Source organism: Chionomys nivalis, chromosome 13 (assembly GCF_950005125.1).
Source record: "Chionomys nivalis chromosome 13, mChiNiv1.1, whole genome shotgun sequence".
Classification (NCBI taxonomy): Eukaryota; Metazoa; Chordata; class Mammalia; order Rodentia; family Cricetidae; genus Chionomys; species Chionomys nivalis.
The window spans coordinates 74,338,958-74,410,000 of record NC_080098.1 but is presented as its reverse complement, the minus strand read 5'-3'; the positions used below and the strand labels follow the sequence as shown (position 1 = coordinate 74,410,000).

Below are 71,043 nucleotides of genomic sequence, written 5' to 3'. Positions count from 1 at the left end.
CTTAAATTAAGTCATTTCTATTCATCTATATGCTGCCACGTGGCTACTGGCTTTTACCTTTCCTCCTGCCTGCATTGCTTCCTCTGCCTTCTGCTGATGACTTCATCTTTCTTCTTCCCCAAGACCTCTCTGTCCTCAGAAGTTCTGTCTGATCTCTTCCTTTCTACCTATGTTGGCCATTAAGCTCTTTATTAAACCAATTGTAGTGACACATCTTCACACAGTGCAAAGGCATATTCTGCAATAGTTATCACCCAGGATGCTGCGGGATTTTTCAGTGGTATGGCTGCTTGGAGTCACTCATTCTGTGGAAAATAGTCTTTCACCTAAGTTTCTGTAAGTAACCCAAATAAACTTAATAGTTTACTACTCTAAACTTAGTTGGAATAATTTCTCTGTTCTGTCATTGATGCTTTATCTAGCAGAATAGACTCTTGTTCCCTTTCCACAGAACAAGCACAGAGCACTGGGCCAGCTCATCTCAAAACTGGAGGCTGAGTTTTAGTGTCTTCACTGTCCACCCTCCTTCTAGCATTCATCATTAGTTTTTTTTTTTTTCAAATCAGTTCTTGAATTATGATACACCAGAAGTAGACCACAAATCCTAAAGTTTGAGGAACTAATGATTCAGGGTATCACCAAGAAAATGCTCTTTATTCAATTTGAGTGTCTGCTGTTGCTGTGAAGCACAGAAAAAGGAGGGGGCAGGAAAGTTCTGTGTAAGAGAAAGTAGGTCATGATTGTTTATTAAGGCATATCTAGGAATTAAAGAGTTAAGTGCTTATAAAATATCTAGGAAAACTGTGCTAAGGAGTAGGTTATAGGAGTCATTTGCATGGAATCCTGCATGAGAGGCAAGAGAGTGCTAGGTGTCACGTAGAGATGGTTATGCAAATTTTATAGCTAGGAGCTGACTGAGACTCAGTAGATGGAATATTGTTAAGAAGCATCAAGGTGAAGGGGTCTGACTAAACAGACCTACAGGAATCTTGCTGTTGGCCTTGTGAGAAGACAAAACCTGGGGCACAGGTGGAGGAAAGGCTCTTGATCAGTTAGAGAAGATTGTCAGATAGTCAGGTTGAAGGTTCCTGCAGAACTGACTTACTAGGACTGTTGGATACTACAAAGACATGATAGACTGGCTTAGCGCAGAATATAAAGGTCTAAATGAAGTTGATCCAATAATAATTTCACAGATTTTCTAGATAAACAGATATCCCAGTGCCATAGAGTAACAACAATAACTTATTCTCTCTGGCTTATGCATCCATAACTACTTCTCCTACATTACAAATTCTGTAGGTCAGATTGAAATTTTGTCCACATTTGGTCATGTAGGAAAGACAGATATTGTGTCTTCTTTCCCTACTTGTTTGGGAAACATGTTTATGAGATAATATACAGAAAAATATTGGTGTCTCTATGTATCACTTACTACTCTATTGCTGTAATGAAACACCATGACCAAGGGAATTTATAGAAAGAATGGTCTCTTTTAGGTTTCTGATTCCAGTGAATTAGGGTTCTTAAAAGGGGGGACAGCAGGTGGCAGACATGACAAACAAGTGGAACAGTAGCTGAGAGCTTACACCTTGAGACACAAACAACAGGGAGCTCACTAAAAACAAGTACATGGCTTTGGATACTCAAAGTCCACACTTGTAACATATTTCCCCCAGTAATGCCAGATATCCTTAATCTTGTAGTACAGAGGGAGGCTGCTAGTTCTTCCCGGCTGCCTGGCTAGCTTACACCCAAAATAATCACTCAGAAACCATATTAATTAAATCTCTGCTTGGCCCCTTAGCTCTATCTTCTTATTGGCTAATTCTCATATTAATTTAACCCATTTCTGTTATCGCCACATGGCAGTGGCTTACCAGCAAAGATTCTAACCAGCATCTGTCTTAGGCGGAGGATCCATGACTTCTTTCCCTGACTCCACCCTTCTTTCTCCCAGCATTCAGTTCTGCCTTGCCCACCTACATTAAGTTCTGTCCTATCAACAGGCCAAGGCAGTTTCTTTATTCATTAACCAAGACAGAACGACCTCCCACTTGAAAATCTACCCAAACTGTGTCTCCACCTGTGGATCAAATATGTAGATGTGCAAGAATATGGGGACAGCTCATTCAAACCACTATACTATGTAATAAATATTATGTATCCTCTAAAATAAGGAAGTGAGGCACGTGATATTGGGACATAATTTATGCAATTTAAGAAAAATTACTTTTTATTCATGTATTTTAAATTCGGGGGAGAGCGTGTATGTGGAGGTCAACAAAAGGCATACCAAAGTCAGTTTTCTCTTTCCACTATTGAGTGCCTTAAATTCAGGTCACTGGGCTTTCTGGACCATGTGTTTATCTTCCATGATTTATCTTTCAGGCCCATTATTTATCTTAACACCGAATAGACTGGATCAAAAAAAAAATCTCCTCGTCATATAATAATCAAAACACAAAACATACAGAATAAAGAAAGAATATTAAGAGCTGCAAAGGAAAAAGGTCAAGTTACTTATAAAAGTAAACAAATTATTCTTATATCATGAATTGGTTGCTAAAGAAGTGAGAGGTCAAAATATCTCTGCGCAAGGAGACTAGGCAAGATGGGCAACCAGCGGAGGCTTCACAGGAGACCTCATCCCATCCTTTCATCCTCTGCCCCACCCAAGGTTTTGACCTTGACTATCTCCTCTCTGTTTCAAAACATCCTTCCTCTAACTATTCTCTTTATTTAAAATCTCTTATTTAATTTTGATTTATGTGTGTGTGTGTGCATTTTAACTTCACCATTTGTGTGTCCAGTGCTCAAAGGGAGAAGAAGAGAGTATCGGATTCCCTGGAACTAGAGTTAAAGATTGTTGGGAGCCACAGAAGGATCCTGGGAGCTGAACCTGGGTCTGCTGCAAGACCCACAAATGCTCTTAAGTGCAGAGCTGTCTCTCTAGCCCCTCTTCTATCTATTTTTGTGAGACCCGCCTGGATTCAACCCATCCTAGGGTCTGTATTCCTACTAACAGACACTAGACTTGAATACACTGACTCATACTACTCCAGGGTGTGTTTCTTATTCAAAGGTAAAACCATGGTTATGTTGAAAATCCATTCAAAATAACCTGGAAACAATTTTCCTTAGACAACCCACAAAGCACAAGAACAGGTTACTAAGCAATCCCTGATCTCAAGGCTCATTCTTTAGTGTCCTTTACAAAAGAGCCTTTGCGATCTCCCCCATAGTTGACCAGGACAACACATCACTCCATCCTCCAGGACAGGGTGGAATCAAATTTCTGAAAACATCTGGACTGATAGAGCCTGGGGCCCAATGCTGTCATCTGCACAGACAGTCATAAAGACATTAGGATTGCTGGGTGGGGCTTCGTGGCCAGAGATTGGGGATTTAAAGACAGAATGGTGTGCAGCTGGGCTACATTCTGGATGCCCAGGAACCACTGAGGAGCTGAGTCAGTGACGTGCACAAGTGCAGCATTGGACATCTCAGGTGAGCCCTGGCTCTGCCAAAGTAGACTGGGAACTGGGGGAGAGACCTGGAGAGACACCCTGGAGAATGAGGCAGACCCATCATGAATGAGGAAATCTTATACTTAGGAGTCTTGGTGAGAAGCAGGGGAGGATGTGTGGAGGATCGAATGAGTCAACCAGGCCCCGCAGGCATTCCACTGTGTGCTGGATCCCTGTGAGTACAAGTCTAGCCTGATCACAGGGAGTATCATTTGTCCCTTGCACAATGGCAGCCTAGTACTTCCCATTCAGATAGATGACCTTTTCCCATATCAAAACAAGTTAAAACTTCGGTCTCCTCTGGCCTGCACAGACAGAACACCAAGCAGCATGGCCCTAACCAGGCATCTTCTTGGGAAGGTAAACTGAAGAATGCAAAGTCTGGCTAAGAGTGGTCTCCTCTTTACTCCACGCATACTAGTGGCTCTGCCTTCCAGTGGCATGTCCTTGTGAACCCCTTCCTCTGTGAGGCAGTAGGCAGAGACTCAAGGGGCACAGAGACAACTGTGTGTCAGGAAGAAGTAAATATTGTCATTCCTAGGTTCTCAAGAAAGGAGAGGTTAGACTGTTATTATTCAAGAGGGAGGGTCCAAGACATAGGGTAACTCCTGCAATGCAATAAGCTGAAAGAAGATGTCCAGTGTCCCTCAGCTCTTGAAGTTACCTTACTCTGTACAAATCCTAGGTCTCCTCTGCCTTAGTTTCAGTTTTAGCTTTGGAATCATGGAGTATATGAACATCTGCCTGATAACTGTAGCTCATACATCTTGCTGTTTCCATGCCTGCAGCCATGAGCAGCTACTCAAGTTGGTGGTCTAACAAATACCTCCATATGTTTTCCTTCAACAAATCGCATCTTTATACTTTTATGTATTGCTTAGATAAATACTTTGAAGAATTCAGTCTTGATCCACCATTGGATCTCAGTAAAGAAGAAAACACTTTAGTAACTTTGAAATATGTAGACTGGGGATTTCTCCCTTTTTCCTCCAGGCACTTGAGACATGAATCCTGCTGTCTTCCTAGTCATCCTGTGCTTGGCAGTGGCCTCAGCTGCTGAATCCCCTGATGTCACTCTGGAGGTCAAAGATCAAGAGGAGACGATAACAAATGAGAAGCCGGTTGGTAACATGGGAACTGTCAAAGGGATCTCAGGAGTGCTAGTTCTTTTCTTAGATGTACACAGACATAAAAGAGGTCATGGGATCAGCTGTCATCAAAGGATTCCTTAAAATTGCATACTATGGACATGAGGTGACCTGCATTGCTGAAACGCAGGGTATGCAGAATGGCTCCTGAGATCCCTCTCCAGGGCTCATCTCTGTCTGCCACAGCAGGTCCACTGGCTCAACATGTGTATGTAGTTAATATGAAGAAAATAATGTCACTTACATTATCCCTAGAAAGAAGAAGAATACAGAAGAAAGATATGGGACCAGTTTATGAAGAAGATTAAAGTCTACAATAAGGAAAAAGGCCTGGAGAACGAGGACATCAGCCTAGAAATGAATGTGTTTGATGACCTGGTGAGTGTAGTTGGGTGGCTTAGCTCTGTGCTTCTTCCTTCACATTTTTACAATGTGTTGGTTTTCAATGTTTTATTTGCTTTTTCCATGAAGACTGATAGCGAATTCACAAAATTGATGGATGAAGTTTTATTGCCAATGTTTGACGGGGAGGAGAAGACTCAAACACAGCCAGTTGGTGATGTCGTTAAATTTGAATATTCGCCAGCGAGTGGTGATGTGTCTCCTGTCCAGGATCAGGTATGATGGTGTCATATTGACACCCTGAACTGCCCACTGGGAAGCCAAGAAGGAACTGGAATTCTCACTCATGTCAGCTGTGGAACAACACACAGCTAACTATTTGACTAAGTGTTCTGCCCTGTGGATTGTGGCTAGAGGTGATAACTGCTTGTAGGTGACAACCTTCTCCTGCTCAGGGTAGATGTTCTGCTTGATGAGCTTTAAACACGGCTGGGAGGAACTGTGACAAACCCACCTTGCTGCAGTCTTTCTAATTCATGTAATGTGTGCTTTGCTTCCAGCCCAAGTAACATGGATGGCAACGTAAAGTAGCCAAGGAGTGAAGCGACCACTGTGCCTTTGTCTCAGAGCCTCCTGCCCCAGGATGTGAGCTGCCTGATGGTGAGGAAGAAGGGCTGAAGTGGGGGAAGGGAGCAGAGCAGAAGGGACCTCAATATCACAGGATCCAACACTCAAATCCCTTCAGAGCCACACTGGTGTGAACTTCAAGGCATGATCACACTAAAATAAAAAACCTTACAAACACTTTAACCCATGTTCTCAGCTCCTTTATATTAATAATTCTCAGAATTCTTAGATGTAACTTTTTTAAAAGATCAAGTAAAGCTTTGTCTTTAAAATAAAGCTTTATTTCAAATACAGTGTTCTGCTTTCTTTCTATTTTTGTGTAAGTGAATTTTTATGTGGTTAGCACGTAATTCTGCTGGAAAGCAGAGCTGACTGTGGGATGGTGGTCTGGAGGAAGTGTGAGTGAGTCTTGTCATTATGGAGTCAGCATAACTCCATCCTTGATTCATCTTTTTTTTCCGGGGTTTTAGGTGCCCTCTATTGGCAATAATCTGAAAGTCTATATGAAAATTTCTGGAATTCAATTATTTTAATTCACATAAATTTGACAAGTGAAAATTGTTTTCCTTCGGTGCAAAGAGATTACCCCTCATTCTGTTTGACTGCACTACACCTGTACTGTGAAACTCTTTTTAAAAAAAAAAATATTAAAAGGCGGGGCTGGAGAGGTGGCTCAGTGGTTAAGAGCACTGACTGCTCTTCCAAAGGTCCTGAGTTCAATTCCCAGCAACCACATGGTAGCCCACAACCATCTGTAATGAGGTCTGGTGCTCTCTTCTGGCCTGCAGACATGCATGCAGGCAGAACACTGTATACTTAATAAATAAAATTTTAAAAAATATTAAAAGGCTTTATTCATCCTCAAATTGAAAAAAAAACTTCAATGACATCAATGGGTGATTGCACAATAAAATTGAAAATTTTAAAACTTCTTACCATGCCATGTCTGACATAAATATCTTTATGCACATACATAGCAAGGACATCTACAAATGCTTTTAGCTAAAAGAAAATGTGAATAAAAATACATACATATGAAGCCTTACAGAGTAGAGTCCACTTATCAGAATGATCCTTCCTGCCAGGGTTTCAGCAAGACCTCACTTTCAAGAGCCACCAAGTCCATAGTTGTTGGCTCCCAGAAGCTGGTGAGACCTTCTCCTCATACTTAGGTAATTTTTCTTGTCCTGAACTAATTCTGTCTTTGACTGATAGAGCAAATCTCCTCTCCGTCTCTGACACATCCTGTAAGGGTGAGATTGTAAAGTATCTGTAACGGTAGGCGGAGACTTCTTGTTCGTTCCCGCTGCCCAGACCCAAAGTAATCACACAAAAACTATATTAATTACAATTAATAAGCTTGGCCTGTTAGCTCAGGCTTCTTATTAACTAACTCTTATATCTTAAATTAGCCTATTTCTATTATTTTGTGTTTTACCATGAGGCTCACGGTTTACTGGTAAGGTTCATGGTCGCCTTTCTCCTTCCGCAGCTATATGGTGTCTCCTTGACTCTGCCTACTCCCTATATATATTTCTGGTCAAATTTCCTACCTGGCTATATTCTACTCTGCCATAGGCCAAAACAGCTTCTTTATTAACCAATGGTAATAAAGCATATTCACAGCATACAGAGGGGAATCCCACACCACCTAACTATTCTGACTCCAAGAAATGCTACTGGTAGTAGGTTCCTGATACTCAGAAGATCACAGACCTGCTTAGTAACATCCTTGTAGACCAGCTAGCCTCACACATTGGCAGATTTCTAGGTTGCTATTTAAAGATGGTGAAGCATCCAAGACTAGGAACGTGTTTGATGTGAGGGAAGATTCAGTGTCACATAGCAAGGAGATCGGAAACCCAAATCTTTCAAAGTTAAGAGATTATAGCTTCTCATATAGAAGTTATATAACTCTCATAGAGAAATCATAGGGATATATATATACACACACACACACACACACACACACACATATATATATATATAAAATTGTTGTGTAGGAACCGCCATCACCTTCAGAAGCCCATCCAACAGAAGAACCTCTTGATGCCGATGAAGAGCTTCTTAGTTCTTGCAGGGTGAAATGTCTCTTTCCTACCATGTCTTTAGGGCATCGCGGATATATCAGGGTTATTCAGCACCTAGTCAGCCAGCTCAGGCTTTTACAATGTGAGGGGTGTTCCTGTGGCTCAGCACTAAAATGAAGTGCACTTCGGGACATAACCTGAAGAATGATTTATGCACTTCCTGTACTGATGGATGAAGGCAGTAGCAGGAAGAACAGTAGAAGGCACAGGTGAAAATGTGCAGGCAGATGATGGATCTGACCGAAGCCCCAACAGCTCCTTACCTCTGTCCAAGAACACCTGGGCTGTTCTCATTCAGGGGGCAGGTGTGTTCTTACCACAGGGCTGCTTTTTCTTCTGGCTATGTCTTTTCCTGTTGATAAATCTCGTCTCATAGAGTTCGTCCCCCTCAGGGTCCGGTCTCGGGGTCATGGACATTCTGAGTGGTAGATGGTGATGTACAGACCCCTGCAGATTAGTGCTTGGTTGGTACCCAAGCCAGTTCTGCCTTTGTGTTCTGACCACTTTCTCCTCACAGCCTGCATTCTCACAGGGGAGGTAACTCCATAGGGGTGGGGTTGGATGGTGGACTTTTGAGTTGAGGACCATGTATCTACATTGGTAAGGTAGCACAATGAAGAGCTGTTGTCATCAGGGATGAGAAGAGATGTGAGAACTTAGTCCTGTGTGAGGGGCCACAGGGTGCTGTGTAAGTAGAGCTACTGTGTGCCTAGGTCATCAGGTAGACATTGTTTTGTAGTAAACATAAAAACAGAATTTGATGTAAATCTATCCTGCTTGGTGTCCCTATTTTCCCGTTTATTGGAATGTGGGAGCTAGTGAGTATTGAAGTAGAATTTAGCTGCTGTATCTGGATTCACACTGTTACAACAAATGCATTTTAACCACAGAAAGGGCAGGATTAAAATTTCAAGAACCTCACCAATCCCTCATGGGATGGTATTGGAGACGGCTGGAGGGAGGGTGACCTCAGAGATAGCAGGGCACAGAGATTTTCACCTATTCAGTGCTTCCAGGTTCTGTGAAATGATTCTAGGAAGACTCAATAGTAAAGGACTTGAGGATGAAAAGTCAAGCAGGGCACCAAGGCTTAAGAAGATTTGAAGCTAGAAGAGGGGAGGATGTGGTGGGAGACAGGGAAGATTTGAACTGGGAGAATGTAGGCAATATGATCAAAGTATGTTATGTGCATGTATGAAATTCTCAGAGTAAATATGAATACAGTCAAATAAAATTATTCCATGAAATATATAAGAATGTGTCCAAACTTTTTATGAAGACAATATTACAAAATCACACTGATAATAAAACTAACAACACACACACAAGTTTACAAGTAATATCTAATAAACAGGCAAAATTTTCAATAGAATAATTGTGCAATGAATTCAAGTATCTATCAAAATGATCATTAATCATGATCAAGTTGGCTTCATTCCAGTGCACAAGAATGGTTAAAAAGATACACACGAATGAATAAATTCAAATAAATGTAGTTAATTACATAAATGTATTAAAAGACTAAAACCACATGTTCATCTCAATTGATACAAAACAAACCTTTGACAAAATCCCACATCCCTTCATGATAAAGATCTGATGAGAACAGAATGAAGGGAATATCACTCAACATTAAAAAGGCATATATAGCAAACCTACAGCCAACACTAGGCAAAATGAGAAAAGCTAGAATCATCCCCATTACAAGACAAAGGTTTCCACTGTCTCCACTCCTACTCGGTATGATGCTTGAAGTCTTAGCTGACACACACAACAAGAGAATAAAATGAAATGGATACAAAATAAGAAGAAGGGAGTAAATAATTCTGAATTTGCAGAAAATGTACTTCTGTACATAAAAGGTCCGAGTATCTCCACCAGGGAACTCCTCGATGACAGACACTTTAAGAAAACTGCAGGAAACACAACAAACACATTCAAATCAGTAACACACTCAAAAATCACTAACACACTCAAATCAGTAATCTTCCTTAATAAAATGGTGAACAGATTGAAGATGAAATCAGGGAAAGAGTCTTTAATCCTCTCATTCACAGTGACTTCAAAAATAAACAAACAGTGAATTAGTCAAGGAAGAAATAAAAATCTCTGAGATACTGAAGAAATAAATTGAAGACACTGGAAGGTGGGAAGATTTCCCATGCTCATGAACTGTTGAGATTTGCTCTGTGAAAATTACCACCCTACTAACCAATACATGGGTTCGGGATGTACCAATTAAATTCTGTTGCCATTCTTCATTTAAGTTCATATTGAAGTACCAAAGGCCCTGGATAACCAAAACAATCTAGAGCAGAAAAGATTGCTGCAGGAGCTATTGCCAGTCCTGATTTGAAGTTGTAGTGCAAAACCATAGTAAAAAAGGAGAATGGTACTGACCCCTAGACAGGCATATAGATCAATGGAATTGATTACAGGAACTAGAACAGTACTGGGTGCTCGAACTGGAGAGGTGATTTTCTTCAGTGATTAAGCAAGGGCTGAGCTGTTTGTACTCTAATAAATAACTGCCTTCACTCATGATCCTTCAAGCAGCTATATTTAATCCCAATGAATCAAGCAATAATAATCAATAAATAGGGATGGTTGGATTGCTCACTGGGTAAAATCATTTGCTGCATAGTCTGACTAGCTGAATTGATCCCTGGAATCCATGTAGTAAAAGGAGAGAAACTATACCCAGACTATACCCAGAGGTTTTCCTCTGACTTCCACACCTGGACTTTTACACACACACGAGAGAGATGAGAGAGAGAGAGAGAGAGAGAGAGAGAGAGAGAGAGAGAGGTAATCAATTAAAATTTTCCTTCTTTGCTGGTTAAAGCTTGTTAATAAGAGGTATTGATAAGAGGGATTTGGATTTCAGTCGGACAAAGAAGTGAATTAGAAAGATTAATGAAGGGTTATAAATCACCAAAATTGAGTGTGTGTCTCTGTGTGTGTGTGTGTGAAAGGACAGACATTTTTAAATTAAGTGATGCTTTATTGTAGAGCAAAATGCTCACCTAAGGAATAAGTGAGGGATCTTAGAGTAAATATCACAGAGTTTCCTTGGTGGGTTTGCACAGAATCTTGGGAATGTTGTAGAAAGGAACGTGGATTTTTCGTTGACTCCTGTGACTCATCAGCAAATACCTCATTTCACGAATGTGTCAGCTGGCCAGAAGGTAAGGAGTCATCTTCCTTTCCACACGAGCTCTGTGTGATGATCTCATGTCAAGATCGAATCCCTGCCTTCATGTTCCTCATGATTTGCTGTTTCTGCCTTTCCTACTCGTTGCTTCTTGGTGAGATCCAGTTTCGGATCCGGCAAGCACCACTGAAGTGTAAAATCTGCCCAGCGGCTTCTTTGTTTATAGTGTGTGGTAGAGGCTTAGGCTTTACCTTTTTTTTAAAAGTGTTTTTTATTGAAACAGAATCATCACTTTCTCCCTACTCCTGCTTCGTCACGCTGGCTCCTCCCAGTTATCTATCCCTGGATCTCTCCTATTCATTCTCAAGTTGGTCTCATCTTTATCTTTGATTGAAATTGATATATCCTGCTGAGTCGCTTTTTGTTGTTTGTGCATGTATGGTTTCATAGTTGATCACTCTGTGTCGGACAACCAATAAGGAGGCTCATCCCAGAGAGAGGTTATCCTCATTCTCCAAGCAGTCATTAGTTGCCTGTAGTTCTTTGTTTATACTGGGACCCTGTGAAAAATTTTCCTCCTGCATTAATATGCCTATTGATACTGCTATTTTCCACTCTTGTTTATGCAGACATCTATAGTAGTGACTGTTTCACACAGACTTCCTCATTTTCTGGCTCTTGTAAACTTTCTGTCTCTTCTACAATGTTCCCTGTGTCATAAATGCAGGAGCTGTGATGCAGATGTATCTCTTGGGGCTGTTGGGTCTCCATTGATCTACACAGTGTGTTCAGTATTTGCTGTAAAGAGAGGCTTCTTTACTGAGAGGTGGTAGTACACAGTCTGTGGGTGCAATGATAGCATTTATAGTGTAGTAAGGAATTATGTTTGAAAGGTTTGTGACTGGGTTGGTGTTTCTGTGTCTGTTTTGGCAGCCTGCAGAGGACCTTCCCTCAACAAAGACACTAGAAAGTTAGGGTGAAGGTAACATGTAGGACACCAGCTTGACGTCTGCATGTTCAGTGAGTTGTTCTGGTGCCGTCCTCATCAACGGAGCACTGCTGTTGGTTTGTGAAGAACAGCACATTGTCTCATCAACAGTCTGGGTTGTTTGGAGATTTCCATGGGACTCCTCCTGACCAACAATTCAGTATGAGTCAGCCTAGTTCCAGTACTGGAAGGCCATTTGGTGACGAGAGATGGCCAGTTGGGACTCTGAATCCCCTGCATTCAAATTACCTTCATATATTTTAGGAAATTTCGACTCTTAGGTTTTAATACCATACCTCAAGAGCCCTTTAATTCCATCATTCTCTCTCTGTGTTCCCTTTGTTATATCTCCACTCTGCCTCTCCACCTCTTCCTCCTGTTTCTACTAACTCTGACTCTGTCCACCCATAAAATATATTCTATTTCCCCCTTACAGGAGGATCCATATGTCACTACTAGTCACTTACTCTATAGCTATCCTCTCTGGATGTACAGACTGGAATTTGATTATCATTTATTTAGTGAATTACTTTATATGTAAGTGAATAAATGCCATATTTATCTTTCCATGTCTCAATTACTTCACTCAGGATGATTTTTCTAATTCCATCCATTTGCCTGTAAATGTCATGGTGCCATTTATAACACAATTTCTTTATCCATTCTTCTGGAATTAAGCAACCTTTAGGTATGTACCCAAGAGTAATGATACAGGCCCATAGTATCCAGCAGATTTTTCCATGAAGCAGGAAATTTGAAAGACTGTTTCACCTCTATTGAAAGTTTGTCAGTCACTTTCTTCTGTATCCTGCAGAACGTCTGGCAGATTCTTTCATGATGCAGGAATTAGGCAAGCTCAACAATCATTTTTCTATGGGTCCTGTATATCCAGTTCAAACAGCATAATAGCAAGCAGTCCAGGCAAGACCAGTTTCTTGCTAAAATAGCTAACAAACTCCATAAAGAGTCTCTTCAATGTCCATCATCCTCTTGAAGTAGATTGGTGCTGCCAGGAGCAGATGTGTCTCATCATGAAAAGTTCTAAGTTTTTAAAACATTTTAAATGCCATATTCTGTAGTCTTTGAAGGGTTTGAAGAATACCTAGCCATCCGAAATATATCTCTGTACATCTAGAAAATCAAACTAACTTGACTATAAGCTTGACTACTATAGATGACTATCTATTAACCTGTTTTTTTTAAGTATACACTACATTTTTAATGAGCTGCAGAGGAACAATACCTTAATTGAGAGCCAAAATATACATATAACAAAATTGGCATTAAATTTGTATAAATAAACTAAGATCTATACCAATTCAAAGTATTAATCTCTATAGCATATCACCCTTTAAATGTAAATAAACATCTATAAACAATCATTTATAGAATTTGGACATTGTTCTCTAGACTACTTCCTGCTGATTTGAGGCATTGTTAATCAGGTTTTTCATGGGGTGTCCTGTGTGGTGGGTTCATCTCAGCCAGTAGCCCTGAAGCTGTCATAGATATTGGACTATCTGGGCCATTGTTTCAGGGGGTCTTGTTTATCAAACCATATTAGATGGTAAGGTATCCACAGCTTTCTATCCTCTGTGGAAAAAAGCAGAACCTCTTTTCCAAAGCAACATATCCTTAGAACCAAATTTTGTAGTCAAAATACCTTTAAAATATATGTGTTAGTTTAGCTTAACAGCCCATACAATAAAATGTCTCTCTGTACTTAGCTCATTCACAGTAAAAAAAATAAATAAATAAAAACACAATAATATACATAATATAGACTCTCTGTGTATATTCCATATTTACATGACTTATTTTTCTTACTCTATTACTTTTTCTACAAGTTTAATATTTATTATCCTTACTCCTTTAATCTATGACTGTCTGTACTCTTTTATATTGTAACTGTCTATACTCTTTTTCCTCTCTCTCTCAAGCCCATGTACATTTATCCAACACTGTGACTCATTTAGAGGTCTTCTCCATCTGAATTTGTCTTTATTGTGTGCATATCTGTAATTATTATTTGACTAGTAATGCATTATCTTTTCTTTTAAATGCTCAACAAATTTGGCTAGGGCCAACTCCATGGCCCTGCCTGTTGGCTCCACCCAGTCCAACATGGTGGAGGCGTGTTCACTGCCTCTGAGAGCCATGCACATTGTCCCAGCTCCAGACAGCGGGTCTATGTCACCATTAAGCAATTTGTAACACACTGCTCACAGACCCCATTTAAGTACACAACATCCTGAAACAGATAGAGCTGTTCCTGCAACTAGCACAAACCAGGAAGCCCTCCCCTAAAGAATCCATGCAGCCTTTGCTGCCAATGCTGAGTCAGAAAGACCTCTCTTAATGGAGCCATAGTGCCCCTGCTTGGTATCAGCAATCAGTGCCCATCTGAATTTTAAAAAGGGCGGGGGGCTACCAAGAAGTTGCGCTAAACTCTGTGTTTTTGTGTCTAGAGTTCCTTTTTAAAGCTCTCTCAGGTTTTATGTGGATATAGTCAGCCCACATTGGTGCACCAATCTGTAGGTGGAGGCTATGTGTTCGTTTCCTGGCTGCCCAGACCCTGTGCTTTACCAGTAAGGTTCTCTGGTGTCTGTCTCCTCTGGCAGGGTACATGGAGTCTCTTTGACTCTGCCTACTCTCTCTACAGATCTGTTTGGGTTTTCTGCCTGGTTTTACTCTGTTAAGCCATTGGCCAAAAGAAGCTTCTTTATTAACCAATGGCAATAAAACATATTCACAGTATATAGAGGAGAATCCCACATGACCTGTATGTCTTAATTAGGTTTCCTATTGCTATGAAGAGACACCATGACCACTACAACTCTTACAAAGGAAACCATTTAATTAAATGCTCTTCTTTCAATTCAAGTGTATGCTGTTCTAGTGAGGCAGAGGAAAAGGAGAGGGTGGGAAAGTACTGTGGGAAAGAAATTAGGTTATGATTGCTTAATAGGGCGTATCTAGGAATTAAAGAATTAATTACTTATTAAAATATCTAAGAAAACTGTACTAGGTTATAGGAGTCATTTGCATGGAATTCTGCATGAGAGGCAAGAGAGTGTTAGGTGTCACGTAGAGATGGTTACGCAAATTTTATGGCAAGGAGCTGACTGAGACTCAGTAGATGGAAAATTGTTAAGAAGCGTCAAGGTGAAGGGGATTCTGACTAAACAAACCTACAGGAATCTTGCTGTTGGCCATTGAGGAAACATAACCTGCGGCACTGGTGGAGAAAAGGGCTCTTTATCACATAGAGTTGATTATCATATAGTAAGGATGGAGGTTCATGCTAAACTGACTTAATAGCATTGTTGTCTGAAAGAGGATGTTACAAAGACTTGCATGGACAGGCTTAGCACAAGATTTAGAGGTCTAAATTAAGAAAAGCCAAGTATAATTTAACAAATTTTCCATATAAACAGGTATCCTAATCACTTGCAGCAACAATCATGACTTCCTTTCTCTGGCTTAAACATCCATAAATGTTTCTCTTGCATTACAGATTCAGTAGATCAAATTTCTTTCTCCACACTTGATAGTGTAAGGGAAACAGATATTGTATCTTCTTTTCCTACTTGGTTGGGAAACGTGTTCATGAAATAATGTACAGGGGAAATATAATGTCTCTATGTATCACTTACTACTCTATTGCTGTAATGGAACACCATGACCAGGGCAATTTATAGAAAGAATGGTTTATTTTGGGCTTCTCATTCCATAGGATTAGGGTTCACAGCAAGGGTGGCAGCAGAGCAGACACATCAGCTAAAGCAGGAGCCGAGAGCTCACATCATGAAACACTAACAAGAAGCAGAGAGCACACTAGAAACAAGTGCAAGGCTTTGGATGCTCACATCCCACACTTGGTGACATGTTTCCCCCCAGGAAAGCCAGATCTCCCACAGCTACCCAAACCGTGTCACCAACTGGGGACCAAAGATATAGATGTCCAAGAATATGGTGACATCTCATTCAAACCAAAAACTATGTAATAAATATTATTTATCCTTAAAAAGTAGGGAAGTAGAACACATGATATTGGGATCTAATTAATTCTATTTAAGAAAAATTATGTTTTATTATGTATTTTAAATTTGGGGGAGGGCGTAATATGTGGAGGTCAAGAAAGATGTACAGGGGTCAGGCTTCTACTTCTACTATTGAGGGACTTAAATTCAGGTCACCAGGTTTTCTGTAAGCTGTGTTTATAATGCAAGATTTATCTTGCAGGCCCACCATTTATCTTATCAAATGGCCTTTTAAGGGGCTACTGCCACTGGACCCATACTACAATAGTGAAAATGGGAACTTGTATGCAATATATGTGTCTCTCAAGGAAAAGAATGACAGGTCACATGGTGCTTCTTGGCACCAAATGAATCTCACTTGGAAAAATCTATAAATTATGATATGTGCAAAAATGTGTATATTATGATCCCATTTTTATAAAAAATTTAAAATAATCTTCATTAAGAAATATTATTGTGTACAGAGAAACCCTGTCTCGAAAAAACAAAACAAAACAAAACAAAACAAAAAAAAAGAAATATTATTGTGGAAATGGAGAGATGATTGTTTTACCTGGAAAGGATTTCTATAACAAGTGCATGCTAATATTATTAAGGAAATCGTAATGATTTAGAACATTTCTGAACCTTGGGTTTTTTATTGAAAAAAGATTCTTCTCTCATGCAGTACATCCTGATCATAGTTTTCCTCCCTCTACTCCCCCCGACTTCCCCTACCTCATCTCTCCCAGATCCACTCTCCCTCCATTTTCTTTTCAGAAAAGAGCAGGCCTCCAAGAGATGACAGCCAAACAGGACAAAACAAGATACAGTAAGACAAGACAAAAGTCCTCATATTGGGTTGGACAGGAGAAAAAGAGTCCCCAAACGGACAGAAGAGTCAGAGACATACCTGCTCTTACTCATAGGGGTTCCACAAAAACACCAAACGCACAGATATATACTCTGAGTACTTGGTACAGACCCACGTAGGCCCTGAAGCAGCAAGCTTCAGGAGAGCCCTGCTTAGTTGATTTGGTAGGCCATGCTCTCCTGGAGACCTCTGCTTTTAGGTTCTGGGTTGCAGTAGCTAATAGTTACTGTTATATACTTATGATTTCTTCTCCTAAAACTGTCTTAAGTTCTCTCTATTTTACATTTTAACTTTGAAGTTCATGAACTTTTAACATTGAGGTTCTTAACTTAAGTCTCAGGATAGACACTAGGTTTCCATACAGCAAAACACAGAGTAAAACTGAAGAAATTTCCATGTTTCTCATTTACCCCTTTCCATTAATTAACACAGCCTTTACAAATGATTCTTATATCATGAATCAGTTGCTAAAGACAGGAGAGGTCAAAGTATCTCTGCGCAAGGAGACTAGGCAAGATGGGCAACCAGTGGAGGCTTCACAGGAGACCTCATCCCATCCTTTCATCCCCTGTCCCACCCAAGGCTTTGACCTTGACCATCTCTGTTTCAAGACAGCCTTCCTCTAACTATTCTCTTTATTCAAAATCTCTTATTTAATTTTGATTTATGTGTGTGTGCAATTTACCTTCACCATTTGCGTGTCCAGTGCTCAAAGGGAGAAGAAGACGGCATTGGATTCCCTGTTTCTTATTCAAAGTTAAAAGATTATATTGAGAATCCATTCAAAATTGTCTGGAAACACGTGCTCCTTAAAAACCCACAAGCAAAATATAGGGGTGCTAAGTGATCCTAGGACTCAAGGCTCATTCCTTAGCATCCTCTACAAGAGGCCTTTGTGATCTCCCCCAATAGTTGACCAGGACAACACATCACTCCGTCCTCCAGGACAGGGTGGAACCAAATTTCTGAAAACATTCTGGACTGATAGAGCCTGGGGCCCAATGCTGTCATCTGCACAGACAGTCATAAAGAAATTAGGATTGCTGGGTGGGGCTTCGTGGCCAGAGATTGGGGATTTAAAGACAGAATGGTGTGCAGCTGGGCTACATTCTGGATGCCCAGGAACCACTGAGGAGCTGAGTCAGTGACGTGCACAAGTGCAGCATTGGACATCTCAGGTGAGCCCTGGCTCTGCCAAAGTAGACTGGGAACTGGGGGAGAGACCTGGAGAGACACCCTGGAGAATGAGGCAGACCCATCATGAATGAGGAAATCTTACACTTAGGAGTCTTGGTGAGAAGCAGGGGAGGATGTGTGGAGGATCGAATGAGTCAACCAGGCCCCGCAGGCATTCCACTGTGTGCTGGATCCCTGTGAGTACAAGTCTAGCCTGATCACAGGGAGTATCATTTGTCCCTTGCACAATGGCAGCCTAGTACTTCCCATTCAGATAGATGACCTTTTCCCATATCAAAACAAGTTAAAACTTCGGTCTCCTCTGGCCTGCACAGACAGAACACCAAGCAGCATGGCCCTAACCAGGCATCTTCTTGGGAAGGTAAACTGAAGAATGCAAAGTCTGGCTGAGAGTGGTCTCCTCTTTACTCCACGCATACTAGTGGCTCTGCCTTCCAGTGGCATGTCCTTGTGAACCCCTTCCTCTGTGAGGCAGTAGGCAGAGACTCAAGGGGCACAGAGACAATCTCGATCCACCATTTGTGCCTTAATTTCTCAGTAAAGAAGGAAACACTTCAGTAACTTTGACATACATAGACTGGGATTTCTCCTTTTTTCCTCTGTGTCAGAGGAAGAAGTAAATATTGTCGTTCCTAGGTTCTCAAGAAAGGAGAGGTTAGACTGTTATTATTCAAGAGGGAGGGTCCAAGACATAGGGTAACTCCTGCAATGCAATAAGCTGAAAGAAGATGTCCAGTGTCCCTCAGCTCTTGAAGTTACCTTACTCTGTACAAATCCTAGGTCCATTCTACCTTATGTCCTCAGTTACAACTTTTGGAATCATGGGATATAAAAACATCTGTCTGATAAGTGAAGCTCACGATACTTACTGTTTCCATCCCTAGAGCAGCCATGAGCAGCTACTCATATGTTTAGCCTAATGAAGACCTACATGTGTTTTATTTAAACAAGCCACAACATTAGCCTTTTGCATATTGCTTAGGTAAATGCTTGGAATAGTCCAAACAATCTCGATCCACCATTTGTGCCTTAATTTCTCAGTAAAGAAGGAAACACTTCAGTAACTTTGACATACATAGACTGGGATTTCTCCTTTTTTCCTCCAGGCACTTGAGACATGAATCCTGCTGTCTTCCTAGTCATCCTGTGCTTGGCAGTGGCCTCAGCTGCTGAATCCCCTGATGTCACTCTGGAGGTCAAAGATCAAGAGGACACAAAAACAAATGAGAAGTCGGTTGGTAACGTGGGAACTGTCCAAAGGGATTTCAGAGCTAGTTCTTTTTCTTTGGAATACATAGGAATAAAGGAGGTCATAGTGGTCAACCTTGACCAAGGAACTGTTTAAAGTTGTATACTATGAACACAGGGTGGCTTCCATTGCTGAAATACAGGGTATGGAGAATGGCTGGCTGTAGTGTCCTGAGATCCCTCTCCTGGTTTCTCTTTATCTGTCACAGCAAGCCCAATTGGTTGGCTTGTGTTTGGACTTAATATGAAGGAAACACTGTCACTTATGTTATTTCTAGGTTGAAGAAGAACAGAGAAGAGTGATGTGGGAGGAATTTATGAAGAAGATTGAACAGGGCAATAAGGAAAATAGCCAGGAGGATGACAATGTCAACCCTCATATAAATGTCTTTGACAGCCTGGTGAGTGTGGCTTAGACGGCTTAGCTCTATGCTTCTTCACTTCACACTTTTATAGTTAGTCTGTTGGTTTACAATGTTTTATTTACTTTTTCCATGAAGATTCCAGAAGAATTCAAGAAAGAGATGAATGAACCTGTATTCACAATATTTGAAGAGGAGGAAAAAACCCAAACACAGCCAGTTGACGATTTTGAGGATTGGTTAGGGAGCGGTGATGCCATTCCTGTCCAGGATCAGGTATGATGGTGTCACATTGCCACCCTGTTGACAGAGATTTCTGTCCTGCCTGAGCCCACAGCCATTCATTCCTAAAGACACAGAGGTTGCCCTATTAGCTCAGGCTTTCTTATTAACTAACTTTTACATCTTACATTAACCCATAGTTCTTTTCTGAGTTTGCCATGTGGCTTGTACCTTTATCAGTGACACATTCTCATCTTGCTTCCTCTGAGTCTGGGTGATAACTGTAGACTGAGCCCTTCCTCTTCCGAGAATTCTTCTGTTCTGGTTGCCCCACCTATACTTCCTGCCTGGCTACTGGCCACTCAGCATTTTAGTAAACCAATACAAGTGACAAATCTTTAGAGTACAAGACCATTGTCCCACAGCATCACCCTGAACTGCCCACTGGGAAGCCAAGAAAAAACTGGAGTTCTCACTCGTGTCAGCTGTGGAACAACACACAGCTAACTATTTGACTAAGTGTTCTGCCCTGTGGATTGTGGCTAGAGGTGATAACTGCTTGTAGGTGACAACCTTCTCCTGCTCAGGGTAGATGTTCTGCTTGATGAGCTTTAAACACGGCTGGGAGGAACTGTGACAAACCCACCTTGCTGCAATCTTTCTAATTCATGCAATGTGTGCTTTGCTTCCAGCCAGAGTAACATGGATGGCAACGTAAAGTAGCCAAGGAGTGAAGCGACCACTGTGCCTTTGTCTCAGAGCCTCCTGCCCCAGGATGTGAGCTGCCTGATGGTGAGGAAGAAGGTCTGAAGTGGAGGAAGGGAGCAGAGCAGAAGGGACCTCAACATCACAGGATCCAACACTCAAATCCCTTCAGAGCCACACTGTGGTGTGAACTCCAAGGCATGATCACACTAAAATAAAAAACCTTATAAACACTTTAACCCATGTTCTCAGCTCCTTTATATTAATAATTCTCAGAATGACTTTTAGATATAACTTTAAAAAAGATCAAGTAAAGCTATGTCTTTAAAATAAAGTTTTATTTTAAATGGACTATCCTGGTTTCTATTTTTGTGCAAATTAAATTTTAATTTATTTGTTTTACATACCAACCACAGTTTCTCCTCCCTCTTCTCCTCTAGTTCCCTCCTTCTACCCACTCCCAACCACTCCTGCTCCATCTCCATTCAGAAAATATAATGCCTTCCATGCCAATCGAGAAAGCATGGCATATCTAGCTGAGGCAGACGCAACCTCCTCCCCCTTGTATCAAGGCTAGGCAAGGCATCCCTCTATAGCTAATATTTTCCAAATAGCTAGCTCATGTGTCAGGGACAGGTTCTGCTCCCACTGCTAAGGGTCCTAGAAAAGACCATGCTACACATGTCACCCAGATGCAGAGGGCCTAAGTTGATCCCATGCCATCTCCCTAGTTGTGCAAAGTCCGTGAGCTCCCATTAGCTTGGGCCATATGTCTCTGTGGGTTCCCCTGTCATGATCTTGAACCTTTCCCTCTTGCTCATATAATCCCTTCTACCTCTCTTCAACTGGACTCCAGGAGATCTGCCTAGTGTTTAGCTGTGCATCTGTTTCCATCAGTTACTGGTTGAAGGCTCTATGATGACAATTAGTGTAGTCACCAATCTGATTACAGTGGAAGATCAGGCACACTCTTCACTATTGCTAGGAGTCTTAGCTGGGGTATAGAATGAGCCCCCACAGATTTCTGCAGCAGACTTGACTCTGGAGTGTTATTTTCTAGCTTTTGATCTGCCTTTTGTGATTGTTACCTGCTGCCCCTGTATATTCTGTTTGAAGTCTTATCTGAGAGTCTTCCTGGGGGATCAAAGCCTATGAAAGCTTAGTTTAAGGAACCCCCAAAAAACCGTGGTATTCTTAGCTGAGAATTTTCATTTGGTCTTGTCCCTCTGGGGGACTCAGATCAAAGACTTTGGTATCAGAATTGACTTGATACAAGTGTGAATTGTATTAGAATAAAAGGACCCGTTGCTCATCTCTCAGTCTGAGAGAAGCTGACTCCTCCTGCAACTGGAAAGGCTAAAACCAGCCTTGAGGTGGCTCTGTACTTCTTCCCATAAACCTGTGTGAACATCCATACCTACACCAGATAGACACCACTGGCTTCATCCTTGTGGGTTCCTAGGAATTTCCCTAGCACCAGGTTTCTCCCTAGCCCCATTATGGCCTCCTCTATCAAGATATCTGTTTTGTTACTCTCCTCCTCTGCCCTGACCTCAACTAGACCATCCTGATCCCTCATTCACAACCCCTATCCCCTCCCCCTCTCTCCCTACTCGCAGTTTATCCGGAACATCTCATCTATTTTCTCTTCCCAGGGAGATTCATGTGATCCCCTTAGGGTCCTTCTTGTTACCTAGCTTCTCTGGGACTGAGGACTGTAGCCTAGTTATCCTTTGTTTTACATCTAATATTCACTTATGAGTGAGTTTTTCTTTTTGGGTTTGGGTTACCTCACTCAGGATCTAGTTCTATCCAATTGCCTACAAATTTCGTGATGTCATTGCTTTTTTCCACTGAGTAATACTAATATCCTATTGTGTTAATGTATCACATTTTCTTTGTCTATTCTTCAGTAGATGTGATCTAAGTTTTTCCAGGTTCTGGCTATTACAAATAAAGCTCCTATGACCATATCTGAGCAAATGTCCTTGTGGTACATGCCCAAGAGTGGTATCCTGGGTCTTAATTGATTTTCAATTTTCTGAGAAATCATCATACTGATTTCCAAAGTGGCTGTACAAGTTTGCACTCCCACCAGCAGTGAAGAGTTCCCCTTACTCCACATCCTCTCTAACATAGGCTGTCATTAGTGTTTTTAATCTTAGCCATTCTGATAGGTGTAAGATGGTATCTCAGAGTCATTTTAATTTGCATTTCCCTAATAACTAATGGTGTCAAACAATTCTTTAAGTGTATTTTGCCCATTTGAGATTCTTCTGTTGAAAATTCTGTTTAAATCTGTACCCCATTTTTTTTTTAAGTTTTTTGAGACAGGGTTTCTCTGTGGTTTTGGAGCCTGTCCTGGAACTAGCTCTTGTAGACCAGGCTGGTCTCGAACTCACAGAGATCCACCTGCCTCTGCCTCCCAAGTGCTGGGATTAAAGGCGTGCGCCACCACCGCCCGGCTTCTGTACCCCATTTTAATGGGATTATTTAGTATTTTGATGTGTAGTTTCTTGAGTTCTTTATATATTTTGGATATCAGTCTTCTGTCAGATGTTGGGTTGGTGAATTTTCCCATTCTGTAGGCTGTTGTTTTGTCTTATTCACTATGTCCTTTGCATTAGAGAAGCTTCTCAGTTTCAAGAGGTCTCATCTAATAATTGTCAAACTCAGTGTCTGTGCTACTGGTGTTCTATTCTGGAAGTGGTCTCCTGTGCCAATGCGTTCAAGGCTATTTCCTACTTTCTCTTCTGTCAAGTTCAGTGTAACTGGATTTATGTTGACGTCTTTGATCCACTTGGACTTGAGTTTTGTGCATGGCAAGAGACGTGTATCTATTTGCATTTTTCTACATATTGACTTTCAGTTATACCAGCACTATGTTTTAAAGATGTTTTCTTTTTTTATTGTACATTTTTGGCTTCTTTGTCAAAATTCAGGTGTTCATAGGTGTGTGGATTAATATTAGGGTCTTTAATTTCATTGGTCTGAATGTCTATTTTTATGCTAATACCAAACTGTTTTTATTACTGTAACTCATAGAGCTGGAAGTCGGGGATGGTGATGCCTCCAAAAGTACCTTTATTATATAGTATTATTTTACCTTGAAGACGTCAAACTTTTCTCTTTGCAAATGATATGATAATATACATAAGAGACCACAAACATTCTACCAGTGAACATCTACAGTTGATAAACATCTTTGGTAATGTGGCAGGATACATAACTAACTCAAAAAAATCAGTAGTTCTCCTATATACAAATGATAAATGGGCTGAGAAAGAAATTAGAGAAGCATCACTGTTTATGTTAGGCACCAATAATATAAATTATCTTGTGGTAAATCTAACTAAACAAGTGAAAGACCTGTTTGAAAAGAACTTTAAGTCTTGGAAGAGAGAATTTAAGAAGATCAGAAAATGGAAATATATCCCACACTCTTGGATAGTTTGGGTCAACATAATAAGAATGATAATCTTACCAAAAGCAATCAACAGATTCAATGCAATTCCCATCAAAATCCCAACACAATTCTTCACAGGCCTCAAAAGACCAATGCTGAACATCATATGGGAAAAAAACCAAAAAAAAACCAAGACAGCTAAAACAATCCTGTACAGTAAGGGATGACCATTTTCAATATATTAATCCTACTGATTCATGAGCATGGGGCAATCTTTCCATCTTCTGATAACTTCTTAAATTTTTTCTCAATGATTGATGATTTTGATGATATTTTGACCTTTGGGAATTATTTCTTCCTTTTGTTCTAAATCTTTCAGGCATACTATTCAGTCACTAGTATAAGATCTATCAATTTTTTTAAGTAAGTACTTAGTGCCATGAACTTTCCTCTTAGGACCACCTTTATTATGTTCATAATTTTGGACATGTTATGTATTCATATTTATTTAAATTTGAATAGGTTTTAATATATTTTTGATGTCTGTCTTGACCCATTTTTATTCAGTAGTAAGTTGTTCCATTTCCATGGATTTGTAAGATTTCAATATTTAGCATCAATCTGTGGTGGACAGAAAGAATAGAGAGTGTTATTTCAAATTTTGCATATTTGTTGAGACTTGCTTTATGTCTAAGTATATAGTTGATTTTGGTGAAAGTTCCATAAAGGCTAAAAGAAGATAGCAGAGAACAATAACCATAGATTATATCTTGAGCACATAGCCAAAACTCAGGAACACTGCAAACATGCAGAGTTTTCTTTAATTTTGATTGTAATATGGAATTAAACTGTATGGCTATCTGTGTATATCAATTTCTGCTTATATTTTCATCCAATTTGACTTGGGGAGATCAAATGCATCTTTTAGGAAAGTATCCATTTGTTCATTCAATTCTGCTTTTAACAAACATCTAAAAATCTTCAAATCTCAATTATCAGACAGACAAGTATTCAGTCAAACTCCAGAGAACATCAAAAGAACGTGGCCATACAACCATGCTTTAATCTTTTTATGTGATATATCAAAATAGAAAGAAAAGCTTCTGATCACATGTATATTTTCTGTATTCTATAGGAATGTATATTTTCTCTAATTTCTCAGCCAAAGCCACTGTATGTTTTCTGAATTTTGTCATATCTGCTTTGTAGTCAAATGCACAACTGTGTTAGTCAAAGGAATGGTGAAGCCCACACAGCAATTTCCTCCTATCCACTAAACCCTGTTGGCCATTTAATTCTGGATGCATGGGGCATCTGGTTTTTGGTTTGAGCAACTCTAATACTTTTTCTAAAGCTGTACTTTGAGATATTGATGGTCGGGCTGAATGACAAGTATCTCTGACACCTCTCTTTCCCGCTAGTTATTTATCCTCTCTGAAGATGCTCCTGTCTGTCATACATTTCAGGCAAGGCAGACACAGACAGGTACGCGTTGCTAGATTCTTCAGATGTGCTGCCAGCGCTGCCTTCACAATACTTAGGCTAGCACATGCTCTCCATACACATGCAGAATCTGAGGTAAGACTGTAGGATCTACTGTGTCATCAATGGGTTCATCCTACGACAGCTCAGTTGTTTCTGAAGTACTCAACAGTACAAAACAGAGAACATTCCATGAGTCTTATGACTGTCAGGTGAGCTACATTCTGTGTGAAACAGCTTCGGTCAGGGGTCTGGTTAGTCTTCAGAACTATGTTTCTCTGGCTGGGATGCTTAACACACTAGTCAAGCTAGCTTAAATCTCTATTCTGTGGGCCAGGCTGAGGCTTCAGGGAAGGGCTAGTCACTGCTCCTGGAAGGAAAGGGTGGAGCCACAGGCTACTCTTCTCCTACACCACCAGACTCCTTTATGAATAGCTCTTAGGAGACCCTGCACATCACAATCCTGGTTTCCACCTTTGAACAGAAGCTGCAGCACTTCAGGTGGGAGCGAAGACAAGCAAGGTACACTGGCCCTGATCCTATCAAATCATGCTCCAAAAACATCCTCATAGCTTGCTCTGGTTAACTGGAACTTCTCTTCTTTCTTTAGACTTTTTTTTTGAGGGTTTTTGTTTTTTTAAGAGAATATAATTACATCATTGTTGTCTTCCCTCTCTGCCCTAAAAACTCTCTCATGTACTTCTCCTGGTATAACACTTCTAATTCTTCTTTAAATTCTGACTTCTATTTCATTAATTGTTGCTACATGCATGCATATATATATATATATATATATATATTCCTAACTATAAGTTAGTCAGTATGCATAATATTACTTGTGCATATGTTTTCAGGGCTGACCATTTGGTATTAGACAAGTCCTTGTTCCCTAGGTTTTTGAGACCTGATCAGTGCTGTCTTTCTTCTTGAGAATGGCCTCAACTGCTCCATCACCAGATCCCAGTTTGGATGCTGAATGGGAGGAATGGAAAATGAAATATGAAAAAACCTATTGCCAGGTTGGTAACATGGGATTTCAGGAAGAATGGCCCCTGCTATTACGCGTCTATAGATATAAACGTGGCCACAGAGGCCAGCCATCACTAAGGACTTGCAAAAGACATTCACTATGAACTCAAAGTGGCCAGATTTGCTCATCCCCTGGGTGTGGAGGATGACTGGCTGCCGTGTCCTGAGACCCCTCTCCGTGCCTCCTCTTGACTCGTCTGAAGGAAACACTGTCTCTTCCATGTATCAGGATGAAGAAAAATCTAGAAGGACGTTGTGGGAGGAGGAGAAGAAGATTGATGAACACAATGCCGAGTATGGGCAGGACCAGACCGGCATCTATGCAAGCCTGAATGAATTTAGTGACATGGTGACTGAGCTATGGATTGTTAACTCTATGTTTCTTCTCTGTATATACATCTTTCAAGTATCGGTTTGTTTTCAATGTTTTATTTGCTTTTTCATGAAGACCTATGAAGAATTCAGGAAAGTTTGCTGTGGAAACTTAATGTGGGCAGAAGAAGACCTGGATTGTATAAGCATGAATGTAAGGATTTGACAAAGGACAACATTGTAACACCAGAGAAGGATCAGGTATGACTGCCACATTTCCACCCACAAGTGCCCACAAGGAAGCAGACAAGGAGCTGAAGTCCTTACTTCTATCAGCTGCAAACAGCACACAGTTCACTGTTTGACTAAGTGTTCTGTTCTGTGGACTGTGCCTACAGTTGACATGGTTGTAGGTGACTAGCAATTCTTCTTTCTAAGGGTAGCTGTACTAATTGTTCAGTTTTTTTTATTATTAAATTTTTTTTAAATTAAAAATTTCCACCTCCTCCCTGCCTCCCTTTTCCCTCCCCCTCCCCCAACTCCCCACGCCCCACTCCTCTTCCCCCTCCCTCTCCAGTCCAAAGAGCAGTCAGGGTTCCCTGCCCTGTGGGCAGTCCAAGGTCCTCCCCACTCCATCCAGGGCTAGGAAGGTGAGCGTCCAAACCCGCTAGGCTCCCACAAAGCCAGTTCATGCAGTAGGATCAAAACTCAGTGCCATTATCCTTGTCTTCTCAGCAGCCCTCATTGTCCACCATATTCAGTGAGTCCGGTTTTATCCCATGCATTTTCAGTCCCAGTCCAGCTGGCCTTGGTGATCTATTAGGAGATCACTAATTGTTCAGTTTTAAACATGGTTGGTTCCCTTGTCGGACAAATGTGTTACAGGGGAGGTAATGACACAAAGTCACTTTGGTGCATTCTTTCTAAATAATGCAACAAGTGTGTTTCTTCCAGCCTGAGTAACAGTTCTGGCAGAAATGGCAACATTATTTTAACCTCAGAATAAAGCAATCTATGTGTCATTGCCTCCGGAGCCCTCTGCTTCAAGAAGTGACCTGTGTGATGGTGACAAGGCTGAACAAGGGAAAACTAGAAGAAGAAACAGCATGGGGCTTCTCCATTACAGAGGCTAGCCTGGGCTCTGTGGATTCCAACTCTGAAACCTTTTAAGATACACTGTGATATAAAATCTAAAACATGATTACTCTACAAACACTACAATACAAACCCTACAATATCTTAATCTGTGCTCTCACTTTATATTATTGATTCTCACAAGAATTTTTATTTTTTAACAAAAAGAATGTAAACCACAATGTCTTAAAATTGAAAGTTGACTTTAAATGTAACATTGTGCTTTCTTTCTGGTTTTGTTTTAATAAAATTTTGCATCATTAAAACATTTTCCTTGAAGGTATTACTGGCTATTAGGGTGGCTAACAGGAGTGGAGAGTTCTCTCATTACAGAGTCAGTTCCCCATCCCTGGTAGAGCTCAGTTTCCATGGTTTCAGGTGCCCACTTTCAGCAATGATCTGAAAATTGACAAGGGATTTTCTGGGGTTCCAACTTTCTAATTTCCATTAGATAACCAAGTATAATTGGTGATTGGAAAGCATTCAATGCAGAGAAGGCACCTTCTGCCCCACTGGCCTGATCCTGTGTCATGAACCTCATTTTATATGAACATAACAGTGACTGATAGCATGAATAATAAGAACCCAGAGACAGATATTGGGGTTCATGCTGAAGATCAGAAAAGCAAAGCAGCCAGCTTCTGTCTCTTACCTCAGACTAAAATAGGTGATCCTGCCTCCACAAACCCTTAGATTGAGACCCAGCTGAGACCTGTCTTCTCCTGTCTTATATTCTGCCCTAGTGCTGGGATTAAAGGTGCGTACCACCACTGCCTGACCTGTATGACTGATGAGAGTGGCTGTTTTGCACTCTGATCATCAGGCAAGCTTTATTTATTAAAACACAAATACTATACCACTACAGTGACCTGTACTAGCTGTTCAAAAGTCACAAGAGTGTAGTGTATTTTCTAGTGACCCTAGCAGAAACCAATAGATTCTTGATTGTCTCTTGCGGCAATTGCATGCAGTCTAACCTCAGAAGTCATCATAGTTCCAGGAGAGTTCAAATCTCCAAAATCCAGTTTTTTTTCTTAGACAGATCTCCAAAATTCAGTTTTTTTCTTAGTCTTGAGGAAGTCCATTAGCTATGATTACCTTATGTGAAATTAACATAATAACAGCTCAGACTTCCACCCACTATGGTTGCCTAGGGCCAGCCTCCAGCAGCAATAAGAGTCAAAATCAAAGGCAGAGGCAACTTTATCCTAACTTTACCTATGTTAATTTTTCCACTAACTTAACATCTGATATAATTCTTTACTGTATTTATTAAAGACCCTCAACCATCAAAATCCTATTTTAACTAATAATACTATTGTATAAAATCATTGCTTCAGTTAAACAGTACAGCTTGGGAGGAAATCGTCTTCATAATAATCCACAGGTAAAAATGTCCAGGGGAACAGAATATTTCCATGAGGTAAACACACTACGTTATAGGCAGTGCGGGTCTCCCCACACCCCCCACACCACGCCACATACCAGAGAAAGATGGCAGTGACAAACATACAAAGACACAGCAGTAGCAAGAGACATTCTCTCTTTTTTTTATTTATTAGATTTTTTTTAAAAAAATACCAATCCAAATTTCCCCTCCCTTCCCTCCTCCCATTCCTTCCACACACCCTCCCACCCCACCCCCCAAAGGCAAGAAATGTTGTTGAGCCGAGGCTTTCAAGGCCTTGCAGAGGAGTTTAACTCAGCAGAGTTTCATTTCCTGGTGGGCCAATCCCTTGATTGATATCTGCTGCTCCTCTGACTGGCTAATGGCAATCCACCCTGACCGAGGGGAAGGCACACGCATTCTCTTGGGCTGTGTCTAACCAACTCTGCCTGGAGCCAACATATGAAATCCTTAAATTTCAATTATCTGTCTGGCAAGTGCACAGTAAAACTTCAAAAAAACCCAAAGAAAATGGGCACGAATCTTTGTTTTAACCTTTTCCTGTAATATATAAAATAAGAATGAACCAGATCTCTTCACCTGCAGCAGTTTATATGCTCTGTGTTTTTCAGTCACACCGTATCCTCTTTTCTGATTTTTGCTACATCTGCTTTGTAACCATGTGGCCAGCTGTGTTCGCCAGAGAAATGGGGAAGCTCACACAGCAAGTTTCGGGTGTCCAGAGTCATGGTAAAGTTTCACGTGTCCAGTCAAACCCTGTAGGTCACCTTTTTGAGTACATGAGGTATCTCTTCTTTGATTTGAGCAACTTCAATGCTTTTTCTAAAGCTGTGGAGCCCTAGACTGAGAAACTGATGGTCAGGCTGAACAACAAAGTATCTCTAACATCTCTGTTTCCTTCTGGTTATTTCTTCCCCTCTGCAGACGCTCCTATGTCAGGGGCTGAGTTTCAGGTAAGGAAATCACAGGCAGAAACACACTGCTTGATGTTTCAGAAGTGCTGTCTGAGGACCTTCACAGTTCCCCATCCAGATGGAGAACCTGAGGCAGGACTGTGGCACACACACAAACTGTCCCCAGTGGGTTCTCCTCCCCACAATTCTGTTGTTTCTGAAGACTTTCAATTATACAAAACAGGACAGAAAAGCCACATCCTTTATGACACAGATTGGGTGTGGGGGCTGGTTAGTCTGCAGAGTTGTGACTTCCTTCCTGGTGTGCCTGAGTCACTAGTCAAGCTGGTTTAGGACTTGCTCAGTGCACCAGGCTGAGGCTTCAGGAAAGGGTAGGCTTTGCTCCGGGAAGGGAAGGGGTGGAGCCACAGGCTGCTCTGCTTTTGCAACACTAGACTCTTTTATAAATAGCTCTTAGGAGGCCCTGCGTACCACAGTCCGGGTGTCCACGTTTTTAACAGAAGCTGCAACACTACAGAGACAAGCAAGGTACAGAGGCCCTGGATCCGGCTGACTCGTGCTCTAGAAACATCCTGCAGCTTTGCTCTGGTTACCTGGGACTTCTCTTCTTTCTCTGGGTTTTGTTTCTCTTTGTTTTCTTATTTGTTTGGTTGATTAATTGGTTTTGTTGTTTCAAGATACTGGTGGAATTACATCCTTGCTACTCCCTCCTTTTCCTCCCTCATGCCCTCAGAAACATCCTTCCTGGTTCATTTTAAAACCTGGCCTCTTTTTTCATTTATCGTAACTATGTGCCTATATGCATATACATATATACTCCTAAATGTAGCCTGATCAGTATGCATAATTACTTGTGTGAATGTTTTCAGGGCTGACCATTTGGTATTGGACAAGTCCTTGTTCACCTGATCAATGCTGTCTTCCTGCTTGAGAATGGCCTCAGCTGCTCATTCACGTGATCCCAGTTTGGATGCTGAATGGGAGGAATGGAAGAAGAAATTTGAGAAAACCTACAGCCCGGTTGGTAACATGGACCCTGTACAGAGGGATTTCAGAAAGAATGCCCCCTGCTGTTGAGAGTCTATAGACAGAAATGCGGCCACAGAGGCCAGCCACCACTAAGGACTTGCTGAAGACTTGCACTATGGCTAATTCTCTGAGTGTGGACAATGGCTGTCTGTCGTCTCCATGGCTCCTCTTGACTACACTCTATTTGGTCAGCTTGTGTGGGTGTTAATAAGAAAAAATACCATCTATTGTATTTGTTTCCAGGATGAAGAAGGACACCGAAGAGCACTGTGGGAAGAAAATAAGAAAATTATCGAGAAACACAATGCAGAGTATGAACAGGGCAAGACCAGCTACACTATGGGCCTGAACCAATTTAGTGACATGGTGAGTGAGAAATGGGTTACTAACTCTGTGTTTCTTCACTTCGGATCTTTACCGTTAGTCTCCTGGTTCTCAATATTTTTGTTTGCTTTTCCATGGAGACGAACGAGGAATTCAGGACAAGTTGCTGTGGAAGGCCAAAGTTTACACAAGATTTGTCTAAATCTGAGACAGTAGAAGAGAACAACTAAGTGACATCTGTGGCAGATTAGGTATGACAGAGTCTCGTCCCTCGCGGACGTCAGCTGGGAGCTTCACTGTTTGACTGAGTGGTCTGCTCTATGGAGTGTGGAGAGAGTTTATACTGGGGTGTGGATGACAATCTTTTCTTATTGATTGGGGTGCTAAAGTTGGGCATGAAACATGGTGACCACGAAGGCACTCTGACAAAATCACTGTGTTGTAGTCTTTCTAATCGAGGTCATAAGTGTTTTTCTTCCAGTCGGAGTGACAAGAGGGGATGATTGACAACAATAAGATAGCCTAGGTGTGAAGTAATCTTTACTTCTTTGCTCTTTCGTTGCCTCAGGAGCCTGCTGCCCAAGATGATGCTGAGAAGAACGGACCGTGCAAAGGAGGAGCAGGAGGGGTTCTCTCCATCACATTGTCCAGCATGTGCCCCGCAGAAGAAAATGCTGACTTCATTTAATAGCAACATTGTGATAAGAATGGCCAGGCATAGTCATGCTAATAAAATGTTTTTTACAACAATATCTTAAAATTAAAGCTTGACTTTAAATGTAGCATTATGCTTGCTTTCTGGTTTTATTTCAGTAATATTGTACAGTAGAATTAAAACCTTCTGCTTGACAATATACCTGGCTGTGGGATGGTGTTCTAGGAGAAAGATGGTTCTCTCATCGTAGGGTCAGTTTCACATCCCTAGTGGAGCTCTGCTTCCAGGGATTCAGTTGTCTACTTTCAGCAATGATCTGAAAGTCAACAAGGAATTTTCTGGGATTCCAGCTTGTTAATTTGCATTAGTTGACCAAATATAATTGGCCACAGTGGCGAATTCAGAGCAGAGAAGGCACCTTCTGTCCCACTGTCCTGACCTCTGCCACAAATTTCATTTTATAAAACATATCTGTGATCTGCTCTAACTGTGCTGTGACCAAGTACAAGTCATCTAAAGGATAAAGTCTGTGGTCAAAGGAATGTAGTGTATGCTCAAGTGACACTATCAGACCCCAACAGAGTCCAGCGGTGAAGAAGGATACACGGCTGTCTCTTGCTGCAATTGCATGCAGTCTAACCTCAGAAGTCATAGTTTCAGGAGGGTTCAAATCTCCAAAATCCAGGGGTTTTTTTCTTAGACTTGAGAAAGTTCATTGACTGTGATTACCTTGTACGTGATTAAAATAATAACAGCTCATTACAGACTTCCAACAGACAAATGCAGAGTTTAAATTTCCATCCCAAAATGAAATTATGGGGGCACATCAAGGAATGAAAGGTCCAAAGCAAGACAATAACCAATCGGGTAAAACTCCACCCCTATGCCCATGGCTGACACAGACAATTGAGTGCCTCAGCTATGGTTCCTGCAGGATCTGTAGCCTCTCTTGGGCTGGCTCTTGATATGTTCAGTTTTCCTTAGTGGATATTCTGTGGTTCTAGACTCAGCACATCCTGTGAACTCCACTGCAAGTTAGATTTCACCCTCACAGTTCCACGAGGCCCCTTTCAGAACTGCTTGCAGAGGCTCTTACCTGAGAGCAGGTGCCTCACCTCAGTGTCTCTCAGAATCCATGACTCACCAAATTTTGTGATTCTCATGCCTATATTTTCAGTTGTCACAAGTTACACACCTGATTTTCATGTTTACCCTTGGGTAAAGCTGGGCACTTTGGGATCTTCAATATATCACTTCTGTGCACTGGTACTGGGGACACATTTCCCTCGGGACACATTGTTACAGGCAGATATTTGAGTCTGGAAGGGAGCCACTCTCATTTCCATGATCTTAAGTCTCAGCCATGAAGCTCACAAACACCATGGATAGTTACAAGAAAGCAGAGCATTTGCTACATGAGAAGTAACCAAGCGTTTGTAGGAGCTTTAGAAGGCAGGCTTGCTAGGGGTGTCCAGTTATAACGTCTCTCTTGCTACCTTTCTTGCAATGGTCCCGGAGCCTTAAGAGAGGGCATTGTTTTGTAAGTGTATCAGCTGGACTGGGCTTCAAAACTCTGCACATTGCCTGGTTGTTGTTCTCTATAAAGGTCTCCGTTTTTTACAAAGAGAAGTCTTCTTGATTGTGGATGAAGAAATACACTTATCTGTTGGTATAAAGAGAATTATTTAAAATATGACTAGAGATTATGCTGGTTTAGTACATTGTGGTTGTAGATTCTCCTGAAAGATCCATGTCTCTACCAGCCCTAGGCAATTGACTAGCTTTTCAATACCAGGCATGGATTCCTTCCTGTTGAGAGGATCTTACACTCAATTAGGAAGAAGTTGGGTACCTCTAATATATGTGTGCAACTACTATATCTTTAGGGTTCACAGCTGTCATAGCTGAGTAAGGCCGTTTGTTGCTTCTGTCATTTGGAAGCTTGCATGTTGCCTTCTGGTGCTAAGAAAGATGGTGCTCAGTCAGGTGGTGGTGGCACACGCCTTTAATCCCAGCACTTGGGAGGCAGAGGCAGGCGGATCTCTGTGAGTTCGAGGCCAGCCTGGTCTAGAAGAGCTAGTTCCAGGACAGGAACCAAAAGCCATGGAGAAACCCTGTCTCGAAAAATAAAAAAAAATAAAAAAAGAAAGAAAGAAGAAAGAAAGAAAGAAAGAAAGAAAGATGGTGCTCTAAGACGTGGCACTCGGGTACTCGGGTCAGTCCTACTGATGAGCATCCTCCATCTTCAAGGGTCTCATGACCAATTTTCTTAGTTGTCTTGAGGTTTGTGTTGAAGAGGATCTTTACTACATTGTTTAAGTGGGTGTGGAGGTTGTTGTTATTGTCGTTGAAGGCTTTGTGCTCGTGCCTAGGTGGGAGTTTTACTGACTGAACTGCACCGGGCTTAATAATCTATTTAGATTTTGAAAGCTTTGCATTCCTCACTTGAATGTGTTATTCTAACCCAGATAGCTAAGGAACTTGAAAGCTGCTGCCTTTGAGTGTGGCCGGGATAAGATAAGGCTACTCAACAGGTCCTTGATGCTATGTAGAATGTTCTGTCATGTGAGCTATTTACCCAACATACTTGATTGAACCTGAGTCCTCAGTGACAGATAGGATTGCTGTCTGGAGTCTGTAGCAGGACCAATATTTGATTTCCATAAGAGGCCCCTGATGTCTGTGAAAACACATGCATACAAAACAAACATCCAAATAAACAAACAAAAACAGTGTGTTGTGCAAGACATGAAAGTTGAAGTAGAATCACTAAGGAAAACACAAAATTCCCTAAAACAGGAAATGAAAACTTTAAGAAGTCAAAACACTCAGAAAAGTCCCCAAAACAGAATACAAGACCTGGAAGGGAGAATCTCAAACAGTTAAGAGCAGGTAAAAGAAACGAACACCTCAGTCAAAGAAAATGTTAAATCTAAACACATTCAGGCAAAACCATCCAGAAAATGTGACAAACTATAAAAAAGAAAAAACCAAATCTATGAGTAATAGAAACAGAGGAAGGAGGAGAAACCCAAGTCAACAACAGAGAAAAGGTTTTCAATAAAAACCAAGAAAATTCCCGTAACCCAATGAAGGAGGTGCCTATCAAGGTACAAGATCCTTATAGAACACCAAAAAGACAGAACCAGAAAATAAATCCTCCAAGACACATAAAAATCAAAGCACGGGCTGAAGAGATGGTTCAGAGGTTAAGAGTACTGACTGCTCTTCCAGAGGTCCTAAGTTCAATTCCCAGCAACCACATGGTGGCTCACAACCATCTATTATGAGATCTGGTGCCCTCTTCTGGCATGCAAAGTATACATGGAAGGAATGTTGTATACATAATAAATAAATAAATCTTTTTAAAAAAATCAAAGCATTAAACATACAAAAGAAAGGAAGATATTAAATGATGCAAAGGAAAAAGACCAAGTAGCATGCGAAAGCAGGCTCATTGGAATAACACTGAATGTCTCGATAGAGACTCAAAGACACAGAAGGACCTGGACAGATGTACAGACTCTAGGAGACCACAGGTTTCAGCACAGCCAACCACACCCAGCTAGACTTCAAATCATTGCATGATGAAACCAAATTCAAGCACTCTCTACAAATCCAGCTCTACAGAAGGCACTGGTAGAAGTTAATTTAGCTAGGCATAAATACTCACCAGCCGCTGGTGTGAAAAGGACAGATCTCATCTTCTTTGCCCCTTTGCTCCTGCTGCCAGAAGCCATGCTGCAATTATGGCAACGTTAGTCTAAGAGAGCAGCCCTCCGGTCTTTCCTCAATATCATTTACTTTTATTATTTTTTTATTATTTTTATTTTTGGTTTTTCGAGACAGGGTTTCTCTGTAGCTTTTGGTTCCTGTCCTGGAACTAGCTCTTGTAGACCAGGCTGGCCTCAAACTCACAGAGATCCGCCTGCCTCTGCCTCCCGAGTGCTGGGATTAAAGGCGTGCGCCACCACTGCCCGGCTATCATTTACTTTTAAACATAAGTACAGAACACTAAGCCAAGATTAAACCATGACTACTTTTTCAAACCCCAAGCACACTGCAAACATGCAGAGATTTCTTTCATTTTGTTTGGAATGCCGAGCTAAACTTTGCTCCTATTATCTGTATATTTCAATTTGCTGTGCAGACTGGTATTCACCCCGACTGAGGAAGAAGCACACACACTTTATAAGGCTGTATCCATCCAATTCTGCCTGTAACAAACACACGAACATCCTTAAATATCAATTATCTGTCTAACATGTGAATAAGAAAACTTCGGAAAACTCAAAGGAAAACGTGCGTGAATCCACTTTTTTATCTTTTTCTATGATATAATGAAATAGAAACACACCAGAACTCTTCACATGCAGTAATTTACATCCTCTGTATTTTTCAGTCACACTGTATCCAGTCAGCGTAATGGGGATGTCCGCACAGCAAGTTTCATGTGTCTGGTCTAACCCTGTAGGCCATCTTTGTACACATGAGGCATCTCTTCCTTGGTTCAGGCAACTCAGATGATTTTTACTCGTGATGAGAGTTCCAGGACTGAGACATTTATGGCCAGGAGAAATGATGAGCGTGTCTCACATCTCTGGTTTGGGGTGGGTATTTCATCTTCTCTGAAGACGCTCCTATGGTCAGAGGCTGCTTCAGGCAAGGCAGACACAGACACCTACCCTTAATTCTTCAGGTTGCTGTCAGCAGCGCCTTCACAATTCTTAGACTAGCACATGCTCTCCGTGCAGACACAGAATCTGAGGTAGGAAGGACTGTGGGACACTAGCTGTCCCCATTGTTGTCATCCTGCCATGATTTTTGATGTCCCTGAAGATTTTCTTTGTAACAAACAGAATATTCTGTGAGTCTTAGATTTCTCAGAAAAGCATCATCCTATAGCACAGAGCTTGGGACTGGGATCTAGTTTGTCTCCTGAGCCACAATGTTTAACTCTGTGACCCAGATGAACTAATTGAGCTTGCACATGATGCCAGGTGGTGGTCCAAGGCCTCCAGGTAAGGAGAGCAACCGTCCAGAGGAGATTGGATTGGAGGTGGGGCTGAGCCTATGCCCTGGGGGCCTCCTTTGTATTTAAGCAGCTCCTAGACAGCCAAGGACTATGCAGTCCTAGCCTCAGCCTCTTCCTTGGAAACTATTTCCGACACCAGCCAAGGTGCACAGGGCATGAGATCGAACTGACTGATGCTGCAAAAATCAATATGTCAATAGCTTAGCTATGGCTAACCCTGCACTTCTTTCTCTAGGTTTTTGATACCTGACTCCTGTTGTTTTCCCAAATATCCTTTGCTTGGAAATGGCTTCGGCTTCTTCACTAGCTGATCCCAGTTTAGATGCTGAATGGCAGGAGTGGAAGAGGAAATATGAGAAAAGTTACAGCCAGGTTAGTAACAGAAGCAGTCCAGAGAGATCTCAGAATGATCTTACCTCTAGGAAGTTCGTGGACATGGATGTGGCCATGGGGACCAGCCATTGCCAAGGAATTGCCTAAAGACAGATGTTCTAAAGTCAAGGTGATCAGTCTCGTTGATCCTCTAGGTGTGGAGGATGTAGTGTCCTGAGGTCCCTCTCCATGGATCCGCTTTGCCTGTCCCTACATTTCCTTTGGTCAGCTTGTGTGGGGGTTAATAGGAAAGAAATATTACCTGCTGTGTTGATTTCCAGGATGAAGAAGGACACAGAAGAATGGTGTGGGAAGAAAATAAGAAGAAAATCGAGGAGCACAACACAGAATATGAGCAGGGCAAGAGCAGCTTCTGCATGGGCCTGAATGAGCTTAGCGACCTGGTGAGTGGCTTATGAATTGTTAACGCTGTGGTTTTTCTTTTCACACTTTTCTGGTATCTGTTGGTTTTCAATGTTTTGTTTGCTTTTCCATGGAGACTAGTGATGAATTCTGGGAAATGATGACTTGCTCTTCAGACTCAGTATTGGAAGACCAGGAGATAATCGACACGTGTCTCTTGAGTGACATTCCTGCATTTGAGGATATGACAGAGGACAGCAATGTGTCACCTGAGAGAGATCAGGTATGTCAGTGTCACCCACCATCAACCGGGAAGCCAAGAAGGAAGTGGTCTTCACTTACGTCAGCTGTGGATAAAAACCCCGTTCCTTGTTTGACTAAGTGTGCAGCTCTGAATTAGTGGCTAGAGTTGATGTTTGATTACGGATGACAGCCTCTCCTTGCTCACTGTAGATGTTCTCTAAGTTTGGTTTGACCGTGGGTGGTGAACACGAAAGGTAGAAGTTCCAGGCAGATACTGTGCTAAAGCCGCTTTGCTGCACTCTTTGGGGTTCACGCAATGTGTTTTTCTTCCAGCCAGAGTAGCATTTGGGATTTGGATGGCAACGCAAAGGCAGCCAGAGTGAAAAAATTCCTGCACCATTGTCTCAGAAGTATGCTGCCCCAAGATGTGTGCTTCATGATGGTGACAAGGTTAGAGCAGGCAAAAAGAAGAAACAGCGAGGGGGCCTCCTGCATTATACAGCAAGGGGTCCTCCTCTGTTATACAGCAAGGGGTCCTCCTCTGTTATACAGTGAGGAGGCCTCCTGCATTATACTAGCCAGCCTGTCCTGTGAGGGATCCAACACTCAAGATGTTTAAGGTCCACGCTGTTGTGTGAACACTAAGAAAACCTTACTGATATTTTATTGCATGCTCTGAAGTTCTTTATGTTACCGATTCTAGCAAGGATCTTTAAATTTGCTTTAATAAAAAGAGCATACACTGTAATGTCTTAAAAATAAAGCTCGGTTTTAACTGTAGTATTCTGCTTTCTTTCTGGCTTTGGTTCTATAACTTTTTATGCAGGTAAAAGATATAATTCTGTTTGATGGTGCAGCTGACTGTGGAAACTGAGTTCTGGGAGACAGTGTCTGTGGTCCTTTTCAGTAGAAAGTCGGGATTCCACCTTTGCTTGAGCTTCATCTCCAGGGTTTTAGATGCCCTCATTTAACAATGACCTGAAAGTCTATTTGAAATTTTGTACAACTTAATGATTTTAATTCACCTGGGTTTGACAAGTGAAAATTGTTTGTCTTTGGTGAGAGAGAAGAGACAGTCTTGTATTCCACTGTATTGCACCTGTGCTATGAATCTCTTTTCTCATGAATGGATCAGAACTGTATTCTAGCTGCACATTGGCCTTGTAGAAGCCATCTAGAGACCAAGGTCTGTGGTCACGTCACAGGCGTGTAGGTCATACGCAAGTGACCCTATCATAACCTAACACAGCCCAATCATGAGAGAAATTCATACCTGTGTCAGCATGCAAAATATATCTTTTGTGTTCTCCTATAAATTTTAAAGCTGTTTTGTAGTGTTCTGAAGAACACTGAAATTTTAGTAAAAAGGACATTAGCTACATAACTTTTGATATTCTACTAATTGTTACACTGTCATACCAATCCATGAGCATGGGTCAGCTTTCCATCTTCAGGCTTCTTCATCCCTTGTTTCTCTGTCGTCTAAATGTTCTCATTACAGAGGTCCTTTACCACCTTGGTTAGGTGGATTCCTGGGTATTAAAAAAAAAAACTTTTTAATTGAATTTTTTCTTGACTTCGTTCTCTTCAAGTTTATATTTGACATACAGAAAGCTGTTCATATTTAATTTTTATTCTTTGATAGTTTTGTATATACATAACTAATCTTGTCATTTTCTATCCCCCCAATATACTTTCTTACCTCCTGTCTGCCATGTAAACTAACTTTCTCTAACAAATATCCCTTCTGCCTTAATAGCTCTTTTCAGTAAGAGTCTACCTCGGTTTACTTTGGGTTGCTTGCATATGGCCCGTTGACTAAGACACACAGAGCTCAGTGGATTTTGAAAGCAGCACAATCCTCACTTGAGTGTGTTACTCAAACCCATATAGTAAGCGAACCTTAAAGCCGCTGCCTTTGAGTGGAGCCAGAAGAAAATAGGGGTTTTCAATGGTCCAGGCATCTCTGTAGAATGTTCTCTCACTTGATTAATGTAATCCAGCGTACTTGATTGGACTTCTGGTCTCAGCAGCACCTAAGAATGCTGTTTGGAGTCTTTGGCAGACTCTGTGAGCGAATTTCAGGAGAGACCCTTGAGAATTTGGAGCAAGATTCGATGATGATCACCTTTAGACAACTTCTCTCCTCTGAAAAATAGCTGCTAATGGGCTTATTACTAGCCCTCGTGGGAGCTGAAGGCTTGACAGTGGAACACCAATGTATTCTGAGTTGCCATGTGTTACCATGTGACCATCAGTGTTGCCATGTGATCTGAGCAAGACTTCATGAGTTGAGATTGATGTGACTCACTAAACCTTAAAATTAGACATGCATAGATGGAATCTGTCATCAAATAGCTGTAATAAATGTTGTTGAGCAGTTCCTGAGGGAACAAGAGACTTGCGAGAAAAAATTGTTCAAATGCCTATGGTTCTTAGATCTGTAGCAATGCCTTTCTAGCCCCAACACGTACCTTTGGCTTCATATAGTTTAGAAAGGATTGAGAAAGTGGTCAGGGTGTGGCGCTGAGCAGAAACCACACAGAGGGTACATCTATATTATTAGTGCTCCTATCTGGGACAACCACGAACTCCCTGGTGAAGAGACATCTTCACATGGTCAGAACCCTGAGCAAGGCACATGGCCACATATTTTGCTTGAAAAAAAATGACCAGATGTTCAACTCTGTTCTAATTTGTGGACCATAGACAATGGTTTGGCTCTGTGTCAGAGACTTAGGAAGGAGAAGCATTTTAAAAAATTGGTGAAAAGGATGTTCAGAGAATAAGTATTGTTACAGAAGTAGTCAAGGCCTATTGGCAGAAAATTATTTTCTTCAGATCTAGACAACAGGAACTCGGATGTGAATGGACCCTGTCAGGTCAGACACCTGTCTAAGAGACCATCCCACGGGGAGTCAGGCCTCCCACTCTGGAAGGCAGATCCTCAGTCAGCCAACCTAAAGGGACAGGAGGAATAATTATCCTTTTAGTGAGATCACACTCTGCTTTCCGGAATTCCCTCCCCTTATCACAGTGACTCACAACGCAATAGCTCACAAGTGGTTTTGCTTTTCTGATTCACCCAGAGAAGTATGACTTGCCCTTTTCTCCTTTCTGCCTGTGTTTCAAGCATGCTCTCACTAACACTTTGGGTTTTTCTGTTTAAAACTCCCCTCCCTGCTCTGAGGCTGCTTGTCCACCATGTGGCTAACCTCCATGCTAACCTAACTCAAGTGGCATGGCTTCCTGTCCTCTTAACTCTTTCACTCCTCCATGAAGTCCAAGGCCCTCCTCCTCTCCATCCAGGCTTAGGAAGGTATGCATCCAAATAGATTAGGATCCCAAAAAGCCAGTACATGCGGTAGAGACAAATCCCAGTGCCATTATCATTGGCTTCTGCCCAATTGTCAGCCACATTCAGAAGGTCCAGACTACTCTCGTCCTTCTGTGGTATCCAGGCCAACTTAAGGGTTTAGAATGAGCGTGTTCCCATAAATGTACAGAACAGTCTGGGATTGGGCTCACAGAAAGACAAAACACTTTGTATTCTTTAACCAAGCCACCCTGTCTCTCCATGGCTCTCCTAATGCTTCATTTATAGTAACAAACACACAGTTTCCTTTGTAGAGATATAACTTCCAGCTCTATGCTGCCCACTAAGTTTCATGATCTGCTGTGCTCAACAGCGTTCTCCGCCACCACGGTCCCCCAGATCTACACAGACCATAGAATAAGTGCCCAAGGATGGGTGCGGCCAGGCACCCACATCCACCTGGCATAACTGAGCTCCTGGGAGGTCCTTCAGGCTCTGCTCGCTCAGCTCTTGGCTCTGGCATTCTCTGCCAGGCCGTCCCATTCCCAGCACTTTGCAGCTCCAGCTGCCCCTTGTGATGAGAGCAAGCTGTAGAGAATGATGTGTTTCTTGATGGATAAGGAGAGATAAGCAAGTTAAGTGTTCTTAAGAATATTACATTAAAAGTCAATTTCAAAGAATCTAATGTTGACACAAAATTAATTCTTGGAATCGTAGTTGAAAGTCAAGATTTAAAAAAAAAAGTCAAGATTTCTGAAAATGATTTAGTGTCAGAAGAACGTTAATTCTATTCATTTCAATTTTTTAAAACAATTAAGTTTAGATTGAGAGATTTTATTTACTAAAGAGAACATTTAGAAAAAAAAATATGCCAGTGTTGCATAGAAAGAGTTTAATGGAGATGGAAGGACAGCTCAATAGTTAAATGTTTTTGTAAATGTGTGGTGTGCTAGCTTTAAAAACAAGAAGAAAATAAGCTCACCACAATGCGGTCATATCCACAATAAAGTCATATCCACAATGCGGTCATATCCACAATGAGGTCATATCCACAATGAGGTCATATCCACAATGCGGTCATATCCACAAGGAAAGCAATTACATCAAGGACAGATAATAATGAACGTTAGTGAGAAAGTGGAGAAAAGGGAACCCTTTCTTTGCTGATGGGATTGGAAATGGTGCCTCTGCTGTGCACCAAAGTCTGGATGCTCCTTAAATGGGGTTACCAAACAGTCCAGGAATGTCAGTCCTATATATATTTTCCCCAAATCCTCATGTTCATCATGAATACAAAACCCTTCTACACCAGAATCTGAGACATCATCTCCACCGACACCTGGCTCCTTGGTGGACACCTACTGACGGTTCTGCACTCAATACACACTGCAAAGCATCTCTCTGCACACAGTATGGCCAGGGCTTGGTCCCACAGGGTTGCACCTGCCTTAGAATAGACGATTGCACAAGGAAGAGTAACTGCAACTGCATGCAGTGAGACCCCTGCCTGAATCCAAACACCCACAGCTGCCTTCTAGAGTTAATCACTTTCCATCTCTTTTGTCTGAAGAAAATTTACATCTGAAGTAAATGAAAGGTTTCCAATCTATATGGAAATGTAGGATGTAATAATGACCTGGGAATGTGTGTTCTAATCAACCTGGTCAGAGCTCACACTGAGCAGATGTTAAATAAGACATGGAGGAGAGCTAAAGCAACTCATGCATGTAGCCTCTGCCCACAGCTCTGGAAGTCAATCACTGCAACAAGGGGAAGGAGCTTTGTGGGTAGAATTTCTCTGTGTCTGGAAGCCCCTCCCAAATAACCATTTAAAAGTAAAAAAATATTATATGGAACAAGCAAATGGGACTTATCATTGTGAAAGGCTGGTTTGGCACTCACAAGCCAGTCAGAGGAATCTCCATTATTTGTGCTGGTTAATGGGTTGGTTCTTCTATTTTCTCCTTTAATTACCTACTTTATTATCATCAATATTGGTTTGGGAAACCATTATTTCATTCAAAGACTCTACCATTCCTATACAAGCATTTTTCTTCATCTTTTACTAAAATACATTTATATTTCCCCCGTCCCTGTTCTCCCTCCAAACCCTCCAGGTACCTCTCCCCACTCTTGTTCAGATTCATGCCTCTCTTTTTTTACTGTTATCACATGCAAATGTGTAATTGTATATGCATCTATATTCCTAAATATAACCCTTCAGTCTGTCTAATGCTACCTGTGTGTCTTTTTGGGGGATGACCATTTGGCACTGGACAACAGGATGGTGTGCTCTCTCCTGGGGAGGATCACCCCTCCTGGGGAGGACCACCCCTCCTGGGGAGGATCACCCCTCCTGGAGAGGACCACCTCTCCCACCCACAGCTTTCCTCAGTTGTCTATAGTTCTGTGTGTAGGGTTGAGGTCTTGTGGGTGAAGAGTCCAAGAATAAGAATATAAAAATGAAGATTCCAGAAATAAGAATGTAAAATTAAAGAAATATAAAGTTATAAGTCTAGGAGAATGAGAACAAACTGTCAGCAGCTTTCTCAGCAGATCAAGGATAAATCAATCGCAGTGAGCTATTTTCTTGGACGCTTAAGTTTTTATTTTACAACTGGCTGTTCTATTTACAAGGCCGGAGCTTCTCTCTGCAAACTGAGAGTAGTGTCCTGGCCACCCTTGATAAACGGCAGATATGAACTGAGTTAACCTTTAGGAGACAGAGATACGTGACCTCTGGGTTAGGCACTGTCTCTGTTAGGGGAAACTGACACCAGCGAAGGGGAGGCATGGGACTCCAGTATACACTGCCTGGAGGTACCCGGAGAAACACTGGACAAGGGATAAACACAGGTTGACTAATGAGCTCTGATAATGGAGGTTGGAAAGTACGTCAGTCTGTCTCTGAGTTTTACCTTGAGATAGTATGAAAAACGTTCTGCTATCTTCTAAATTCCCAGCCTAAGAACAAATTATTATAATTTACTAACCCTCTGATATTACTAGCAGTCCCTTTTCTGACTAATTGCTAAAGACACTTGTTTTCTTGCAATTAGTGACTTTAGCTGTAATCTACTCTGAAGCATATTTCATGATAACTGCCTAGTTACCCATTGACGTAGAACTCACTCCCCTCCTTAGGATCTACATTGACTGACCCACAGATCAGGGCAAGATCATAAAAATTCCTTTTTCCAGATCTAATGCTTGGTGCTCCTATTATAAAAAGTGGGTTCAGAAACCGACCTTTTGCCACAGCCTAACAAATCTCTGGCTGTGGTCTCAGCTAGCTGATAAGCTTCTGTGCCCCGCAGTGTTTTCTTGGTTGTTTTTTTTTTTTTTTTAATTTGCTGCTGGTTTTCCTGGAATCTGGTTTCTGGAATAAAGTTTGCTTCTGGTTTATTAGACTTGAAGGTGTTCTCATCTCTGCACAACCCCCCTGGACCCAACAGTGGGCTTTGCCCATCTGCTTTGGCACGTTCCTTGGTGTCATCCTTGTTCGGCTCATGTGTGAGCAATCACGTTGGTGAGACTTTATAAGTCTACCCTCTGGCATTCTAGGAGACACAATCTCGCAGCCAACTGCCTGACTCTGACTCTTACCGTCTAATTCTACCCTCTCTTCTGCAATGTTCCTCCAGCCTTAGCTGTGGGAATATCTTGTAGATGTATCCACTAGGCCTGAGCTCTACCACTCTGTGTTTTGATTGGTTGTGATTTTCCTCCATGGTCTCCGTCTCTTGCAAAAAGCAGTTTCTTTGATGAGAGAAACTCCTATCTGTGGGTTTAAGGACAAGATAGATAGTTGTGAGGGGTTATACTGGTTTAGTAAGTTAGTGGTTGTAGGTTCTTCTCCAATAACCACGACTTCACCAGAACCGAGTAGCTAGCTAGGTTTCCAGGACCAGGCAAGGTTTCCCTCTTGTTGGGAGGGTGTTAAGTCCAATTGTAGAGCTGTTGATTACCTCCCAAGTATGCATGCCTTGCTGGTTGTTGATGTGATTCATAAGCATCATAGATAGGTAGGACTGTTGGATGCCTCCCTCCTTAGGAAGCTAGGATGATACAAGTGATCTGCTAGGGGAATAGGGAAAGGGAGGCTCTTTAGGGTGATAGAGACAAAAGAGAGAGGAAAGATGTCTGAAAAAGCCACAAGGAATCATAATATTAGCAATTTACCTAAAAATATAAAAATGTAATTTCTATGTATAAATATACACATACAGTTTTAATAAATTTTTCTCATCTGGCCTGGTGGTGCTCCCTCCAAGAGCCAAAGACCATCTAACAAAAATCCCAATGTGAGACATGAGAAGCACTCTTTTGAGCTCCTGGCCAGGGGTGTCTAAAAGACTCCCCCAAAATATAGCATGTTGCTGTTGCTCCCAGCTACCCCCAACACTCCCCCCCCCAGAGGTAGATGGTAAGTCCCTATTGCTAAAGATACCATGCACTTCAAAAAAAGACGCAGAGACCCCTGAGCTGGAACTGACCTGAATGCCTCCCCTACGACTATTTTAACTGTCAACTTAATAGACAAGAAAAATGCTTTCTCAGCCTGTGGGTTATGACCCCTCTAAGGGGGTCAAATAACCCTTTCAATAGGGGCTACCTAAGACTTTCAGAAAACACAGATATTTACATTAGAATTCATAACAGTAGCAAAATTATAGCTAAAAAGCAGCAACAAAAATTTTAAGATTGTGGGTCACCACAGCAAGAGGAACTGTATTAAAGAATTACAGTATTAGGAAGGTTTAGCCTTGTTGGAGGAGCTGTGTCGTTGGGGGTGGGCTTGGAAGTTTCCAAAGCCCCCGCCGTTTCCACTGTGCCACACCTCTCTGCCTCTTGTCTGTCAGGTGTAAGCTCTCAACTACCAATTCAGTACCATGCTTGCCTGCCTGCTGCCCTGCTCCCTACTATGACGGTCACAGAGCCACCATCTAAAATTGTAAGCCTCAAGAAACTCAATTCTTCTCTAAGCTGCCTTGGTCATGGTGTCTCTTCACAGCAATAGAAAAATGACTAAGACAGAAGTTGGTTTCAGAAGGGTGGTACTGCTGCCACAGGCCTGGGGTTTTGTAGGAATGTGGAAAACTTTGGGACTTTGAACTAGGAAAATGGCTGAACGCTATAAAAAAGACTTTAAATAAAGTACTAGTAGGAACTTGGAAGATAGTGCCGAGAACAATGCAGACTATAGAGGCCCAGATCAAGAGAGTCCAGAGGGGAACAATATTAGCTTCCAGGTTAGAGACAGTTCTTGTAACATTTTGGCAAAATCATGGTTGTTTTCTGTCCTTGTCCAAAGAGTCTGCCTGAAGCTAAATTAAAAGGCTTTGAACTAATTTCATAGATTTTAGCAGGCAGAGATTTCAAGACAATTTAATATGGACTCTGTTGTGTGGATATCGGTGATCACTGCTATGCACATCCACAGGAAAAAGAGCAAGCAGGGCAAAAGGAAATACAAATGTGCAGTTGGTGGGAAAAGAGCACAAGAAATTTAACATTGCAGCCTTGGTTGATGCTGAAAGAAATAAAGAGGAATGGAGTAAAGGGAGGGGTCCCCTCAGAGCAAGACCCTAGCCAGCTAATCCTGCAATTTGTGAAAAGAAAAAGCCTTAAAGAAAGACTTGTCCCTAAAGAGCAACAACAAACCAAAGCCTGTGCCAATACAGTTCAGGAAGGGTTCAGGTTTCACGCTAAGCAGGCAGCAGAGCTTGGCTACTTTGGCCATGTGGTTCTGGCGTTAGAGTCATTAAGGAAACATGAGTAAAGCGGTAATGGGATCATCCTCTGTGCTTAAGGAAAGTTGCTGAGACCAGGCCTATGTCAGGGGTGTCCCTGCATGGAGGCCTAAAGAGGACAATACGTGAAGCTGTGGAGATGAAGCCTAGAATCCTTGGATACCCCAAAATGTTGGAGATGCCAGAGCCGTGGATCGCTGCCAAACAAGGCTGCTAACAGGAGTGGATGCAGCCAAAGAGAAGGAAGTGTGCTGCAGGCGACAAGGCTGAGAGGACTGGAGAGCTGAAGAGCCCTTTGATATCAGACATGGAGGTGCAGTTGGGAGTTTGCGCTGCTCGGTTTTGGTCTTGCTTTGGTTCAGCATTCCTCACAATACCCTCTTTGCTCCCTTTAGGAATGGAAATATGTTTTCTGTGACACTGTATGTTGAAACAGGCAATTTGAGTTTTACTTTTACATTAGGTTATAGTAAGAGATTGACTTGAGTCTCAGAAGAGATTTTGGACTTTGAAATAGTATTGAGACTATGAAAGACTATGGGGACTTTGGAACTTTGACGAAGTGAAATCTGCTTTATGACATTGCTAAAAGCTTATGGAGGGCCAGAGAATGGAATGTCGTGGTTGGAATAAACCCATAGGCTCATATATTTGAGTGCTTGGTCTCCAGTTGGTAGAACTTTTGGAAGGGATTATGAGGTGGGACCTTTTGGAGGTGGTAAGTCACTGGAGGTGGCTTGGAGGTCTCTAAAGCCCACAGAACACAGACAAGCCTCTCTCTAGGGGTGGGAGAGGAAGAGAAAATGGACAGGACTCTATTTCTGATGGAGTGTGCAGATGGAATTGGAAAGAGACACAAAAGGCTGTGGAGGATGGAGCCCATGTGAAGCCTGGCGGATGGACAGGGAGTGATTGTTTGGTCAGCGCTTCCTAGAGCCCTTCCTCACACTCTTTGGAGGCCCAAGGAGGCCAAAGGTCAGAGAGTCTGGGACTTGTTTTTAGTTCATTCGAGATTATTGTGCCTCTAACTCAAACAAAGGTCCCACCTAGTTGTAAATCAGAGTTCTGCTCTCTCAAGGCTGTTGTCAACAGGTGTGGCTTGTTACCAGACCTCCTGCTTCTGAAATAGGGAAGTAGTTGGTTTCTACCGAAAACAAAAGTCTAAGGATCCAACTAAGTTCTAGTTCCCTTTATGGAAATAACTTGGGATTCCACCCTGGAGTGGTTTGCCTACAGAGTGTTTGGTCTAGGGCCTGAGTCAAGGGCATGAGCGAGGAATGGACCCCCTGACTTTCAATTTGTGTGTTAGTGCACTCCTTTTGTTCTGCTCCTACCTTTTGAAGTCAGGGGTATATTAAGTTGATGGAAATTAAACATGGATGAGTTTTCAGAACTCACTGAAATTCCCTTCCAATACTATCCTATGTGTCTCCGGGTTTTAATATTTTCATTTGTGTCTTTATATTCTTTACTATATTTCTAAATTCCCATGCATCCACTCTGGAAGAAAGGTAATTTTGTCGAGGCTGGCCCCCGAAAGGAGCCCTTTGTGACAGGGAGACAGGAGCTCTGTGATGTGGACCTGACCCAACTGCCAACTCCCAGAGAGAACTCTCAGCGTTCAGTAGCCTGAGAACAACAGTGTGGTTCAGATGGAGAATTTTCTCTCTCTTCTGGAAAGCATTAATTCTTCATGGCTGACCCCCAGCTCCACCACTTGGACAATGGACATGATCTTTGCCTTTGTGTGTGGGCTGGGGCTCTTCCACCTATTATCACCCTTCCTCCACCTTGACTCACCCTCACTTCCACCAGCAGAAAACACCACCACCAAAATCGTAAGTATGCCTTAGGCCCAAACCAATGAAGAAGAGCTTCCTCTCTCTATAGGCTTCACTTTCCAAATCAAATAGGGGGCTGACAGGGGATCTCAGCCTGAAACAGGACCGCATCCTCTTGAGAACTGGCAGGTAGGGCAGAGGGGAGAGTGAGCTCCAAAATGTCTGCTCTCAGAACATCCATACGTGGGAGAGGCCTTGTGACTCAGTGGTCAGGGGGTGGTGTTCCTGGGTTGGTTAGGGATCTCTGAGAAACAAAAGGTTATGAGCAATGGTTTCTGTGTTCCCCTCTAACATACGTGCTTATAGGGTTGATCCAGCTGAGATGAAGGGGGCAATGACCTCCAGGACATCAGGAAGCGACTGCTGGTAGTTCAGAGCTGAGCCTCTGGTTCCTCAGCAGAACTTTGATCAATTACATTCATGGTGAATCTCACAGAGACAGCCCCCATTTGAGTTTTCCGAGAGAAAAAGAACACATATTTGTCCACATTATAGATACGTGAATGGGGCTGCAGGTGCGCTCTCTCTCTCTCTCTCTCTCTCTCTCTCAGGTGGTGAAGAGGGAGCATAACAAAGTCAGGAAGAAAGTCAGGACTGTGAAAGGTAGGCTACTTCCTTCCCTGGCGAGGTAGCTTCAGCCTTCCCCCACCCCTACCCCAAGATTACACCAATGAGCTGCAGGACCTTCAAGGCACCAGCTCCGGGAAGGAACCCAGAACTGAAGACATTCCCCAGGTTCTGTGCTCAGAATGAAGCTATGGGCAGCCAGGAGTGGGTACTGGCTTGGGAGGGATGGTGTGGGAGGAGGTGGTGCCGTGTGAAGTGGTGCCATACTGCCTGTTTTGGAGGTAAATTGGTTGTTTGCCTCTGAGACACTTTCCTCTCTAAGAGTCCTGGTCCTTCCCTGCCCTCCACAAGGAGATAATGAAGCCTATGGAGGTCATTATAAGTGGAGGCTCCTGGTTCATGGCATTGTCCTGCCCAACGTGCATCTTGCTCTCCATGCATTTGGGCACATGGCCTTGCTCATGGAAGTCTAAGCTCCTGTTTAACTTTCATTTCTATGGAAGGACAGTTCATTCAGTCTCTGGTAAGATACCTGGTCCCTCCTATACCCACCAATAACCCAGTCTCCATTTCCAGCTTACAGAGGCAACAGGGAGAAACCAAAGGAGGACAAGGTGCTGGATTCACTTCTGCACAGGTGAGCCATCTCCAGTTCTCTCTGGCTCACTCCTATTTCCTGCTATGTGACCAGGGCATGAGGTTATCCTGGGAATAGGGGCTCTCTGGATGGGTGGGATGTGAGTACAGTCCTGAGGTTAAGATAACAAGGTCTCGTAAAAAGCAGAGTATGGAACAATGGTTGTGATGGGCTGTGAGGGTCCTTCCCCATTCATCTTGTCCCACCTCCTGGCCCCATGAGCTCCTGGTTACAATCATATTGTTGGACCCTGAAGTCCAATCACCGAGGAGGAGTTGCCCAAGAGAACACTCTCACACCGCAGTTGATGTAAAAGCAGAGGATTTAATTCTGTTGCAACAGGGTCCTTCAGCATTAGAGAAGCCAAAAGACCCCGAATGACTGTCACAAGTTTTTTTAAAGCAAAAAGCCATAAAAACAAGGGGGGCGGAACTCTCGGGTTGTTTTTCAACTATTAGGATTGGCTTATTCAAAGGGCTACTAACAATAATTGGTCTGAGCCAGATCAGGCGAGGCAAGAGGGAACATCTGAGAGTCACTTTGCCCCCTTTCCAGGGACTGAGTCAAAACATCTGTGAACATCTGTGTGTTATCTTTTCCCAATTCCAGGAACGAAGATCTATTTGGAGAACATCCACAAGAACACAGGGAGAAGGAAAGTCCCCAAAATTCCAGTACGTGCATGTGTAGTTGTTAGGTTCCCGGGGGATCAGGGCGAAGCACTAGAGAGGCCTCAGAAATGGCCTCGGAATTGTCCTAGAGTTCTACAATATCTCCTGTCTCTTACAGCATGCAAAAGAGACTTGTCAACACCATCAGCATTTGGCAGCACCTAAGACAAGATGCCTCAGGTGAAGCATTCAAACCAGAAGCTGCCAAAGCCCATCTTCCTCCTAGGCAGCCCACAGAGGCATCTGTGGCCACCAGTTCATCCCTAGAGACTTCCTTTGCTCCTCGTAATAAACACCTGTTGCTCAGAGATTCTCAACCCTTTTCACCTGTCCTGCTGAATTCCTCACCGATTATGTCACAGTCATCTGTGCTTGCCTCTTGACCTTGACTCCTGGATGCCATTCACCGCCACCACAATGGGCACCTTGTGATTCAGCTCCAATTAGGGATAATGGGGCTTCTTGCGCTACACCCTCAAGAACCCAAGTTATTGCCCCACCTACTGTTGGACTCCTAGAGCGCCACCTTTTGAAGAAGCACTAAGAAAGTATGGGCGATTCACCAGTCATGGTTAAAAAAATCACAGGAAGCATTTAATCAACACACTTCCAACAGACGGGTCTCGCGGGGCCAGGGGTCTGCTGTCCATCTCCAGGGGGAGTTCCTTAGCCCTGCATATCGGAAGCAGACGGAAGAACACTTAAAAAAGAGATTCACACAACACCAAGGACAACGGCCCCACAAAGTCCAGCTATCTCTGGACCCGGGTCAGGCACAAGTTAATCACAGGACTTCATGTCCCTCAGCACAGGCAAATGAAAGCAGTCAGCATACACAGAGTGTCTCATCAAAGGGTCCAGAGAAATTCCAACCATGGAGGAACCCACCCGAGGATCTGACAAAATGTCTGGGAAGAGCTCTGAAAAAAGATCTCTACAGGAGCCCAGAAGGTTCCCTAGGCAAAGTTCTTGAGGTTGTTCCTGAGACAGAGGTAGAAACTTGCCATAGGAGACACCCAAGAAGTGATGTGCAAAGTATTTCCCCAGTGGGACCAGGAAAGAAACAGCTGGAACGCTCCCTGAGAAACCACTCAAATAGTAAGTGGAGGCAAACCAGCGACATTAAGGTGCCTGTGGGCACCTGTCACGGAATATGTTTAGACCATGTGTTGGTCCTGTCTGAAATCTCAAAGCCAAATATGGAAACTTAAGGAAAAAAATCTTTCAATGATTCACCCACTAGCGAGAAAACTACTAATGTGCCTTCCTTCCTAGATCCGGGCACTCAGAAGGTCCTAGAAGCACATATTACAAGATGCCTGGTAAGGCAGAGATGGAGCCTGACCCTCAGAGGCCTCAAGACCATACATATTTTAAACATGAAGAAAACTATAGCTTTGCCCTTTCCACGGTTCTCCAATGCCTCTCTGCCCTGGGACTCTAGAGATGACTCCATTATCCAAATGGCCAGTGTCCTAGGAGAACCCGTCTAGAAAGCCCCGGGAGAACCCGTCTAGAAAGCCCTGGGAGAACCCGTCTAGAAAGCCCTGGGAGAACCCGTCTAGAAAGCCCTGGGAGAACCCGTCTAGAAAGCCCTGGGAGAACCCGTCTAGAAAGCCCTGGGAGAACCCGTCTAGAAAGCCCTGGGAGAACCCGTCTAGAAAGCCCTGGGAGAACCCGTCTAGAAAGCCCCAGAAAAGGAAGTGATAAAACAGCTTCCACTGTGGAATCTCAGTCCACACAGAACTGTCCTTCTGCCCTCCACCTAGGATTGCTGAGAGAGGCTCCACCTAGTAACAACTCTGGGCTCTTTGAGGCCCCTACAACTGTCTAGGGGGACAATGTGACTTCTGTGTCCACCCCACAGAGCCTTGTGGGCAGAGCCCGGCACAGTGATACAGTTGTTAGATCTTGGGCAGACAACCCAGAGCCCAATCCAGGCCAAGTGAAGGTGTCTGTGGGTCAGAGGAGAGTGAGGGGGTGACATCAAGACATAACTACCAAGGGGTGTCAGTTCGGGAGGTCAGTGTGGTTTCTCAATTCTCACATAGCAGGGAAACCAGGGAGCTGGAGGAGACAGAGGAGGAAGAGACCTGAGAGTGGACACTCCCCGTGGAAGCTGGGGAGATAGTTTTCAAATCAATGAATTGGAGACCAGCGGAAGTCCATCATCCCCTTCTAAAACCCTTTCCCAGGATCCAGAAGACTCAGGCCTGAGCACACCTCACTGCTCAGCAGGATTGTGCCACTGGCAGGTTCTGCCAAGACTGGGCCCCAAGGTTCTGCTCCCTGCAAATATCCTGGCCTCCAGGACCTCCCAGTCCAGCTTCAAGACTGTGCCCGCTATGACCAAATAACCCTTCCTGCTGTAGGATTCCTACGACCAGTAGCCTTTAAGTTACCCGCCCACTGGTAATCCCTTAATCCTAACACTTGGGAGGCAGAGGCGGGCAGATCTCTGTGAGTTCGCGGACAGCCTGGTCTACAAGAGCTAGTTCCAGGACAGGCTCCAAAGCTACAGAGAAACCCTGTCTCAAACAAAACAAAAACAAAAACAAAACAACAACAAAAAAGTTACCGGCCCACATGTGTGTGGCCTCTTATACTGTATATGCCAATGTAAAGCGTGCATCCGGCCTTTTTCCTGGCTGCCGGATTCCGTTGCTGTTCCCCGTTCGAGCAGAGGATTGTGATCTGTGAGTCTACGCCTAAATAACCTTTTATCATACTCAATTCTGAGCTAGTGTGGGATTTCGTTTTTAGCTTCTTTCTTCATTTGGCGCCCAGGTGTATCTGGACTCCACACTTACCAGGTGAACCGGTTTAAACGCCTAAGTCCACGGACCAGAAAGTCTCCCACTTCCAACCCCTGCAACAGCAGAGCTAACTGCATGCGACAACTTGGAAATTTCCCAAGCACGCACATGCCCCTTACCTCCACTGCCGTATTCCCTGCCACAGTTGTGGCGACTTGCACAGCTTCCAGTTTGTGCTCCCTGCCTGTAAGTTCTGGGCTTTTTGCTCCGTGTACAAAATTGATTTAATTGCTTCGAAGTTGCCAAGCAAGCCATATTTCTCAGTATTTATCCAGCGAGAAAGCCAAAGCAGCTCAGGACTGTTAGTGGCACCAGGTTGTACCACTACTTGCGACTCTCCAACCACGACACCTGCTGGACAATAAAGATCATTACACCTAAAACAATTTACCAGACCTCATGCTAGGTAAATATTTTTACTAATTAATTAATCAATAAACTGGAAAGTTATATAATTGCAGACAATACTACAATTTTAGTAACTTTTTGCTAATACTATGGATTGTATTCTGCAAGGCTTATATGGTTATTGTGATACATCCATTTATTAGATATTGGGACTCAGTTTTTTTCTTTATATTATATTCTTAAGAAAATAGTTTGATAACAGAGCCAAAAATGAGGCACTCTTAGAAAGGATACAATCTTTACAGACTAATAATAAACAGCTAGATGACAGGATTAATATCATTGAAAATCAGTTACCTGAAAAAATTAATACTATTGAAAGGGATAACATTAACTTGACAGACAAAATTGAATCCATGTCAAAGGATACTGAGAAATTATCTGAAAGAATTCATACTGTTTATTTTGACAATGAAAATTTGTTAAAAAGTTATGATAGATTAGCAGATAGAGTATCTCTCCAGGATGGCAATCTGCATGCTATCCAAATAATGTCCTAAAATGAGGTGTTAAAAGAAGAAACTTCAGACCTTGGAATCACATGTGTAGAATGAGGACCAGAGGCTAGGTGCCTCAGTGAAATCTTTAGAAATATATACAGGCCAGGAGATTCAGGCTTTACAAGTGATAGTAATAAACAGATTTGAAATGATTGAGGAAATTATTGGAGCTGATGAACAGGGAAAGAAAGCACAAAGACAGGATTCAACATCACTAGTAGCTGTCAGAGACGACTTACCCATGGTTTTAGCTTCCTACCCTATAATCTGCTCTGACAAAGCATCAAGTTCTAAAGGCCCAAAAGGATCCAAAGAAGGTAGATGGGTAAGGATACCTATAGGAATGAATGATCTAAAAGATAAGCAAGCTGTCGTAACTTACAGCTTGCATTCTGCATTTGTTAGGGAGATGATAAAGACATGGCTTCTAGCATGAAAGCCACACCACATGACTAGCTTCAGTTAATTTCAGCAGTCCTGGATGACGGGCCTCAACTGATGTTTAAATGCTATTTCAGAGAAGAGGCAAAAATTTTAGAGCAACAGGAAAAGCAAAAGGACTTGAGACTTCCCAAGATTGAATTCTTGGTGAGGGCACTTATGCTGACCCACAGGCTCAAGCTCTTTACAATGAACAAATCTTGTCTCTATGACAAAAAGTAGCCTTAAATGCTTGGGACAGAATTCAAGAGGTCATTGTCCTCATTTGTCGCACAGTTGTTTATTGTATAATATTCTAATATGAAGTCTTAGTCTTTAAGTTTTATAGGTATTAAGAATTATAGATCAATAGTCATCTATTTTGTCATACTTATATTTAGACTAATCAGGTTCTTTAGATACACTAATATTGTATTCTGCATAGATAAGCAGGTCTTCAACCACTTCAAAGAGCTGTAGAATATGACGTTTAAATAACTTAGGGTCCTGCTGATGTGAGACATGATTGCTCCTGGCAGCACCGATCTATTCCAGAGATAGATCTGTGTTGAGCACCAAAGACACTCCACTGGGAGCTTGTTTTCTTCTTGGCAAAACTGGCCTTTGGGCAAGGAACTGCCCATGCATCGAGCACTGACAAAGTGCACGATGTCCAGACGGTACAAGTAGGATACAAGAAAAAAGACTGTCAAATCTTGCCAAGACAGGGTAAGATGGTTTTGAAATTTTCCTGCCTCTGGTAATGGTCTGTCAGTTACTCTAGCCTTAGCCAAAGTTGATTGCTCCAACATTGCAAATGAAACTTTAGGTGATTTCCCAGGTAGCCATTGTTTCTGTCATTTACTGTACATTTTGGAAGTGGCTTGATCGCATTTCCTGATTACTCAAGTAATATTTCCCTTCTCGGGTCTTCATTGGGATCAAAGACTAGATAGTTGTAGTTACTTTCCTCTCATGACTTGGCCAAGGTATTTATTATACAAAACTTAAACTCGTTAAGATAGGATAATTATTGAAACATTTATTACATGTTTCTTTTTTGATATTGTTTATGCTGGTTGTAATTCTAATTTTTATCCCTGATATTTGTTCTTATTGTATATATAACTTCATACTAGGCTTAGAACTTTATTTAAATGAAAGAAGGAGGTGCTGTGGTAATTCCTACCACCAGTAGCCTTAAAGCTACCCACCCACTTGGGCGTGGCTTCTTATACCATATATGCCCATGTATAGCACTAATCCGGCCTCTTTCCCGGCTGCTGGATTTGGTTACTGTTCCTCATTTGAGCAAAGGACTGTGATCTGTGAGTGTACCCCTAAATAAATAACCTTTTATTATGCTCAATTCTGAGCTAGGGTGGGGTTTCTTTTTTAGTGTCCTTCTTCACCTTCCAGGACAGGTACCCTTTCTTATCGAGAGAAAAGAATGTCCCCAAGAATTCCAAACCACAGGAACAACAGCACAGCCATATCTTTGTTACAAATAACCAAAATAATAAATATAGAAGTCCCAGGCAAGACATACAACTTAAAAGAACAAAGCATGTCCAAGCCCACAAGTCAAATAATGAAAATTTTGGGGACAGAATAAAAAAAAAATTATACTGTCAATTTTAACCCCCAAGTGCAAAGTACAAGAGAACTCCAAGCAAAACTCCATGCAAGGGCTTACCAATAATGACCCAAAGCCAACGGTCAGTCATGGGCAAACTGTTCGTGCCCCAACAGGTTGCTGAAGGACAGGACCTCATGACCTCTGTTTGAGCCAGCCCGGTATTAATGATAGCAGCCTACACTTGTCCCAGGAACCCAGAAGGCACATTTGGGTCCAGCAAAGACTTAAGAGTGGGTCCCAGGAGTCCTCCTGGTACAAGTGCCGGAGATGATGATGCCAAGTGACCAGGCAGCAAGAATGGAGCTGACACTGTCACTCCTGTCAACTGTAATGGATATGCTCTGGGTTTGGAGAATCTCACAGAGACTTCTACAGGAATTCTGACTGACAGATCCCAAAAAAATCTCTACAAAGTCCCAGATATAGGCCCACACCAAGAAATATCCCAGGGTTCTAGAAAGTTACTTCCAGAGACCTTTCTGGTTCAAAACAGAGATCCCCAAACATCTCAATTGTAGATGGAAGTTTCTTTCCTGACCAGTTCTACAGCTTTTCAGTCCCAAAGAAACACAGAAGGTTATAATTATAAGCTATCTGGCCTATTAGCTCAGGCTTATTACTAACTATGTCTTACTACTTAAATTAACCCATAATTCTTATCTGAGTTTAGCCATGTGGTTTGGTACCTTTTCTCGGTAAAGCATCTCATCTTGCTTCCTCTGCTTCTAGATGATGACTGTGTCTCTACCTTTCTTTCTGGGAACCAGAATTCTTGTCTGGTTACTTCACCTATGCTTCCTGCCTGGCTATTGGCCAATCAATGTTTTATTAAACCAATATATATTGTTTAATAAGGGTCCACACCAGAGAGAGCATAATGGTGTTGGGGGAGGGCACTGAAGAGAGGGCTCCAACTGCAGACAGGGGGTTCTCCTCATGCCTTTTTCAATATGAGGGTGTCTTCTTAACTAACATTGGAAAATTTAAATAAAATATAGGCAACCTATTGTTTAATAGAATGTTATTCCATAATTCTCATTAAAACACAAATAGGAAAGCTTTATTAAGGACCATGGAAATAGGTAGAGGGGTCATTACTAGTAAGCTCAGAACTAAGAGAAAGATTACCCTCTTTGAGCCCCCATTGACACAGGTAGGGGATATTAGAGCCAGAAAGCAGGTTGGAACTCTGTACGTGTAAATTCCCAATGCATAACACATTTTTCAATGCAAAATAAATCCTTCCTTTGGGCAGTACCCACTTGTGATTCCATGGGGGGCTATTATGTAACTGAGAGATCTAAATCTTCAGTTATGTCTTCCATAGCTTATGTAAGAAGTAGTTCCTTGTAAGTTCAACTGAAGTTAGTAAGTTTATTTTTAAACAAGAGTTTTTCTATCTAAATAACAGAATATGAAAATTGTTAGAAGTATATTTAAAGCTGGGCAGTGGTGGGACAGGCATTTAATCCCAGAACTCGAGGTAGGTGGATCTCTGTGAGTTCAAGGCCAGCCTGGTCTACAACAGCTAGTTCCAGGACAGGCTCCAAAGCTACAGAGAAACCCTGTCTCAAAAAAGCCCCCCAAAAGAACTATATTTAAAATAATCATAATTTCAAAATTTCCAAGAACTCCTAAGAATTCTGATTTATTTAAGTCAGATTTATTTAATTCTGATTTATTTAAGTGGATCTGAACGGGCAGCACCAAAGGAATTTGAAAACACTGAAATAAGCTTCTTTTCATTCTATATTGTAATCCTAAAATGAATTACTGTTGCTGAAAAACATACTTGCAAAAATTTAATGTTGCTGGAAGGACTCGACTGTGTCCTTCAGGATCTTGCTGCAGGCAGACCAGGTGTGCAGAGTTTACCTGGGGCGTGGTGGAGGAGACTCTTTGTCAAATACGGAGGGTGACATGCTAAATTGGCTTGTTGGGACTGTTGCCTGGAATGGCAGGACATTGGGAAACGGGAAGACAGAATTTGCATGTAACTCAGAGGTCTGAGTGTTGCTTATTCAGTTTTGTCCCGCAGTTTCCGTGACTTGCAGTCAGGCGATGTGCTCCTCTCTGACTTCAGTGTTATTCCCTGTTTCTCACACATTTATAAACTTCTTGGTGTGAACTTTGATTTTGTATTCATTGTGTAGTGTAGGGGAGACAAATACCAAACCCATGCTCACCAGACACAGGGGAAGAAAACGCATGTTATGAAGCAATAAATAGACAAGAAAAGCAGGCTGTGGCCATGGATTCAAACACTAACAGTCTCGGGCAGCAGGTAAATGGTGACACAGGATTTGGGACCCACTCTATCTCTTAATGCTCCTACTTTTTCATGCTGTTATAAGGGCAATCACATTTCAACATGGCTGTGGATGGAGACAAATGCTTAACTCATAGAAGGAGGTGAGTTTATGCGCACAGAAAAGACAATGTTGAATGGAAGGTTTAGGAAAATAAAGTGGACGAGTGGTTAATGAGTACAGTGTCATTGAGATCTATGTGGTATTTCTATCAGTGCGATTTTCCCTAACACCACTGAGCTGAGCACCCATCTTGGCTTAGATGGGAACTTTTTACCACACAGAGAGTGGTGTTTTAGATTATGCTTCTAGATGGGGGATCAATTTAACCTCAAGCAGAAATTAGCGTGGATGCACAACGATTCCGCTTTTATAGAACAAGTCAAAATATGATTTTAAAAGAAATCATATAATAAATTAATTGATTAAGTTCTATAATAAATATGTATTTATATAAGTAGGAAAATCACAAACTTTATTGCATTTGGGGCTGCATTCCTTACTTACTGAACTGTAGAAGCTAAGATTTGCATACATACTTTTATCAATTAATGTTTTTAACCTATCTAAAACCACCTGAGTTCTCTTTCTCTTATATTTTGATATTAAGGCTCATGAAGGCAAGTGTCTAGAATTAACTCTCAGAAGGAATATTGGGAAGAGCAAAAAACAAATTGCAAAGAGAAAAATGAAAGCTGTTTTCCAAAGACCTCAGCCGCTTTTCTGCATTCAGTATCCACGCTTTTTCTGCAAATGACTCAGATTTCATGACTTAATTGGCTAAAGACAGGGAAGAGGAATAATGGTTGAATGGGGAAACAGGGTAAAGTCGTTCCAAATTCCAGGCAGCGTCAAGAGACCTGGTACCCCATCTGTTGGTTTTCCCTCCTAGGGTTGACTTTCACCTTCCCAAACACGACCAGAGATGGTCTTCTGTTGAGACTCTTCTGACATCTTCCCAATACTAAAGTCAAAGTGCTCTGGCATCTGTATGCACATAGGGCCCAACCTTAGCTTAAACAGGAAACACTGCCCTAGAGTGTTATGACTCAGTCCATTGCAGAATATTTTGCCAAACCACAGTTTCTAAAGTAAAATCAGTGTTGGGTTAACCTTAAACATGGATTTATTTGGGAGCTTTTTTATTGATAAACCCTGCAAGCACATTGTCAGGATTCAAGGTCCCAAGGACGATTTGTCGTGTTGCCTAGCAGTAACACTCTACAAATTGTCCCACGCCATGAGGAGATAGGATCAGTAATGCGGTGCATTCCTGAAGGTTTGAGGCCTAGAGGGCCAATGTATTTACTGACACATCCACTTACAAGCAGGACAGGACTCAGAGGTGGGGCTTCCTAGGCAAAGACTCAGTTGTTAAAGTCTCAGGGAGATGCAGTCAGATAGATCTGTGGAACCCAAGGATCTCTGAGACTCAAGTCCATGAAGGGCATCTGAGGAGCAGCAGACATCCCAGGTGAGTCCACTAGACCAGGGAAGGTAGATCGGGAGCTCACACTAGAGGAGAGTCCCGGGTAGACTCCTGAAGGAAGTGGGCACATTCCTCAGGAAGGACATCTCTTCAACCTTCTCCATGGGGTCTCACTGAGGCAATGAAATGGATTTTTCAGTCACATTTGAAGTAAAGATAACAGAAACTAATGCATGTTGTATATAATGTATGTATCTATGATTGTATACAGAGAATGTTTCCAAAAGATTTCTGAAGGGAATGAACCAAGACATCTGCTACATTCAGGCCAAGGAAAAGATTTCTTGAAGCCCTCAACTCTTGGGGCTGTATTTCTCCCTACTTGGGATCATATTCTGCACTAATGAAATTTTGCTCATGTGACCGCAGCCCCACCAACACAAAGCCTGGGCCAACTATGTCTTAAGTCTTTAAGAGTCTAAACCATAGGTGCATACACACCCTGTGATGATCTAGGTTCACAGTTCCTGGAGCCTGGCCAGTTGTTCTTCATTTTAGTGGATAAACTAAATTCCTCTGTGTGTCTGCTTTAGGCCAACCAGAATCTTAACTTTTTCCACAGTGTATTATTTAGGACAGTTCAAATGATTTCCTTCCACCATTATGGTTTTAATTTCTAGGTAGGAAATTAAATTTTCAAAGGCATCGATGTAATTGGAATCTCATCTCTTCTCCTCTAGGTTTATGAGACATGATTGCTGTTCTCTTCTTAGCTGTCCTCTGCTTGGAAGGCGACTCAGCTTTTACCACACTGGGTCCCAGTTTGGATGCTGAATGGCACGAATGGAAGACAAAACATGGGAAAACATACAACACGGTTAGTGACATGGAAATGCCCATAGATGATCAGCCTGGCTTTGCATTTTTATGTATTTGTGTCCTATGGTCATACCATGGGTTCTGGAATCCAGCTCTATTCAAGCCTTAACCTAAAGACATGCACCATGTGTGCTAGATGACAAAAATCCCCATTGCTCTTGGGAGATGTGGACAATGGCTTCCGGAAGAGTACAACCATCTATTGCCATGGCTCCTCTTCACCAGAATGTCCACTGAGTGAACTTGGATTGGACTTAAAATAAAAGGAAAAATCACAACTTGTATTTTTTTTCCAGAATGAAGAAAGTCTAAGGAGAACAGTGTGGGAGAAGAATTTTAAAATGATTGAACTGCACAATCGGGAATACCTCAAGGGGAAGCATGACTTCACCATGGCTATGAACGCCTTTGGTGACCTTGTGAGTGCGACATGAATAACATCATATAGTACTTCTCCTCTTCAGTTCTTTATAAATACCCTCAATCACTTGTGGCCTTTCTTGAAGACCAATACAGAATTCAGGAATAGGATGACTGGCTTTCGATGGCAGAGGATCAAGAAGAGGCACACATTCCAGGATCATCTCTTTCTGTCTGTCCCCAGATCTGTGAATTGTAGGGAACGAGGCTACGTGACCCCTGTGAAGAACCAGGTATGGCCGTGTGATGTCACCAATATCCCCTACTCACAGGCAGCTAGGAAAGAAATGCACCCTTTACTTTTTCAGACTGTGGAGCAGCATGCAGGTCACTGCTTTATAAAAGCATTCTGATGTACAAATCATTCACAAATATCCGTTATTAGACTCACTAACGAACGACGGCTTTTTCTTTATTCCTTAGGGTCACTGTGCTTCTAGTTGGGCTTTTAGTGCCACTGGAGCCCTAGAAGGACAAATGTTCAGGAAAACAGGGAGACTGATCCCGCTGAGTGAGCAGAACCTGCTGGACTGCATGGAATTTAATGTTACCCATGGCTGCAGTGGTGGCTTCATGCAGCATGCCTTCCAGTATGTGAAGGATAGTGGCGGCCTGGCTACTGAGAAGTCCTATCCTTACAAAGGGCTGGTGAGTAGAATTCCCATGCTCTTGCCGGTCCAGCTCAGGCTGTGGAAAGCAGAACGATAGCAGAGCAATTCGCTCTCTTTAAACTCGCTTTGTTACTGATTTGTCTTTTTACTGCTGAGAACTACACACAAGCATATAATGTGCCTTGACCAAGTCTATACCATTCCTTTGCCTCTATCTCCTCCTCTGTCACCCCCAAACACTCTTCCTTCCCAACTTCCTGTGCGCTTTTGTTGATCTCACTAAGCCCACATCATACTGTGTGTGTGGACAGGATAGGACCATTTACTGAAGTGTAGGTAAACTCTCAGGCCACGTCCCTAAGACAACACTCTTCTCCTACAGCAGAACTCAGTTGCCAATAGTTTTACAGCGGGGGGTGGGGCGGGACTTCATGATCCTCCCCTTTGTCCCTGGTGGTATTTTGGCAGGGTAGATCTTGTGTAGGTCATGTGTTTAAAGTCATGAGTCTGTGAGTCTGCAATGTGAATTTTCAACAAGGAATGCTGTGGACCCGAAGAGCAAAAACCCCTAAGGATCCAGAGTGCCTCTTGTGCTGAGTTTGTATCAGGGGCAACCATGTATAAAGATACTATACAATCACTAAACTGTGTTTGCAGGGAATAAAAGTTTAGTTAATAGATTACCAGGAGGAACAAAAACCAGGAAATAAAGGTAGAAAAATATATGGAAACAAACAGACAAAAATCTCATACCTCTTAAGAAATAGCACATTTCCAAACCCTGGATGTGGAAATGGCTCTCTCACAGGTCATTTCTCTCTGCCATTAGTATGCCAAGGGCCAGAGAGGCTCCTTCTTTCACAGACGATGCTATTGGCAGAAAAGCGTGGGCAGAGAGCTCTGCTAGTTCCCAGCCAGCCTGGGTTGTGAATGTGCTGAGTTCATTGCTAGCCAAGGCTGCATAGTAAGATGCTGCCCCTCAGAACCAAACCAGACAAGAAAGCATTTTATAATTTGATGAAAAATATTGCCAAATGCATGGAAACATTGATTGCTGTCTTTCTAAGATTAGAATGGATGGGTGTCTTCAATATATTTTACATGAAAAAAAAAAGTGCAGAAGTCAGAGGAAAGTCAAAACTAATCTGAAAAAAATGTGTGCCCAGTGTGCCCCCACAGAACTCAACCCTTTGTCTCATGCTTCGGGAAGATAATCTCCCAGTAGAATTTCACTTCCTGGAATGGTTTATAAGAGCACAGACCTGGAGCCCCTCATCTGCTGTGGGCTGAGTTCTGTGGTTCTAGCTCATCTTCTCTGGGAGGTGGATGGCCGTGAATGACTTTCTTTCTCCTTAACTTTAAAAGGGTGGAGAGTGCAGGTACCATGCCGGGATTTCTGCAGCTAATGTCAGCGACTTTGTACAAGTCCCAGGATGCGAGGAAGCCCTTATGAAGGCAGTGGCTAAGGTGGGGCCCATCTCTGTGGCAGTTGATGCCAGTCATAGCTCCTTCCGGTTCTATGAGAATGGTGAGTGTCTTCCTTCTAGAAATCCATGCATAAAAGTTGCACTGCCACCATGACAAATCAAAATCATGATTTCTTTCTTACATAGCATTAAATGTAAATGTTCCCTTTCGTGAATTTTACAATCTCTGTGAAAAATTTTATGTAAATTTTCCTATTTTGCATTACTTTAAAAAACAATTCCATGAATGAGAGCCAATTAATGTTTTTTAAATTAGCCTAACGTTTCATGTGGTAAAATTTACTTGAATTTTCTCCAGCTGTTTGACCTTTAAGATTCTAACCAGGTATTTTATTTATGTAGAAAATTATTATAAGGGAACTGTCAATTCTATTAATTTTGTTTTCTGTGGGTTTTGCTTGAACTAACCTACAAGTAAATCAATAAGATTTCTCATATGCATCCAAACAACCATTTTACCAAAGGATTTATGCTAATTTTTTTCTGGTACATTTACCTGACAGCTTACAGTCTTGGCCCTGATAACAATGAAACCTCTTGTTTAGTCCTACGTGGTGTGTCTGTCATTCCAGTGAGCTTAGAAATGTTTCTCTTATTGCTGGTACTGTGAGGTCACTGGAGCCTCTCAACCCAACTTTGGTTTTACTTTTTTAGGCACTTATTATGAGCCACAGTGCAGAAGGGTTCACCTAAATCATGCTGTTCTGGTGGTCGGCTATGGCTTTGAAGGAGAAGAGTCAAATGGCAACAGCTACTGGCTGGTCAAGAACAGGTATAAATTTCAGAAAACATTTATATTTGAAATTCAAAAGTGAACTACTGTAGTCAGTATTTGAATAGATGGACCAGTGGTTCCATATCACGTGTAGGTAGAAGACATCCTGTCCTTTCTATGCAGTGGTTTTCAGAGCCTGTGTAATTCAACTACTGGTATCCAGGAGACGAACCTCTGTGTCTTCTGAACCTTTCCATTAAGTATGGTTTCTGACGTGGTGCTTATGGGAGGTTAGAGCAATGAACCCGCTGTGCTGTGCTCTTTCTGTCAAATGACAGACAAGCTCTTCTTCCAGCTGGGGTGAAGAATGGGGCATGAGAGGCTACGTGAAGATGGCCAAGGACTGGAACAACAACTGCGGAATTGCTACCTATGCCACCTACCCCATCGTGTGAGCTACTGGGGGCAAGAAGGAAGGTGAGGACTGGGCACAGCAAGTGCTGAGGAGGGTGTTCCGCTTGACAGACCAGCCGCTGCTGTGTGGAGAATGACACCTGAGTCACTGAGGACCCATCCACGTTTGATGTGAACTAAATTAATAAATATTAGTGACATAAACAGCTTTGTAGCAGTGAATCTCTTATAAAAATTTGAATTTTCATTTTTAAAAGAATGTACAAATTTACATATTCAAAGATAAAGCTTAGTTTCAAAATGATAATGGGAATTCTTTTTATAGTTCAACCCTTAATTAAACATGAGGACATAATTGTGTGTGTGTGTGTGTGTGTGTGAGAGAGAGAGAGAGAGAGAGAGAGAGAGAGAGAGAGAGAGATTCAGTTAATTATGCCGAAGGAAGAAAAGAAATCAATGTGTCCATACAGAAACTCTCTTTCTAGGTTGTCCATTGTATTGAGTGTTCCCATTCTGTAAGAACAAGTCCTGTTGGTACCTGAGCATTCTTCATGATAAGGAACATTGTCTGGGGCCTCTTAGAGCAAATGCCTCTTGTCTGGCCAGGGTTTAGAGCACAGTGAAGTACCCATTTTGCCTTGCCATAGTTTTATGAAATGAGAGTGTTCCTTGCAATCCACAGATGAAGAAGTAGTATACTTTGTGCGATCAATCTGATGAGGAATTACTCCATGCTTTGTAGATGGAGGGCTGAGCCCATTTGAACAAGACTCAGTATAGACATGAGAATGCAGAGAGAGGGCAGACCTGAGCTGCTCCAGGCCCATCTCCCTCCATCTGTGGCCTCACGTGCCTCTTTAACATGTGCCTTTAACATGTGTGGACATCTTGTTACGAGGAGAAAGACAACGCTCTGTTTTACTCAATTGTACTGAGTGAGTCAACTTCTTAATTCACGGGAGTCAGCAAGTGGCAAGTGCCCTACGACATTTAATTGGTTTAGTGTTGTGGGAAAGTGATGCCAATTCCAGAAAAGAGAGACAACACAGAGTAGTTTGTCAATTGCTTCTTAGCTACTGGCTCTCACTTTTAAAGTGAAGGCCAGGAATCCTTAAGATGAAAAACATGAATAGGTATGTTCACCTACCCAGTGTATCTGAGTTCTGGAGACAAGCTCAGAGAGAATTCAAGGAAGACTCCTAAGTACTGAACTGAGAGACAATTTTATGACAAAGCTGTGATGGTGAACTTTATGTTTAAATGATAATTTACTGTGCTGGACAACTTGTAAGAACAAAATTGTATATAGCTTATGAGCCGTGTGGAAGTTGCTCCTATCTTGAGAAAAATGTACCCTATCAACTACCTTACCCAAAGTGGATGACTTCCCGAGCAGTTGGACTATTCTTAAAACCTGCAGACTGTTGTAAAATCTTCCATTGCCTCAGCTACCCTTACAAGATCATGGGCCACATGACTAACAGGCTAACTGCTAAGGTCTACTTTTGTATGAAAGCTTGCTTGCTCAGAATAACTGAGGAACCTGCCTGAAACCTGTTTAAAATAATTAAGCTCTGTCTTCCCCTAAACAGGATATGCGTTAACTTGACCCCCGAACTGCGATTTGTTGGGTTTTACCTTTAAAGTCCTTGAACTAACAATAGCTGAGGCCTAACCTAGAGAATTTTGAGTCTCTGGTTGGATCCTAGCCAGTATTTTTAATAAAAACCATCTTCTTATTAAAGTCATATTCATTGTCAGATTGGTGGATCTCTGAACGACCCCACACTCATAACAAGCAAAGCACTCAGTCCAGGACTGGGTGTGGGGTCCTCGAGAGAGACTCGCCATCACAGGGTGTTCTTGAAGGATGTTTCACTAAATGTTGCACACCGCCATGTCCCACCGTAATGACAATGGACCGAACGTCTGGACCTGTAAGCCACACCACTAAATGTTTTATTTATTAATTACCAGATATTATATATATATCATGACACATGTCTTGGATAGGGGTGTATTAACCACCAGATATTATATACATACATATATATATGTATATATATATATATATATCCTGACACGTGTCTTGGTTCTGTATGACATGTGTATGGAAAGATGTCTGTCCATCCTTTGCTCTGATTTTCATGGTCCTGTGTGAGGTCATTGTTGGTCTTAGGAGCTGAGTTTGTCTTCTCAGATGCTTTCAGTATCTTAGGCTTTAAGCGGGGTTAACATCACCAGACTGCTATGATGTGTTCTCTCTACTAAATGGAAAACGTGCTCCTCTTCCTGCTGAGGTGAAGAATGGGGCATGGAGGGCTATATGAAGATTACCAAAAACTGGGAGAGCCACTGTGGAGTTGCTCCATACGCGGGGTAGCCATTGTGAGCTGCCTGATGGTGACTCCAGGGGACCACATGTACCGAGAGGGCCTTGGCCTTCACAGCAGGCACCTTGGCTGTGAGGGATACAACACCTGATTCTCTGAAGATCTAAATGCAGGTGCGAATTCCAGGACATGTTTTACTCTAACTAAATATGAATCAGCTGCTATCAACAGTTTTATGGGAATGAATCCCTGAGGGAAGGGTTTTGCTGACTGGTAAAGGTTGTAGTTTCCCATGGGCTGGCAGCTTATTGCAATAGCTACACAACAAGCAAACTCCTTCCCTCCCAAGCAGAACTTCTGCCTCTACCTGCCCTTAGTATAATATCCCTGTATCTAGAAGACGGACCTTATCTGGAAGCTGTTTTAAACCAGATGCCCGATTAATCTTTAGCTTGAACCCTGGCACAGTTTCCCAGGGGAAGAGTTGTCCTAGGAGCTTGGCTATAGGACCCTACTGCCACGTATGAAGTCTGGTGATGGGAGTGTGCCACTCAGTACCAACTAGGGTTTGTCCCCAGACTCCCCGCTCCTATGTGGTCCTTATATTGTGAAATAAAGTTGAGCTGTTTCCCCCTAAAGCAATCTCCTAGAGGGCTGTCTCCATTCCCAGTCAAAGCTTTCTGTTGCTGCTTTTGCCCCTTTCACCTCTAGGACCTATGACCAACAGGCCGGGAAGGAAAGGAGAACTCTCACAGATCCCCTAAAAATTCTGAATTTCTGTTTTTAGAGAATATACAGGATTAGATCTCTGTAGTGAGGTGACACCTTGTTCTATTTCTTTGCATTGTACCTGAGCTATGAATCTTGCTTTATTGAGCACATCAGCATTGTGTACACACTGCATGTGGTCATGGAAAAGTCATGTGATCAGCTCTGTGGCCGGAGGACAGCAGTAACACCTGGATAACAGCATCCTACCATGCAAGAGCAGTGACACCTGCCTTGCTATGACAGGCTGTTGGCAAACATGTCCTATTTTCATATAGTTTACTGGTAGTTATCCTTAGCATGCCAAATGAATATGCTAAACCTATCATAGGTACAGAAAAATGCTAGCATACATTAGTATGTGTACATATAAATTGGTACATTTATATTGCATATGTGCACATATATACATATTAATGCTACCAATAGTTCATAGGCCTTACAATGGATCTCCGAGGATAAGAAAGAGTCATCACATGCAGACATCATGCCACTGTCCAGCGACCACGTATTCATCATATCCCCTGTAGAACAAAAGCTGTCATATAAGGTCCATACAGGGCTGAGCTGGGTAGAACCAAACATCTGGCTCTTTGCAGAAAGGATTGTGGGCCTGGTGTGCATGCCGCGCACTGCAGTAGGGTAGGGTGAGGTGAGATTTGGTGTTGGCTATGGGTACATTATCACACACTGACCAGGAGGCTCCCGCGGTGCAATGCAGGAACCAGCCGGTCAGAGAGGGGACTGGGGAAGGAAGAAGGGAGAGCAGGGACAATGGGCCTGAGGAAATGGAAGCTGACTTTTGTCCATGGGAGAGAAAAACAGAATGGTGGCCATGCAGGACCAGAACTCGAGCGTGGAGGTGCCGATGGTGAGTCCACACGATGAGGCGGGCACAGCTCACAGGCCTGTGGGAGACGCCAGGTTGGTGCAGGCCTCTGAGGAAGTCAAATGTGAGGCTTGCCTTAAGTTCTCTCCATCAAACCGGTTGTTCAGGCACAGAGGCCCTGCTATCAGGAGTCATTGACACAGGATGTGCTGGATTGGCTGGGGCTGTGTAGAATCAGCTACTGGCTGAGCCTTGTGAAGAAAATGGCTGCTGACAGCACTGAACAAGCTCCAAAGCAAGCGCTTCAAGTTCTCCAGAAAGTGAGCGCATGCCCTTCATGTCTGCCTTCACGGCAGCCTTGAAGATCCGGCTCATAATTCTGCACTCCCGGGTGCTGGGAGTTGCTTTCTCTTCTTCACCTGATCCACGCCCAATCTTATGAAACTCCTGAAATTCTGTGTCCCAATCACACGTATAAACCCAGGGTAAACATACTGAGAAGGTTGCATGGTCTGAAAACAATTCTGTAGCAGCTACTCCATCTCACCAGCCCCCTAAGGGTGTTTGACAAGCTCTCGCCTCAGAGGGAATGGACTGGGGCCACCTTGCGGCAGGGCTCTTCTTAAGGTGGCCTGGTAGATTTTGTTTTACAGAGATCATGAGTGGACTCTATGATGTTCTCCACAAAAATAACACCCACCCCCTTTCTAGAACTGCATCCTTGACTTGTGCTGGAGAACCCAAACTCAGACCTTTGGCTTGGTGAAGCATGCTTTTCCCTCAAGAGGCTGCTGGACCCTCGCGTCCTGCTCCTCCATCTAGTGGTGAAAAGTGGAAATACACCTGATCTTCCATCAAATAAGGACCGATTTCAGAGACTCCAGCAGACAGGGGAGGCCTGTGCGGTGTTGTCTAGACTCTCCAGAGTTCCCAGAGAACAGGAGGGATCTTTTGCAAAATGATGCTAGACTTCCTCAGAAGTGAGAGATATCTTGCTTTGCTTTTTTTGTCTCTGGAGACGACGGTGTCCTCAGCCAATCTCCATAAAAATCCTCCTCCTCCTGGCTTAGATTCCCCAAAACCACAGATAAAATGGCCCCTCTCAACCAAGACCACCACAACTCATGATGAAAGTAAGAATGGACGCATCAGGAGGATGATGGGAGCCCCTAAGCACAGCGGCAGGAGAGAGTGGCATGGGGCCTCTTTCTTTGGCCTGGAATCCTTTCCCAGCTGCTTCCTATTAAAGAGTGAGAATATGTGTCCAGTTGTACAATCACCAAGAACCAGCAGCGTGGAGGCTGAGCTAGTTTAGTAAGTGCCATGTGAGTGAGAAGATGCCCCAAGTGTCTTCATCCTCTATAGCAATAATTTATGAACCTGGTAAGACCTCAGCTTGGATGAAGAATCTGGAATTTTCTAAAGGGTAATATGCAAAGCCATGCTCTCCTCCCTTAGCTACCTCCACATTTTGTAACATACCTACTGTGTAACCTCTTTATCTGAAATGAAATCTACAGATAAGAACATGCCAGCAATCAATAAAACACCTTAACTAGGATACTACAGACTTTTGGGAGGAACATTTCACTCTGCAAAGACTGGACCATGAGGCATGAGGTTGGTGATGCAGGAGGTATTTGTAGGCAGTCGCTGAATCCATTTCCTGTGGTTACTGGGGAGTCAGGAAACCAGTGCTACGGCTATGGTGGTACAAGTGTCATAAATGGGATGGAGTCTGAGAGATGCTGGAATAAGGGTCTCATTCATTTACATTTCCCCTTTAAATAAAGGTTTGTGCCCACAAGCAATGTTGCTTCTGCTAGAGCTTTGCCTTGCAAATAAGAAACCTGGGAACTTTGTTTCAGATCCAAAATAGAAGACTACACTGAGGGTCTCGGCTTCAGACTACGTTGCTGATTGTGCATTTCCCAGAGGTGAACGTGCAACCACAGCCACCACCTAGTAATCCAGGAAAGGCTCTTCTGCTCACCAACGTTGCCTACTGGCACTGTCTTTACTGCGCTGCCAGCTCCAGTCTGTAAGATGTGGTCCTGGTTTAATTC

At 42.4% G+C, this 71,043-nt stretch overlaps 4 protein-coding genes across 4 annotated transcripts; all 4 read left to right on the top strand.

The window, feature by feature from the left end:
* Positions 1-26,329: 26,329 nt before the first annotated feature.
* Positions 26,330-26,964, top strand: LOC130885556 (protein CTLA-2-beta-like). Its single transcript, XM_057787087.1, has 3 exons — positions 26,330-26,416; positions 26,656-26,775; positions 26,875-26,964. Exons 1-3 carry the CDS (start codon positions 26,330-26,332, stop codon positions 26,962-26,964), a joined length of 297 nt encoding a protein of 98 aa, XP_057643070.1.
* A 3,666-nt stretch (positions 26,965-30,630) lies between these two features.
* Positions 30,631-32,323, top strand: LOC130885786 (protein CTLA-2-beta-like). The gene is made up of 5 exons (XM_057787554.1): positions 30,631-30,723; positions 31,066-31,214; positions 31,467-31,589; positions 31,688-31,798; positions 32,116-32,323. The coding sequence occupies exons 2-4, from the start codon at positions 31,107-31,109 to the stop codon at positions 31,775-31,777; spliced, it is 321 nt and encodes a 106-aa protein (XP_057643537.1). The 5' UTR covers positions 30,631-30,723; positions 31,066-31,106; the 3' UTR covers positions 31,778-31,798; positions 32,116-32,323.
* Positions 32,324-37,522: 5,199 nt separating this feature from the next.
* On the top strand, positions 37,523-39,089 carry LOC130885555 (protein CTLA-2-beta-like). The gene is made up of 4 exons (XM_057787085.1): positions 37,523-37,609; positions 37,891-38,013; positions 38,109-38,255; positions 39,042-39,089. Exons 1-4 carry the CDS (start codon positions 37,523-37,525, stop codon positions 39,087-39,089), a joined length of 405 nt encoding a protein of 134 aa, XP_057643068.1.
* A 22,183-nt stretch (positions 39,090-61,272) lies between these two features.
* On the top strand, positions 61,273-65,088 carry LOC130885785 (testin-2-like). The gene is made up of 7 exons (XM_057787553.1): positions 61,273-61,398; positions 61,697-61,819; positions 61,907-62,053; positions 62,244-62,468; positions 63,797-63,959; positions 64,573-64,690; positions 64,989-65,088. The coding sequence occupies exons 1-7, from the start codon at positions 61,273-61,275 to the stop codon at positions 65,086-65,088; spliced, it is 1,002 nt and encodes a 333-aa protein (XP_057643536.1).
* Positions 65,089-71,043: the final 5,955 nt, after the last annotated feature.

What these genes read in the sequence shown, in the direction of transcription:
- LOC130885786 (XM_057787554.1), top strand. Translation starts at nt 31,107, where the DNA reads ATGCTGTCTTCCTGCTTGAGAATGGCCTCAGCTGCTCATTCACGTGAT. An exon ending in TTGAGAAAACCTACAGCCCG is followed by an intron (nt 31,215 to 31,466) that starts GTTGGTAACATG and finishes ATTTGTTTCCAG; the next exon opens with GATGAAGAAGGACACCGAAG. An exon ending in TGAACCAATTTAGTGACATG is followed by an intron (nt 31,590 to 31,687) that starts GTGAGTGAGAAA and finishes TTTTCCATGGAG; the next exon opens with ACGAACGAGGAATTCAGGAC.
- LOC130885555 (XM_057787085.1), top strand. Translation starts at nt 37,523, where the DNA reads ATGGCTTCGGCTTCTTCACTAGCTGATCCCAGTTTAGATGCTGAATGG. An exon ending in ATGAGAAAAGTTACAGCCAG is followed by an intron (nt 37,610 to 37,890) that starts GTTAGTAACAGA and finishes GTTGATTTCCAG; the next exon opens with GATGAAGAAGGACACAGAAG. An exon ending in TGTCACCTGAGAGAGATCAG is followed by an intron (nt 38,256 to 39,041) that starts GTATGTCAGTGT and finishes CTTTTTATGCAG; the next exon opens with GTAAAAGATATAATTCTGTT.
- LOC130885785 (XM_057787553.1), top strand. Translation starts at nt 61,273, where the DNA reads ATGATTGCTGTTCTCTTCTTAGCTGTCCTCTGCTTGGAAGGCGACTCA. An exon ending in CCTATCCTTACAAAGGGCTG is followed by an intron (nt 62,469 to 63,796) that starts GTGAGTAGAATT and finishes TAACTTTAAAAG; the next exon opens with GGTGGAGAGTGCAGGTACCA. An exon ending in CTTCCGGTTCTATGAGAATG is followed by an intron (nt 63,960 to 64,572) that starts GTGAGTGTCTTC and finishes TTACTTTTTTAG; the next exon opens with GCACTTATTATGAGCCACAG.
- LOC130885556 (XM_057787087.1), top strand. Translation starts at nt 26,330, where the DNA reads ATGGCCTCAACTGCTCCATCACCAGATCCCAGTTTGGATGCTGAATGG. An exon ending in ATGAAAAAACCTATTGCCAG is followed by an intron (nt 26,417 to 26,655) that starts GTTGGTAACATG and finishes TCCATGTATCAG; the next exon opens with GATGAAGAAAAATCTAGAAG. An exon ending in TGAATGAATTTAGTGACATG is followed by an intron (nt 26,776 to 26,874) that starts GTGACTGAGCTA and finishes TTTTTCATGAAG; the next exon opens with ACCTATGAAGAATTCAGGAA.